The sequence below is a fragment of the Perna viridis genome, chromosome 3 (genome assembly GCF_037379345.1).
Source record: "Perna viridis isolate PV_CMFRI_1.1 ecotype Kerala chromosome 3, ASM3737934v1, whole genome shotgun sequence".
Classification (NCBI taxonomy): domain Eukaryota; kingdom Metazoa; phylum Mollusca; class Bivalvia; order Mytilida; family Mytilidae; genus Perna; species Perna viridis.
In genome coordinates, this window is record NC_142447.1 from 45,196,419 (window position 1) to 45,251,457 (window position 55,039).

General features: G+C 32.0%; 1 protein-coding gene and 2 long non-coding RNA genes across 7 annotated transcripts; 2 read left to right on the plus strand and 1 right to left on the minus strand.

Annotated features, from left to right (window-relative positions):
- Nucleotides 1–3,095: 3,095 nt before the first annotated feature.
- On the minus strand, nt 3,096–4,398 carry LOC148622453 (uncharacterized). Its single transcript, XR_015920874.1, has 2 exons — nt 4,206–4,398; nt 3,096–3,227 (listed from the first exon to the last, which is right to left on the minus strand). It is a non-coding gene; the product is annotated as an uncharacterized LOC148622453 (long non-coding RNA).
- An 18,498-nt stretch (nt 4,399–22,896) lies between these two features.
- Nucleotides 22,897–38,450, plus strand: LOC148622454 (FMRFamide receptor-like). Of its 3 annotated transcripts, none has more exons than XM_088572376.1 (3): nt 22,898–23,198; nt 30,762–30,841; nt 36,583–38,450. In XM_088572376.1, the coding sequence occupies exon 3, from the start codon at nt 36,591–36,593 to the stop codon at nt 37,860–37,862; it is 1,272 nt and encodes a 423-aa protein (XP_088428502.1). In that variant the 5' UTR covers nt 22,898–23,198; nt 30,762–30,841; nt 36,583–36,590; the 3' UTR covers nt 37,863–38,450. The 3 variants fall into 3 exon arrangements, with proteins under 3 accessions (XP_088428505.1, XP_088428502.1, XP_088428504.1); XM_088572378.1 differs by lacking the exon at nt 22,898–23,198 and adding an exon at nt 30,245–30,451; XM_088572379.1 differs by lacking the exon at nt 30,762–30,841 and having other exon boundaries at nt 22,897–23,198.
- An 11,355-nt stretch (nt 38,451–49,805) lies between these two features.
- On the plus strand, nt 49,806–54,532 carry LOC148622455 (uncharacterized). 3 transcript variants are annotated; one of them, XR_015920653.1, is made up of 4 exons: nt 49,806–50,046; nt 51,576–52,311; nt 52,807–52,832; nt 54,177–54,532. It is a non-coding gene; the product is annotated as an uncharacterized LOC148622455 (long non-coding RNA). The 3 variants fall into 3 exon arrangements; XR_015920651.1 differs by lacking the exon at nt 52,807–52,832 and having other exon boundaries at nt 49,814–50,046; XR_015920652.1 differs by lacking the exon at nt 52,807–52,832 and having other exon boundaries at nt 49,822–50,046; nt 51,808–52,311.
- Nucleotides 54,533–55,039: the final 507 nt, after the last annotated feature.

Below are 55,039 nucleotides of genomic sequence, written 5' to 3' on the forward strand. Positions count from 1 at the left end.
AGCATATGGCTCTTGAAAAGCTATTCCTGGGTGGAGTTATTGTAATTCATGAGTTTCGAACATCATATTATGAAGCAGGAATCGTCGCTGATAACTTTTATTTTTCCAAAGGGGACAGGACAATAATCGTAAAACGTTGGTACTCATAACTTTTGAACATACAAACAACCAGAAAAAAATATGAATTACACGTACAGACGAGAAGAGCAGGAGCACCACAAAAAACGAATTGAACAGTTCCTTCTCTTCATATGAACCGGTCTCATCTTATTTTAAATGATAAGTTCGGTGCATTAAATGAACAACATTAAGTCAGGTCCGTTTTCTTTCTTTCCGCTAGTAGATGGTGAATTATCTTGAAAACAATTTCTGGTAGGTAGATATCTCTATTAGGATTGACATCTCCAGCGAGCCTATTCCTATTTATTTACTATTTTATTTAAAGACACTATGGATTTAGTTTAAACACAATTTATTTGTCGAATAACGTACAAAAGAGATTAGACACAAGTGAACCTTACTTGTGAAGTACTCTCCCGTGAAAGAAATATACAATATATGCACATGTGTATATATGCGCATACAAAAATATATTGTTTTGAAAATTAAGTTTTATAAAACAGATGAATAAAGGGAGAAAAAAGCTTTAAAAGGTTAAATATGGAGGACAAAAGATAACAAATCGAGACGTGTGCTTTTGTGTCATTGTGTGCCTGTTCAACGGAAGTAATAGAAACTTAAACAGCAAAATATCTCTTTAAGTTTTTTATACATATTCAAAAACAGACTTCAATAATATTACGTTTTGTTCGTTAGATAGATTCTCATATTCATGTAAAATTGTTTTAGATTAATTGGCAAATTTCCCGGTTACCACGCAAGATCATTCATTAATTTCTGTTTTAAAAGAATGTATAAATGACATTCGAAAAAATAGTGTTGTTAGGTTGTCACTTTGAATCCACATCTGCAAGTTGGATAACCAACAATATTTACTTGATGGAGGTCATAATTAAGAAATGATGCTCCGCCTCTCATTTAGGTTACAGACTACCAATTCAACCAATGAGCATTTGGAACGTACGCAAAAATAGTCCTACGCAGAAATTACCCCTGTTCCTCATAGTGCTGTGAAAAAAGTTATCATCTTATTTAAAAAAATTAAACAGTTTCTGAAAAGAAAAACATTTCTGTACATTTTAAAGGTGCATTTTGCTTCTTGTGATGTGAAGCCTAATCTCCATAATGATTTCTAAATATACCCCTATCTTGTGAAAACAATGGGATTTCCCATGCTATTTATAGACACTCTACTTCCCGTGACTAGTACTGCACTGCAAGTCTGCTAACCCCACATGCCATTCTGAGGATTGTGAGCTGACATATGTAGAATCATGCTGATATATAGTCCTCTGCAGGTTAAAGTTAAGGTAAAGTCCAGAGAAGCCATTGAATATTGTGAAATTTGCATAGAAGACTATGGGAAGTGGAATAAGTGGTTTCTAGCCTTTATGTTAGTACAATATTAAGTTGTCTGGGTCCAAAAGCATAGGGTTTGAGGATATTGGATTTTACATTACGTTTTAATTCGCTTTTGAATTTTGATAGCAAATCCAAATCTCTTGTTGATTGATCTAGTTTATTCCAATGTCAATGAGGGAATAAATGATTCTGCTTTTATAGTCTTCAGACAGTCGGAGCGCCGCGCTCTGTGGAGGTAGAAAAGTAGTCATTTTATGTCAACCGGAAAGATCAGTCCGTCACCGATTCTTTCGTGGTGGCGCTAGTATCGTCTTGGCAGTTGATCTTTGTTTACATCGTGCGGCTCTGATAATTGTATTGTTTTGTCATAAATTATGGGAATTGAGATCCAGATAAACTGAATTGTATAAGAAAACATATTTTTCGAGGGGATTGACATACTGTCAACTTTTTTCTATGCCCACTTTCTTTAAAATTTACCTGGATAGTCAGGCGCTTCGTCGGCGAGAGTTAAGGAAAAAAATATGGCGGGTAAATACCACTGTCCGAAATAACTGACACAACTGCATCCCCGTGGTTGTTTTTTACCAAGTACGACCATAACTAGGACGGGAAGTCTCTAGATTCCAGAAACACCCATCATAATTCTATTTGACTCCAAACATGACCGAAATATAACTAAGATTTTGACGGATTTGCACAATGGACGAGCTCTTTTTTTTTTTTTTTTTTTCCTTTGATGTAAATCAGACAACTGAATGTTGACAGTAGTATCTTTGGTATTTAACTGGTTTCCATCTTCCTTTCTACACAAAAGGTGGATATTTGAGATTCTGTTGGCTGACGTGTGTACTCTATTCTAACAAATATACAGGCTTCTTTAATACCATAAAAATCCAGGACAAAACATTCAGTTTGTATTTATTTTATTTTGCTAATATATTTCTGGTGTTATTGTCGTTCTAATGTTTTATGTACATGAACATGCATTAGCATACTATTTAAAATAAAATCTGACGGATGGAATTATTGTAATTGCATTTTTTCAGTAAAAATGTAGCTTTGCGTTGACTGTTTTTCCTCAATGGTGAGAACTCAAAATCACTCACTCGAACCAGCGATGGACATACTATAAAAAGGGTCCAGTTACACTGTTCATGAACTGGCATGAAAAAAAAAATCTGGTTTAGAACTGTTCACCCATTAACAATATATATCACAGAGTAAACAAGGTAACCAAGGTTACAGGGATTATAGAAAAGGATAAGGAAATAAAAGTATATTTTTACATTTGTATACCATCACAATCTTAATATATTATCAGTTATTTTCATTGAACAACCAGTTTCCATAGAACATAAAATTAACAGAAGTAAGCTGTAAGAAAACAATACCTGTCAAAAAGTTGAAGATTTTTTTATTTAAAGATATTTTGGACAACACTTCGCCACTTATAAATATGCATGTGTAATCATTTGTTAAAACAATAAAATTACAAATGTATTTGAAGTCTCGTGTATAAAAATTCAATAGTTATAAGTTTCTGACATTGAGACACTTCTTATCATGTATGAATGTTGTTTTTCAAATACAAATGTACATGTCAATCTTAATTATTTGTGTTTTTTTTTTTACATCTATGTGCTCTTTGTCAATCTGAGGTTACTGGTATCGATGCTACATGCCAACATATCAAAATAATTGTTGAAGAGTAGCTATCACTCTCACAAAGAGAATTCACTTTCCTGCAAAAATTAAATATTTCACCAATTTGACAGTTATACATTATATTTTATATAGAACTAATATATTTTGATATCTTGTATTTATTTCAAATATGGACCTACATTGAAAGGAACAAATAAGTCCTTTACAGAAAATTATTTCCCTTTCTTATGTACAGAAAATTTATGTCTAACTGTGTATTATATGTATCTTTAAATCCCATATATTAGTAGAAAAAGTATCTATTGACTGATAAAAGGTAATTATGCAGTAGTTTTATATGCATAATAATGTACATTATAAAAGAATGACAAATTTCTACAGTACAGTTGGATGTCAACAAGTGCTCATATTCTTTGTGTGTGTGTGTGTGTGTGTGTGTGTGTGTGTGTGTGTGTGTGTGTGTGTTGGTTTTTGGAGAATATTTAGTTCATGCTTTGAAAGCTCTGATTTGGTCATGCAGATGGACAGGAATTAAAAAGCATCATTCATTTAAACTGAGGATGGGCAAACTCTGACATCTCAATGTATAATGAAGAAATACTTTGAAAGAAGAAAAAAAGGTTCTCTTTAATTTTGTAAATCTTTGGATCTACAGCTCCAGTACAACCTACTTCCCACATTTCCTTTTAAAAAGTGCATTTTTCATGATTTTCATATATTATTTGTAATGCAGACCTAACTTTCCAAAATATTAGACGATTGTTTAATAATTCAAGTGGACAAAACACCAGCGTTTTTAAGGGAATCACTGAGATCACCGCAAAAGACCCCCCCCCCAAAAAAAAAAAAAAAATAAAAAATAGAAAAAATAAAAAAATTATAAAAAGAAATAAATGTTCACGTGAATATGTCCTTCAAGAGTAAAGAAAACAATTTGATTCAATCAAGAATGAATTACGAGAAAGGAAGCTGATTATGATAGCGGAAAAAAAATCATGAAACACATGATGAGCTATTGTGCTTTGGGCTAGGCATCATTTGTACGTCACACTCACAGCATGTATCTTTCTTGATAGCTTAGGTCTAGAGGACCCAAAAATCAGCCTGCTTAGTGTTTGTCAATCATATTGAAGGCGTGGAATATACCATTACTTCATCTTTCTTTTGCAATTGCTTCAAAACAGCCGCAAAATGTCGATTTTTTTCCCTCAACTTTCACATTTTCAACCACTTTATTTACTACGCTTCACATGGAATGATGGGTAGTATTTGGTATTTTTAGAAAGCTCTGCGTCATTCCTATCATAAAATAACATTATTGACCAATCAGAAGGAAGGGGATGCAATTGTGTCAGTTAAATATAATTCAGGTGTATTCCTAACTTGAAAGAAAATAATCACGTCCCCCTTTTTGAAATGATCGTTCCGACAAATCAGTTTTCAGGTTGGTTCAGTCTTTGAAAAACATTTATTTTTAAATATTTTAGAGATTAACTCTGTGCAAAGTGTGTTTTTTATGCTTTTTTAGCAAGTATGATCACTTCCGCTTTCTTTACAACAAAACCCTAAACGAAAATTACATTATCTCCCCTTTCCCGCGTGACCAATAAGTGGAACTCTCCTGTCAGCGCGGCATTCCCACTGAGAAGGTTAATATTATGTCTGAAACATTTCTGAGGGGAAAGTAATAGTACTTTCAATTGTTTGAGGAATTAAATTACACAGAAATGGAGGTGCAATTTGGTTGTTATGTGTATACATGGTTTGGAGTTTTCTTCTCTCGCGCCTAGATTTTAATATTTCCCATCCAGTTTCGCGGTAGATTAGATCTATCTTGGTAAAAATAGGTTATCCAGTTACAATTCTAGCTACTTTAGGTTGGACATTTTCTATCTTATCCGAATTAACTACACCACACTATGGATATGACTACCTTATATCTTAACCTAATAGAAAATAAAGCTCACGACATTGTTCGACGACAAACAAGTCGACTTTTTATCCCGATGTCATATGATATTTTGACCCCCGAGAAATATTGACCACGGGGTTAAAATATCATATGTTATTTTAACCCCGGGATCAATATATCACATGAAATTTTTACCCAGCGGGGTTATTTTACCATTAACCCCCTTATGATATTTTAACCCCCCTGCTGCAATAAATTAACCCCCCTGTTATATTGTACCCCCTGCTGTGATATTTTAACCCCCCCCTGCTGCGATATTTTAACCCCCCAGGTTGCTATATTTAACTCCCTCCTGCGTTAAATTAAACCCTGTTATGATATTTTAACTCTCTGTTGTGATAAATTACCCCCCCCCCCCCGGTAATGATATTTTAACCGCCCTATTGTGTTATTTTTACCCCTTAGTTTCATTCAACTTGCAATTGGAGGGTCATCGTGGGTGTTAAAATATAATACAGGGGGGATCAATTTATCATAAGAGGGGTCAAAATTTCACTTTGATATTTTAACCCCGGGATCAATATTTCGCAGGGTCAAAATATCATATGACACCGGGTTGTTCATTTTAATTCATATAATTCTGTTTCATTAGTGAATGGAGTTTTCACTTTTAACTGATATGATGCAACTTAAAGACAAACTTATAATTTGTTCTATTCGTCGATTTTATCGTTAAAATTATGAAGTTTTCTGTATTACATGATCATTCAAACAAATACACGTTGAAGGAGAAAACTAAGGCAAATACACGTAATTTGTTTAAAAGTCATCAAGTCATCTATGAGAAAATAAAGGTTCAATATAACCAGTAAGAAATAACTAAGAAAAAAACGTATGAATGCATTTTATCTAGATTCAGAGGACTTTTATAATACCGCTTTGTCGTGACAGTTGAAAGCTGTCGATAGACCTTCTGTTATATTCGTGATATAAGACTCCTTTTTTAAAAACAGTTACTAGAAAATTTGAAAGTCTGGCGCGTTTTGTTTTTTTTTTTTGTTTTTTTGTTTTTGTTTTTTGGTTTTTTGTTTTGTTTTTTTTTTTGTTTTTTATTTTGTTTTTTTTTTTTTTTTGTTTCGACCAAAAGGTATTCCAAAAGTAATAAACCGCATTCTATCTCGTTGACTCGTTTATTTTTTTTTCGGTCGTATTTACTGCGGAGCTTTTAAAAAACAAGATTTCTTTTTGTTATATGCCTTCATTCCCTTTTATGAATGTAGATGGTGCAGTGTTATTGAACCATCCATGTTTTTGTGAGTCTATCCTATCACATTTATACAAGACAGAACACAGCAGAAAATCTTAATCTCTAAAGTTCTTCAATTCATATAGTCAGTTTACCATTTATCTATTGTAAAGTTTCTTCGTCATGTACAAACGATAATCAAGGGAACCACGATTCGAGTGAAAATCTAACGAATGCATTCCAAAGATAAAGACTAGACATGGAAAAAAGACGCATACAACAAAAACATGAAATAACCAAAATAACACGAACAAAGAAACAAAAATAAGTGAGCAATCCAGAGTCCACAAAAAAACTAGGGACCAGGTGCCCCAGTAAGGTAAACGTCCTGTGATATTCTAGAAACACCCGCAGAGTTGCTCGTCACGTCCGAAGTTGGCGAATGTTTTGGAATCTATTGTAAACCTATTTTGAGAGTGATGTAATTAAAATTGTTAATAATTACCATTTAACTTTGTCAAAAACTACGTCAAAGGTTTTGTCTTTTACTGACGGCATGACAGTTTGAACACATGATGCACATGATACATTGATTCATCTGATTGCGATTCCGGAAGTATACCTTCTCTTATGACAATCCCGGAAATCCACCATCCATTATGTTTTTACTTATTTGATAAAGCTTCCATCTGTCTAACGATGTATGAACATCATGCAGAATTTACCCTACAACTAATCAAGTAAGTAAAATTTATGTTCAAGATGAAATAAAATAATTAAGATGGACACTGAAAAATTTCTAAACTTAGATTTTGTGCCAAGAATGCTCCAAGGTGTACCGGCTTATTCGCTAGAAAACATTCCACACAAATTGTTATAATTCAAGGATAATAATGACAAGTGTTGTTAATCAATGAATTCAGAATTAGTCGGGTGTTTGCAAATGGTTAAAGTTAAATCTAATCATTGCGCCACGTGTCTTTGCATGTTTTTCATTCTGTTGAATGTGTCTTTCTATAATAACTGTTGAGGGCAAGTATGAAGAACAGGACAAGCTAAGCATTTCGGAGAACCTGACATTACTTCCACTTTTTGTGGGAGGTCATATTACGAGTGTTTTAGAAGTGAGTATGAAATTCTTGTTATCTTTGTCTTCAAATTTAAAATATAATTGTGTTCATTCTAATCGCTGCATTGTGTATGTAGATCGTCTCTATAAATTCCTTTTTCGGTCATGTACCTGGATTGTGATGTCGCTGAATTCGACTTTGTTGCCGATAGTCACGTTTTAGGATTTCTTCAAGGTTCATCGTGAATAGGTTAATTCTTCACACAAAACAAGTATAAAAGTCATTTTTGAAATGAATATTGTTGAATGAGAAAACTCCAATGACGGCATCGGAGAATCCACTCAATGCAAGTTGTGTACATGTACCAATGCGATTCAAACGTCAGAAGAGCTGTTAAATTAGAGTTAAGTTATTAAAAATGATTTAGTAGACACAAGATCGTAAAAAACGACATTTAAATAAAACAGTTGTAGTCAAGTCTAAAGACGGTTCGTGTGCTCAGCTGGGCATACATCGTCATACTTATCAGTGCAGTCGATCCATCTTTACGAGGCCTTTTAAATATTTCCATGAATCATCTGGATATCAATAATATCCCAAAATTTAAAATCTCATGGTCTTTAATTTAGTTTAATTTAATTTGAGAATTCGAACATATTGAAGCTTCACTAGAAAAAAAATTATATATCTTAGGCTATGCTAGCTTAACGTTATAAATAGTAAAACACTATGGACTAGGAAAATGCAAATATTAGAAAAACATAGCATTGAAAGCGGAATCAATATGAGATCACCCAAGAGAAGTTATCTTTTCGGTTAGTGTTATCCATTTTTGCCTAAAAAATCTTTGTTCAAATTTTGTGTGCTGATTTACGGCATGAAATTTGCAGAAATTTGTCTGCTACGGTTGCTATGAAAACTCATAGTTAGCGAAAACCTTTCAGGGTCGTTTTACGAAATAAAGATTGCAAGCAATTTCATGACACTTATATAGATAATATTATAATTTTCCTTCAAATATTTCCTTTCTAAAACCAACAGTGTTGCAATGGAAACGGAAAATGGCCGATTAGCTTTCAGGTCATTCATCACCAGATGTGCAAAAATAGATTACCATAAATACTTCATGTCGTCCATATGAAGGTAAATATATACAATGACCATCACAAAAAAATGTTTAACAATTTCTACTTGATTTTTGAGCTCCTGTTGCAATAAACGGATAAGGATCGAAATATCTGTTTATGTATCTTACAACATCAGTACTGATGTTATTTCCAAATTATCCAGCGTCTGTAGTTTTCTGTTAAAATTTGTTTTTATTTTCATTTATTGACAGGAAAAGTTCTCTCTCGTAACAAACAAAACACTGTACTTTCTAACGATAAATATTGCACTTATCAATGCATTATCAAAAACACTTATATTCTCTCGGCTAAACCTAATGCATGTACTACGAGTCGGTTCCAAAAATACATTACACTTCAGTTGTACATGTTACTTAATTTATTTTGTTTATGCAAGTTTTCAATACAAAAATAAAAAAAATCTCAGGAGTTCTGTATTTCTTATATAAACCATTGCACAGACTTTCATCTTACAAAAAGCGTTCAACAACGAAGCTATTACGGCTCCATGCATTACACCACAAAAAACGAGCTGGTCGCAATAAAAGCCAACTCTGGGTCATTATTTGTAATATCCCGTAGAATAAATTTATGAACAGATTCCACTCAATTGTCCAAATTAAACATAACGTTACTTGATACATCCGTGAACAAATTTCGCTTATTTCCTCAATTAATTAATTAATAAAACACGTAATGCATGTACATTATCTGTTTTCATAAATTTTAGTATCACGTTGGTAATTTTGGTTTGGCACCAACATCACGGTCAACGAATGTTTAATTTTTAATTATTAATTTAAACAGTTAAAATTATATTTAAAACTGTATTCTTTTTTAAATTGCTTCTTGTCACGACTTTTTCTATATGTTTTTTTTTCAATGTAGTCTGCTTCCTGTGTGGGCTAAAAAATCTAATAATGCCACAGGAGAAAAAACAAATTTACACTACATGAAAATATGGATGCAATTTTCCTGGTCTTATGCTATGCTTCTTTGACTACTTCTAAGCTTCATCAAATCTAATTGAGAAAAATGTCTTAATTCTTCATATCATATTAAATTATTGTGATTCTCTTGATTAAAGTGCAGCCATCATCAAGGCTTAATCATGTCAAAGAACATTTACAAGATCCGAATTCCTCAAAACATTCCATTATTCATTCTCCCTAAAGCCTGTGTAATTCATAAATAAGTACTTGCAAAGACGAACAAAAAAAATTGCAGATCGCATTTGTTAAATATTTATTGGAGAAAAAGATAAATAAACCTGAAATCAAAATTAATTCAATAATTTCATTTATAACTAGTATGTCAATTGTTTGTTAAACAATTGAAAGATATTTCCCTTGAAAACTTTCTCTTTGTAATATACATATTAAAACATCTACAACAGTTTGATTTTTGCACTTGGTAACCTTGTCAAATGTAATTGTGGATGTTCCCATCATGACTTTTGTAATGTCAACTCGACGACCTTTCGTTAGATATACAACAACCCTAATTTCTGTGAACTTAAGAATTTTGAAATTATTAACCCCGACTGGGTTCTTTCTCTATATAAATAAATTGAAATTTGAGATGAACACATTATGACCTTTAATTCGACACCCTATCTACATAAACAACTTAAGTTTTGCACTCACTGACCTCACCCAAGTCATTAATTTCTAGACAAAACATCGATATTTCGGATGTACGCTTTAAGACCTTTCATTTGATATGCAACAACCTTACCCTCTAAGAACTCTGAATTTTTGCGCTTAATGACTCTACTATTTGAACATGTATTACTGATCATGGTTGATTGTTTGTTTGTTTGTTGGGGTTTAACGTCCGAGCAGCAATATTTCAGCTATATTCAGACAATGAACATGAAATGGATGATAAAATGAACATGAAATGAAAAAAAGAAATTATGGGTCACAAGGATAATAGGGTCGACAAATTTTGATTGCCACTGGAAAAAGGGGGGATGGGTAAGGTCGGGCAATTTAGCCTCCTGTGGCGGAGCACAAAGGTTCCTACTCCTATCGAATACCACAGCAGGGTTCTTTAACGTGCGAGGAACATGGCATCTTTCCCAACACGGTGCACCACTATGGTTTGCGGTCAGGTTTTCCGTATTATAGCCTGACAACCCCAGCATGTAACACGCCATGGGTACCCCATTTCACCACCTGGGGCACACATCCCAGTTGCTCTGTGGGCAGAGCGCCTAGCCCCCGGCTAGGTTTCTGAGCACTATTTAGTCGCCTTATACGACAAGCTTAGCGCTGCTGCAGGCCTATTCTTTAAACACCCGGACCTGCACGGGGCGATCATGGTTGATACTCTGATTTTTGAAATGTGCTCATTTAGACCTTCAACATGACCCCCTTCGACAAAGTTGAAAAATGATGCAATATCAAATCTATAAATAGGTATTGATGAAATATATAAAGCCATTGGAAAATTTTAAGTTGTTGTAGTATCATTGGTTTTTAATATTGGTTCTTGGTATTTTGGAAAACAGTTGTACTTGTGCAGATCTTTCATTCTGTGGAATGATCATTTGTGTATCTGCTGTGAATTTTGAAATATATACCCCTGCTCTTAACACTTAAAATTTCAATAGATCCAAAAGTAGACAAGATAAATCAAATCTGAAAACTGTATGATAATTTGCAGAACATATACAACAAAATTACAAAATAATTTGGAGCTAATTTTGAGCCCAAGGATTATTAAAATATAATGCAATAATAAACTCCAGAACCGGAAGTTGTAGAGACATGAAACTACCACCATACATCTTAGGATTATCTGACCTTGAAAAAACTTACAAGGTCAAGGTCATACGTTTATGTCAAGGTCACAAACCGGATTCTGCAAAACATTTAAATTGTATAACTTTTGAACAGACGGTCTGAAAGTTGAAAATTTTGTCTCAAAATGTAGGGCTTATCAAGAGGGTCATTTCATACGCGTATGTATGCACTTATCTCTTATAGTTTTCTCAATATCAAGGCTGTAGTTTGCAATGAGAAGGCTTTCTAGCACTCTATGAACTTTGACCTTAAATGCAAATGAAAGGTCATATGGACCAAAGATCATTTATGAAGGTCCCATGTTTCTACAACTTCCGGTTCTCGAAATATTATTTTTTAAAACTTAAGTATGATATTTCAAGGGATATAACTCCCGTATGGTTTGACAACAAAAATTTATGTTTATTAATTAGGCCGTTTGCTTATGTGCATGTAACCGTTTCCAGAATTATTCTATCTCTTATGGTTTTTAAGATATGAGCGATTAAAAGAAACTGTTTTAATGGGACATAACTCTTACAGATGGTAATGAACTCCTTAGCAGGGTCATTTTTTGAATTAAACCTAATGACATCTAAATGTTCACCAAATATGGTCATGATATCCTGAAAAATGAGTTCAGGGGACCATGTTAAAAAAACGCCAATAAAAGGGAGATAACTTCTACAATGGATAGTGAAATTCTTCACAGGGTCATCTGATGAATAGGGTAGAGCATGTCACAGAAAATTTTGCAAATAACGGAAGAATAAAAAAAACAGAAAAACAATAAGGTCTTTCCCTGGTAGGGAAAACCCTTAAATACTGGTATAAAGTATAAAGGTGATATATGTATATATAGTAGAATAATTTAATTTCAGAAGTAAAACACTTTTTGATCGGATAAATTAGATTTACGAAATTAATTTAGCCATCAGCTCATAGACCATATCTGGTAATGCAACTATGACATCATCAAATTTTTAAATGATTTTCTCGTAGAATTTTGGTACTAAAGTTAAATATAAGAAATGCTTGTTATATTTTTTCGGTCTATGTGAAATAACCTCGATGTCCGTAGTGCACAGTTGAAAATAACCTGCTACGCAGGCTATTCAGTGTACAACATGTAACTGAGGTTATTTCTTCATAGGCTGAAAAAATATAACAGTCATTCCTTAAATATTTTTCCAGTGTTAATTTTATTGTGGTTAACCTAGATTTTTCGCGTGATGGCCACATTCTACAAGAAAACAGTATATGTTTTGCAACGTTAAATTGTAAATACACTATATCCGGAACAGATTAAGTTATATTACTTATATGGTCTCAGTCATACATTCTTTGCCCCATAGGCTTCTGTAGTAAACTTTATATTGTCATGATTTTAAAGAAAAAGAAAAGGAGTTTCAATCCAACTTTTGACCATGTTTTTTTCATTTTTCATTCATGCTGGTAAACATTAAATTGTCATGATTTTAAAAATAGAAAAGGAGTTTCAAACTAACTTTTGACCATGTTTTTTTTTTCATTAAGGAAATGTAAAAAATTATTAAGATCCAATTTAGCAAAAAGACAGAAAATTTGATATACTTGAACAGGTGGAACTAAAAAAGACTACTTCTATTTTCAATCATTTTGAGTCAATGAAATAGATCCCTTTTCTAAAGCATTATTTTTCACGAAAATACTGTTTTTCCTCAAAATCAAGTTTTTTGTGTCATAGCTTGATATTTACCCTGTTTTGTTGATGAAAAATGATAATAATTTGCGAAAAAACAAAAACAGGCAAAGAGAAAGCGCACTATATTTTTTTAGCCTCCACGTTTTGACATACACTCGCTCTTGAATATGCAGTATAAGATTGATACCACATGACGGTTTGAACTACAAAACGATTGAAGGCAAATAAAATTACAGTGAACAAATTTTCTATGGGTTGTTTTTAATAAGGGGATTTTTCTAAAAAGTGGTCAAATATAAAGCCATTACTATAACAAAAGAATAAATATACTAATTTCTTTCTGACCGGAAAATGTTGCGAAATCATGTAGTCAACAGCTTATTAAAGTGACAAATATTTACAACTGGGATGCATATATTTAAATAAATTAAAGTATTAACATTTCTAAATACCATGACTACCCTTAGGAATTTAAACGGTTATTTTAAATATTGAACTGCTTTTCATAATTAAATAACAAAGGAGAAATTAGTGATATGTGTGGTAAAAAGGGATAGTCATTAAAACTATTTTGATGACTTCTTTTTCTAAATCACCACCGCTTCGAAATGAGTATGTTCTGTGCTATCGGAAGAGCAATCAAGGGAACCAAGGCTATAGCGGTAATCAAAAGAATGTAATCCAGGGACAAAGACATGGAAAACAGACATACACAACAAGGAACATGAAGTAACTAAAATCATACATACAAAGTAACAAAAGCAAATGAGCAACTCGGACTCCACTAAAAACTAGGAGCATGGACCAGGTGCACCGGTAGGGTAAGCGTCCTCTGCTTTTCTAGAAACACCCGACGAGTTGCACATAAAAATTCAAGTCCGGGGCAGACAAACGAGGAAAGGAAAACTATGTACTGTTGAATAAATCAGTGTTTTCATGGGGCAGATGGATACACCATAACGATCCACGAGTTCATGATGTCGACCAGAAAACTTCTGTAGTGATGACTTCTACTTTGTAGCAATGTAAAAACCCTGTTCCAGAAGCCTCATAAATAAAACCATGCAATCTACAGAAAGATTTTAACACTGAATCAAAGAAAGCAAACGTTTGTGGAGCTTGGCTTGTTAATTTCAAGGAGGTATCTTTTTAAAACAATAGAGGCCAGGAATCAATAGTAACAATAACAAAAGAAGATAGTTTTAGTAGGAGTTTTACGTAAAGATTCAAAGATATCATGTTGCTAACGCCAAAGCAAATACAACCTATCCTAGCCTTCAATACAAAGTAAGACTGAACGGTGAGCTCTAATCACGTTTTATTAGTCTCCAAAGACAAATTAAAATAAGATTGTTGGGAAATTATGCACATAATATAACAAAATTGAATAAAGACAACCAAAGAGAAATGTCTTGACATGATACAGGTTGCAAACAAAGTCAGTAAGAATTCATGCATGCTAATTGAGATTTTACCTTCTGTTAACATGTTGTTGTAGTATAACACAAGGTAATGAGAGACATCTACAATGACGAGAAGTCCTGAAAGAGTACTGAACGTACCGTACTTACGTTTACCTATATAATAATACTATGTAAGTTGCATATATTTATCACCTCACCTTGAACATTTTATTGAAGAGTTCAAAGTAAAAGAACAATAGTAAAAATTGGTATCCATCATTTATCTGAATAGAAAAGAGAAATATAAAATAGTGTGAGATATCTGATAGAAACCTATAAAGGGGTTAGATGAAGTACAATCATGATACAGACATTATAAATGGAAGCACAAACGTTCAACTAGTAGATGGTCTTATACTTTTAAAATAAGGTCTCAGAAAAGAACAAAGACAATATGGAAAATTGATATATGATGAAAAAGATTGGTAAATATACTCGCTGTTGTCTCTATATATATAAAAATAATGAGGTCCCAGAGGTATTCACTAGCCTAGTAATCAGAGTGGTCTGGCTGATTTATGTCGTTGATCATTTCCCGATATTAAAAGGCTAAAATACTAAGGTTTCGTCACATTTTTACACATAGCTGAATTTCAGTGTTGCCCATGGCTTCCTTTTTCGTTTTTCGACATTTTGGTTCGGAGTACTTCTTGTATACATTTTTTAATCGAGATCTTCCTATATATACGTTTCTAATGCTGCTGACAAGAAATAATTCCTTAAAAACGATTACAGTATACCGGAATTTGCAATATTAATACGAGTGGTATATTTGTATTTAGGTATTTTTTCCAGTAATGGACCGAGGAAAATTAACCACTTTATTAAAGAAACATAGATAATTTTGTTTAAAGTTTTTTTTTACATGTATGCCCTTTTTATTCTTTCTTCTTATCAACTTCTTAAAAGGTTTTACAAATCAATCGGGAGTGTCATGATATAACCACATTACCATAGAAATATTAATGTCTAATGCTTTCTTTAATCTGGTGGTTGCAGGTTAAATTGTATTTTGGGAGAAGATCGGTTTACCGATAATAAAATTAAGAAAATGATTGATCTAAAGAATATTACCGAAATCCTTGGTAAACGAATTTTATTTTTAATATATAAAGTTTATTGAAATCAGAAACTTTACGGCGGCTTCATGCAGATATTAGAAATTGTGAGATGTATATAGGATTGACCTAATCTCCTTTTGGAAATGGAAAACTTATTTAAACCGTCTCTTTTGTAATACATCTGTAGAAGGAAAGTAACCAGTGATTCGTACTTGGCTTATTAATCGTGTAAAGTAGATGGGTGAATTTAGACAACATAAACTATATATCCTTTGTTAGTAACCACCGGAACTTTATCTGTTTATCTTATATTCATATTATTTTTTACATTAAATCGGGTTGACTACTCCCTTTAAAACTATACGGCATAAGGGCCTAAGGGCATAAGATTAGCTATTTAAGGGACAAAATGATTTCGACTGGTGATTCTAATAGCCATATAGTAATTGATAGTCTTCAACCAATGTTGTGTATTTTGCAAGGTTTAGAACAGAGGAACGTTTTTTATTGACAACACAAGGTATATTTATATCAATTACGATGATTTGACTTTGTTGTTGTTTTTTTATTATTATTATTTTTTTTTTTTTTGCTGTAGGCATGAATGATATATACCAACAATATCTTTTCTTGGATGTAGTGCAGATTTTATTTCGATTTAAAAAAAAGTCTTTTTTTCTTCAAATTGAACAATTGTTGACATCGATGTGTAACATATATGTCAAGTATCATATGATGTCTGTTAAGTAGCTATTTACTGAAGACTTTTATAGCATTTTCGTATGTGTATGTGCTATATATTTGACATTTTTGAAAAATAAATTAGTCATTATTTGTGTTTTTGTGCACAATAAACTCGGATGTGAATGATTTATCAATGATGTTTTGGTGAGAAAATAATTCTATTTCTCATTCCGTTTCACTCGGAACGTTTATCTAAAGTTGAGTTTCAGTTTAAGATGTACGAGAACAGACGAAGGAAAATATTGCTTGAAGTAAAACTGAACATTCACAAACGTTTAATTCTTCAAATATCGATCGTTATGATAATTTTTTTTCGCGTATTTTACGGGATTCCGTGCATTTATGTTTTTTTAATTGAAATACTTGATATTTTGGAACATGCAGAACTTTGATAAAGGAAACAATAAAAAAAAACCTGTAAACCCTTTAAATTAATCTGTTTAAACTATATGATTTCATATATAATTAAACTTGATTACAATTTGTTTGAGCATTTTTCATTAATAAACGTTTAATATAGACCATGCATTAGAATATTTGTTATTATCAATAATGCTTACCTTACAGGTTAGTCTAGACAAAGATTTCAAGGAATAATTTCATATAAGTTGCAATGCTATTTGCATCTTCAATTGAAATATATAAAAAGTAATCAAGGGAACCAAGGTTCTAGCTATAATCAAAGAATGTAATCCAGTTACAAAGGGGTAGGGAAGTACGTAGAGATATTACTAGTAAATCATATAAAAGGTATGAATATTAACACAAGGAACTTTAGGTTATGTTAGATATAGAAAAGTACAAAAAGTACATCCGACCCAATCAATTTTATTTTATTTTAGTTTTTGTCCTACCACCTGAAGCCAAAGTTGAGACATAAGTGAATTAATTAAATGTATCAAATTTAATTTAAATCAATATTGAAAATAATGAAATAAAGCCATCTAAAGACGTAAAAATGAGATTTCATTCTTTGTTTACATGAAAGAGTAATCCAGGGAACTAAGATTCAAGCGGAATCAAAAGAATGTAATCCAGACACACACAAGAACATACAATAACCATAATAAAACGTTACAAAGCAAAAAGAGTAAATGAGCAGCTCGAACTCCCCTAAAAATGGGAACATGGACCAGGTGCACCGGTAGGGTAAGCGTGCTCTTCTAGAAACACCGACGAGTTGCTCATAAAAAAAATCAAGTAGGGGTAGGAAAACTATGACACGTTGAACAAATCAGATCTCATGGTGCAGATGGATACACCGTAACGATGCACGAGTTCATGATGACGACCATAAAACTTATGTAGCGATGACTTTAGTCTTGAAGCAACATTACCTGTTCCAGAAGCCTAATTGTAATAAGTCTGGCGAAGTACAAAAGGTCTGCGTAGTTACGGCAAGCACTGGCGTAACGAGTTGTGATATGAAAACTCCATAGACAGGTGCTGAAGGGATGTTGCCTCAGATTAAAGGAAAATTGGCAATGAGGAATGAAAAGTCATCCGGTTTGTCGCAGATGCTGAAGGAATTTAGGGTTTTTTTCTGATTAGAAATTTGTCCAGACAAAGACGGTGAATGACTAAAACGAACAACTGATAACAAACTACAGTGTACACGAATGATATATGAAGTCATATATTTATTGAAAGTTAGAACGAATTACTTTTTTAATTTTCGCACTTAAAAGATTATCAAGAAAATCAAATACACTTATGTCACCCAATTTAAAGAGGATTAGCGTTTATCCTTAGTTAAAAACAAATGCGTGTAGTGAAGTCCAGAGATTTATCTCATCACATGTGAAATAAAGAAGCTGGAGGCACTACTGACTCAAATCTCTAAGACATTGTCACTCTTGGGGTGTCTAAATTATTTCTTTCCTAAACCGTGGTGAAATTAAATTTTAAACTATCAAAGGCTATCTTTTTCTTAAAAAATGCATTTTAATACCCAATTTTGAACAGTTCATACAAAGATGTTGGTTTAAAAAGCAAAGACAAATACTAGACGTTTTTCATTGTACATCCAAACAATATTTCATAAAGCCATTGAAAATGACAATCAACACAATCTGTGTTGTTATAATCTTAAACAAATTGGACTAATATTGCCATCAAAACTACACTTTTAGTGTGGTTCTAACAGTCAAGCACTCCACTCTAAAGTTAAAAAATAAGCACGAATTTCGATCTCTGAAAGTTATGAAGTAATTAAGCTGAAAAAGCGACCAGAAAAGATAAGTAAACATGTAAACTATAATTTCAGAAACTTTAAAGATTTTTTTAACAGTTTTCACAGTACAATTCTTAAAACACGGATTTGTTCATCCCGTAAACTGTGTTTTTATGTCGTTAACTTTGTTTTTCTTTTTGATACCATTTTTGGTATCATGATTGCTCCAACTAATTTACGAAGACAATATATGTTGGTAGTGTAACGAACCACATTACGTATATTTTAATGCCAGTTGACATTTAAACCAGTATCTTTGTACCAAAACTTGATCGCAATAAATAGAAGTACGTTAGCTTTGTTCTAGTTTTAATAACATTTTGTTTTTTATTTACGCTTTGTGTTACATTTGTAGTCAAAATACTCTGTGTTGAAATCGATTTTCTTAGTACTGAATTCAAATGTTTAAACTATTGGGGTCGGTTGAAATCATAACATGCTCATTTAGAAAAAGAATATTTAGTTCATTGTGATACCGGTGCACCTGGTCCATGCTCCTAGTTATACTGGAGTCCGAGTTGCTCATTCACTTTTGTTACTTTGTATGTTTTATTTTAGTTACTTTATGTTCTTTGTTGTGTATGTCTGTTTTCCATGTCTGGTCTTTGTCCCTGGATTACATTCTTTTGATCTCCGCTAGAATCTTGGTTCCTTGGTTTACTGTTACAAACATTTAACAATTTTTGTGATGATGAATCGGTAAGGTGTCACGCTCCTTGCTCTGTATCTAATACTGAATCAAGAAAAGTGTAAGGCTCCTTGCTCTTTATCTCTTGTCAGCTTTATTAACCATATCCGGATCTGTAGAATATGCTTCTTCTTAGTCATCAATATTTCTGTACAAAGAGGGGACTAAAAGATATGCTTATCTAGTTTCAGGCTGGAAAACGTTTTTTTTTAATAACTACAGATATTTTGATTACAAGTACTCCGAGTCCGTTGTTAAAATGTTGAAATTTCTAGTCGACAATATTTTATCGATTTTGGAAAACAGGTATTGGAACACGCCTTTGTAACATCTATGGAAACAACTGACTGATATGTATCTATATTCGTATATGCATTACATTTGGTCTACCCTTGTAACTTAAATTAAAGAAAAACTAATTAACCTTCTTTTCGTGCACACCATCACCTTAACATATATATAGAAGATACAAGACATTTATAATTGAAGTTACCTGACAAATGGGGTTATTTTGCGTCTACTGGATTGATAACCCATCGACTTTGACCCCTATCTGAATGTTCTCGATTGTGATTTATTTTGTTTTTGCTCTTGCTTTTTTGTTTTTGTTTTTTGTTTTTGTTTTTGTTGGTTTTTGTTTGTTTTTTTTTTGTTCTTTGTTTTTGTTTTTGTTTTTGTCTTTGTACATAGTAATATTTTATTCTGTTGTCTACGTTGTGTATGAGGACTGCCTTTGTTTCTTGTTTTAGCCATGTCTGAATTTTCCGTTTGTTTTATGCCTCAGTATTTGCAACCGATGTAAAGGTTGAGCTTTGAGATGTATTAAAAAGCATTCCAGCTGAGAATCATGCAAAATGTGATACATCATTGGGATGCTTATATATTTTTATTTTTGATATTTTGATTGAAATTCTTAGGTAAAAGAAAATTACACGTGTTCTATATAACTCTTGTTATTAGGATATATAAATGGTATAGAATGTACTGTTGAATTATAAATTGAAAGAAGTAACTCTGTAAATGGCACTAAAATACAATAGAAACTATTGGATCTTCTGTGTGAATTATCTCTTAAGAGCAGAAAAATTTGAATGAATAATTATACATTTCATCATATAATCGTATAAAGCAACTTAATAACAAAAAAAATGTGTAGCCTTTTTTGGGCTGTACCACATCTTAACCAAGAATCCTAAATCATCAGGAGAGGTAAAAATCTATTTTGTATGTTGAACTTCTGTATTTGATTCCATAGGATAATTCTACAATACAAAAGTGCAATTATATTATCTGTGAGAAACTTGACGTATCATTTGTTATCCATCACAACCAAGTATTCTGTATTGGCATTATAAAACATTTTATGACATCCTCAATCACTACAATGCCAAATTTTAACTTAATTTATAGTTTCCAATCTGTAGAAATATCCAATAACATTTGTTCACTTTGGTGGTTGTTTTCCGTTTTATACATAAATTCTCAGAAACAAAACAATATTTTATTTAAAGTGCAAAAAGTCATCTTTTCTTCTCTTATATGAGCTTTCATAAAACTTAAGCCTTAACACTGAAAAAAAATGTATTTACTAGGCTTTTGGTTATTCATTGTATATAAGGCGGAATGTGTGAAGCTTTTTATTCAACTTTATTCAGCTGTTCTGTTTTGAGAAAAATCATATTTATTTTTCAAACTTTGATTTATTTTCAACAAACTTATCTCATGAGTATTTTGCAGTATATCACGATATTGTTTATGTTGTTTAATTATGCTTCGATTCAACAACATGAATCATACTAAAATCACTAGATTCACTCCTCCAACATTTTTTGTAACTATTAGTTACTATCATTAATGCTCAGATACACCAATCACGGCCTTATTGTTGCCTAAATACTAAAGCCATCCATAAAGGTTACAGAATAGAAATAAATGTATACGTCAGGATCATAATAATTCATCACCTACCTCGTTAACACTATTAAATTGACAAATAAGGCAATTATTGCAATGTAATTGTATTTATATATTGATTTATGTGTATTTAATATCAGTCTGTGTAAATGGTTTCCGTTCAGGTAAAGTTTAGGAGACATAAATGTGGTTATTTTGAAAATTGAAGTTATTTTGACAAAAATGTCCATAATTAGAGCGCTCTACTAGGTACGCTGACATTAGCGTGATACTGATGCATTGGTTAAAACTATCTTGTCTATATGCTACCGTATTGACTTTAAAACGTTCATGTCTGGTAAATATAAACTAAGTTCAATCCGGTCTGTGTTTGATATTGAAGAAGCTATAAAAGCATTGTCGATTATTATATTGTATCTTTATATAAGGGATATATTGACTGAATTTACGCATAAATACACAAATAGTAAAATATAGGCATTTTCGCCATGGAAACAATGAATTTTTGGGGTCCGTCACGTCACTATACGTCTGTACATTATTGTCCCTTTTACTCATTCTTTCTTTAAGGATCGAACAGAGATATTCAACGAATAATATTGCCAAAAGAGTTGCCATGTCTAAAATATGTTTTGTTACTTAAAGTACTTAAAAGTTTACGTTTTAACAGGGATGTTATGTGTTAAATTAATCAACGGTTTAAGAGAAGAAATAATTTATTGCACTTTTAAGAAAAAGGCGTGACTGATATTTCAGCCAAATTTACAAACTGAGATCTGCTTGTCATATCAATTTATGAACAAAAAGTTTTAATATTCTCAGCAGACAATATTTAAAACACGTTATACAAGTATATAAAGCATAAATTACATTCAACTTGATATAAAATTATTTCTTGCATTTATCACTATAGTTTTTATAGATAACGTAACATAACGTTATATATCATAATACAAACAGCCTGAAAACTCATTACTTTTTCTGACTTGATTGTTTTAACAGCACGCTATTAAGCACTTTTATACTCTAATTAATATATCTTCATACCATTTTGATTAGGTAGTATATTCATTAGATGATATTTTCTTATATAAGAAACATAAGACGTCCTGTCTGGTTGTATCATCAAACACATTTTGCACATGTTTTCGTGCAGTTAGGTCAGAGAAATACTTTTAGTATAATTCAAATATAGAAGAAGAAGAAAAAAAGAACGCGTCCATCTTAAATAAATGTAGTTATAAAAATACAATACAACATTACAAATAAATATAACCATGTATAAGCACGTGGAAGAAAGTTGTTTTTATGAGGTGTCTTCAGTTGTAACCTTGTTTGAATGTATATAATGTTAATTGGTATCCTTTAAATACAAAATAAACTTGTTGAAAAAAGACGAAAACTAGACGATCTAAGTCAATTTTCAAGCAATTTCATACCGGAAGTAATATAATGCATTAAAAATTCTTTGAAATACATCTTAAATCTATACTTAAACTTTGACTACGATACAAACGTATATCATTTTACATTGTTGACAAGAAAGTTTAAATAAATCATCATAAATCATCATTAAAACGTGGGAATCAAACGTTCAGGTGAAATTTATGCAAGAAAATATAACAAAGGGTCTATAAATATAAATATTATTTTTATCACATAATTTAAAGTGCATTTTAACATATATTTAAAGTAGTACACTTACGAAGTATTATGTACATCATATATAAACTATTTACAGTTAATCACATATTTCTTTTAATGTGTCTGTTATAAATGTGTAAAGATTATTTGCCCATCACAATATCAAATATTCATTGTATGTCCAGGTGAACTCCACCTTCCCGTGCCAATTGTAATGCTAGTTCAATCAATCCACCAAGATTATGATATATCTCATACAGCGATGAGGGAATGAAGATGATAAGTTTATGGATTGATATTGCTAAAGGATGTTTCTCTGTATGTGTAAGCGGAGTAGTTTGCTCTGACAAATTGATTGGATAGGTGTGAATATTCTTTAAAGTATTATACGTTGACATTTCTATATGACACGCAGTATTAAGAATTTGGGGAATTTCATTTAAAACCTAAAGGGATTGAAACCATTAATAGACGTAAGTAAATTTTATATTAGAGAATTATACGATCTTTACTGTTAATGCCTTTTATTTTAACATTTGTCTTTGAAGTAATGACAATTATCTTAATTGTCATTTGTTTTTATCATGTTCTCCTTTTAATTTGAGTTCGTCTTTACAATTGTTGTTTTTTATTAGTTGAAATGCAATATAGTTCATATTTTGCATCCTTGAGTTAAATACAAAAAACGTCTAACGGTTAGTCCCGACTTCTAGTACCTTTCTATACAAAATCATACTAGATTAAATAACAATATAGGATTTGATACTTTGATAATTTCAGAGAATTAGAATATGTAATGGGTAGTTTTAGCCCCCAAAGTGTAACTTAAAAAGAAAAATACAAAAGTCTGGAAATTAATGAAATTATTCAGAACCTGTTTACATCAGTCTAAGTAATTTGTTGTTTTATTGCCTCAAAACATACCAGACCTCTGTACACCATTCATAGAACTCCATCTAATAAGTGTCCTTTGTTGTCCATATCTATTTTCTCCGCAATCAAACTTAATAACTATCTAATGATAGTTATTAAGTTTGCTATGAACGTAACTATTATACCAGTCAAGGTAGATTGTTGTACCTATCCAGTATTATTATATAGATAGGCGGATATATCAATTAAGTCCTTATGATTACATACCGACGTCATGTTTGTTTACAAACAAATCAACGTCAAAGACGTAAAATACCGACACGTGCTTTAAATGAGTATAAACCTTTAAAAAATCAGACATGGTAAAGGAGGAAGAAAAAGAAAGACGACTTTTTGTTATCCAATTAAAAGGCCCTTAAAGGAGCATGAATATAATTATTTTGACATTATCATCAACATAGCATGCATATATATATATATATATATATATATGCTTATTACATGTCGATAGAATAAATAATTAATCATATTTGGTTTGCTCCGCGTGTTCGTCATGGACTCTCCAGGCATAAATAGGATTCATAAATATATATATATGACTGATCAATGGACTATGAATAAAGATCCTCCCCGTGTCTAAAGTAGAATAATAAGTGCTGAATTCCTATTCTGGGAAAGTTAGTTGCATAAGTTGGTTTAATAGTCACATAAAACCACACCGTTTATTTATTAAGACATGTACCTTTAGTAATGCTAAATAACTACCAAGCATATTACGTATACCATAGTCGCATTTTCTTTTAACATCAAGGGATATATTCCGATACCATTTTGGATTATCTGTACTTACCTTGTAGTAAGTCTGGTTTGCTTATCTACCCCTTTTGTGTATTTGTTTTTAGCTGGTCATATTTCAGGTTGATTCTGAGTTCTTTGTCGTCTTTGTCGTTTCTTGTATGTTCTACATTATTACTGAACTGATGTTTAAGTATTTTTACTTTAGTATTTTAAAAGATTCATGTATAAACTGTCTGCGTTAAGCACAATTTTTTTTTCACATACTCTAATAATGTATTTCATCAAACTGCGCTAGTATAGATGGTTTTCAGACAGGCATTTATCACTCGCTTTGATCAATTTGTTTAAATTGTTTCATTTGACTATTAGATTGATACACAAGAGCAATATTCAAATAAAGGTCTATCAATGAATGATGCACTGTCTTATACATATTCTTGGGGTTATTTTTAATACATCGACATAGAACATTTGTAATCTTCGAAAACTTCATGTGTGAGTCTTGAGGAAAATGACTTGAAACAAAGTTTTTTGGCGAGTTATTGTCTTGTATTGAGTAAACGTGTTCCATCAATGATTTTTATCAGAGGTAGACGTAGAAAATAATGGCAGTAATAAGATCTATACTGCTACCACACTCTCCAAAAAAGAGATAGCAGAAAACGATAAATCTGTGTTATCTTCTTTTGGTCTCTCTAACACAGGCGATGATTGTGACTATCGTCTATGAACTGGATTCCTTAACTCCACAAGAATCCATACAAACAACGCTACATACCTGGATCAGCAAAATGTACCACCAAACCTCTTTCAAAAGTTTTAACTTTTTATACTCATAGCTGTAAAAGAGGACCTTCAGTACCACCACAACACTTGTTACTCCCATAGTGGTATTGAATCAATGTGGATTTTCTATTCCCCATACTCAGTTAAAATCCCGATTTAAAAACATGATGTACACCTATATACAAATATGTATTTCTTTGTAAAGATTCCTTATACCTTTTGTACTTTTTATACATATCATCTACCCCAAAGAACTTGAGATAAAGAATACTACAGACACTGTGAGTTCAGCCTCATATCTCGACCTACACTAGCGATCGATGGTAAAAGAATACTATTGACCAAACTATACGTTATGCCATAGCTTTTCGTAACAACGCAGGCTTTTCGAATCGCGCTAGACTTCTTACAATTAGGCTTTTGGAACAGGGTTATGTTGTTACATTTTTGAGATCATCACTACAGAAATTTTATGGTCGTCATCATGCAATCGTATTCACCATGATAACTGATTTGTTCACCCTGTCATAGTTTTTCCTTACCTCTTTCGTCTACCCTGGACTTGACTTTTTATGAACAACTTGGTACCTCTTTCTGGAAAAGCAGAGGACGCTAACCCTACCGGTGCACTTGGTCCATGAACCCAGTTTTAGTAGAGTTCGAGTTGCTAATTTACTTTTTGTTGCTTTGTACATATTATTTTGGTTATTTTATGTTCTGTATTGTGTGTGTCATGTCTTGTCTTTGTCACTGGAATTCAGTCTTTTGATTTCCCCTAGAATCATGGTTCCCTTGATGATACCCATATTAAATTCAAAATGATGCAATAGTACAAAAAATACACATTGTTTCATTACCATGCAAAAACTTTTTAGAGTCTGAATTTTAACATCTATTTTAACTTTTTTTCTTCACATGTAGAAAAGTTTTATAAACAATCTCGATTTTTTTTTTGTTTCGTGTGATTTCAGACCACACGCACTCAATAAAAGCAGAATCAATATTTATATCTGTTTTCTGAACAAGACAGCGTTTTTTTAAACATAATTCTAGTTTTAAGAAATGTTAATGACCAGTTTTTGTAATTAGTTTTAGAGATAAATGCATGCAATCAATAAATATTCTTCATAAAAATTGATAAAGCAATGTGTCACAATAAATTAGGAATAAGCGGAAATATAAAAACTACTCTTAAGCAATATGAGAGATGTGCGTAAATCCTGTTATAATTGATCTTTAAATTTTGGTATTACTTTTTTTAGTATTTGTTTACTTCTCAAAACAAAATATTTTATATACTGAATGTTACATCTCAATATCTGTATGAGTGGTATCAACCCTAGACTTTGATATCACCCAAAAGGCCACCGGTCCGTGAGGGGATATAGATCGGGGTCGCTACTGCATACAATACAGATTTTCATACGTCATTTTCTTTATATCATATATTTTGACTATACTTCAAGTGTGTTTCGTGTAGGAGTGAAATGCAAGGTAAACCATATAGTGTTTAAGCTATCACTTATAATGCAAAAACAAAAAATAAAATATTTTTATTTGAATATATAATATACTAGTATCAGTATAGTGTCTGTTAAGGAATGCATGTGTTATACTCTATCACTACGTACATAACCTCTTACTTTTATTTTCGGCTGTGACATTGTTTCTGTCTTCATTTTCAATACTAGCAACGGTTTGTATATTTGATATTCAAACAGGAAAGCTGTACTTTTAATGTGTATTAACAAATCAAAACGATATTTCATATAACAAAATTGTTATCAGTCTTATTACCTTATTAGAATTACTATATTCAGTTCAGTAGTTCAGTAGTGAAGTCACAAATATTGAAAATGATTCTTGGAATACTTTAAAATTTCTTTAGATTTAGATTTGTTAAGTGTATAAACACAAACTACCTCATTTTACGATATTTTCACAGATAAACATTTTTCTTTTTGTCAACGAGTTTAAGATAGTTTTGTAGTTTTAAAAGGTGGTTTATCAGATCATCCTTTTATATAGGTTTATACAGACTAAATCATTTTTAATAGAAGGTATAAATGCAGACCGATGTATTAAATAACAACAGTAAGTTGTTGTTTGAATTGATGTCTCTATACTAGCTGTCAGCCATCTAATCAATGGATCATATGTAAATGTATAAAGGTGTAAATGAATACTTTGTAAGATTAAAGCTATGAATCAAATGTAAACATCCATAGATTACACTGGCTGTAAAGCATATTTTTGCCTTAAGTCTAACATATAACAAACTATATTAAAAATGCGAACACAGAAACCAGGACTGTAAATGGAAAGTTGCCATATATTATATATATAGCTATTTGTTTGGAATTATCTTTGATTAAGTACTTTTTTATGCCCCCATTTGGACCCAAGTATCAAAGTTTAATACAATGCTACAATGTGATCGGTTAATATGATCTAATTAGGTAGCAGTCTTTCTAAAAATCAGACAGAAGGCGATTCATACATTTCAAAAACCCATCAAATTTTTCATGTGGTTGTTGCGCTTTTGAGATAAGAATTATATAAATTGTACATGAAATTTGCACTTTGGAAGAGTTATTAATCTTGATTTGGCTTTCTTAAAAGTGCAGATTGTTGTTATGTGATAGTATAGTATACGTAGACTGAAAAGGCATTGTTTGTTTGGTCTTCTCCACCATGAATCACTTTACCATTGCCAGTGTCTGAATTTTATGTTGGCTTGTATTTAGTTATTCATTAGCTTCTTCAGCAGAATTTCTCTCAGTGCACTCAGAAAATGTTTTCTTGAATTTTGAACCCACCATGAACACCAAAGTGCACCCTCAGATTTTAATATAATTTTAATATAATTGTTGTGTCATTGGATTGTATGAAAGCCTATATTTCTACTTGTCTGGGGATTTTTATCCCCTTTTTAGGCCAAGTAATGTATTTTAATGTTTAGTTTACACATATATGCTTTGCAGGTTTGTTTACATATATGTATCAAAAGTTTGTCTTTGTTAATGTATATAGATGGTTTTACTACGTGTATTTTTCATGCATATTATTTAGTAAAAGGTTGACATAAATTTTATATATATGAATGAGTGAATCTTCATTTGGAGGGAGTTCAGATATCGATGATTAAACAAACATCGTTAGTGCTCTATCAAATTTATAGGTATATTTTACGTTGTAATAATCTCTACAATGTGTAAGTTATCCACATTAATTCGTTTTTATCAATTTTTTTTGCATAATTCCATCGTTGGTACAGTGACATTTACATTAAGCAACAAAGGGTAAAAGTTTTTTTTATACAACAGCGAAGACATTGCGGTGGTAAAATGATATTATGTCGTCGTCGGCGGCGGCGTTGTCGTCCATAAACATTGGATATACCATATCCAAAACTGAAGGCTGGGACTGATTTTGGTAGTTGTGACTTGAAAGAGTAATCAAGGGAACCAAGGTTATAGCGGTAATCAAAAGAATGTAATCCAGGGACAAAGACCAGACATGGAAAACAGACATACACAACAAAGAACATAAAGTAACTAAAATCATACATACAAAGTAACAAAAGTAAATGAGCAACTCGGACTCCACTAAAAACTGGGAGCATGGAACAGGTGCACCGGTAGGGTAAGCGTCTTCTGCTATTCTAGAAACACCCGCCGAGTTGCTCATAAAAAGTCAAGTCCGGGATAGACAGACGATGAAAGGAAAACTATGACCCGTTGAATAAATCAGTGTTTTCATGGTGCTGATGGATACACCATAACGATCCACGAGTTCATGATGACGACCATAAAACTTCTGCAGTGATGACTTCAATCTTGTAGCAACATAATCCTGTTCCAGAAGCCTATTTGTTAGAGTTCTAGCGCGATACAAAAAGTCTGCGTAGTTTCGGCAAGCTCTGGCATAACGTATGAGTTGTGATATAAACACTCCAAACCGTTCAGGACGTTGGTGCCACAATCAAGCCTTTTCAGGATCTTGGAAAATCACTTAATAAAAAGTGAATGTATCTCTTCGAATATATACAACGAAGTGCAATACCACAAAAGAAATTCTGGAATTTAACATTGGGATAAATGACTGGAACCATTTAGGAATGAAGGGCCGAAACTTGCAAAAAAAAAGCATTTTCATTATGTCTGAATAATAACTTCACTATAGGTGTATAAAACTCTTTGAAATTGTACTGCAAAGTACAATACCACATATGGAAGAAATGGATTGATATTAAGTAGTCACGTACTTGCAGGGGCCAGAAATAAGCACTTTCATGATGTCCGGACAGTAACTTGAGTATATGTACATATGATTTTTATGCGTGTAGAAAATTCAGAGTTGTATCAAGCTTGAATTGTGTGTCAATATTTGCCCCAACTGTTCATGGTTCGGTCTCTCCGGTCGTATCAAGAGCAAGCTGCAGCCTACGAAGCAATTTATCGTATTCTCGAGAAAGATGTTTTTTCGGGAGTTTAAGTTATACACTCAATGTGCTTGTCAATTGTCTATTGTGACAAGACCACGCCTGCTTCACATTTCTTTGTGACATCTCCTTAATCATGACTTATCAATATCAAGGTATTTTGGTTACAGTGAGCTCAGCTCTGTCAGAAAAGTTACTTTGGGGTCAATAAGTACATTCATGTGCTTACCTTATCAATTGTTTATACTAATCAACATTTTTGTACTCATCTTTTACACAATTATACTTTAAGTACATCTTTGTTTATTTGTACTGGTATGTATTGGTAGTACAAACCTTAATTTCATACAAATGATCAATGCAGATATAGAGGTAAACTTCCTACAGTTTCAATCGATGTGTCTTTTGTTGAACTGTAACTTTCACTATCCTTATACTGTTTTTTTTCGAAAGATCTCATTTTAATGTTAATACATACCCAAAGGTGAAAAAGTGCAACAAGAAAACTTTATATACATTGGTTGGTAAGAAACACAACGAGAGAGCCAAATATATGACAAATGATTAATCTTCTGATGATAAGCAATGCCTAATGTCTGGAAACGCGCACTAGTACTAGTAGAAAAAAAATCTACTTCTGGCCTTACTACTCCATCTACCATGCCAATAACCCAACCATGGGGATTTAAGAGTTATCAAAACCTGGTTATTTCTTGATTTGTATAAAGAAGATCAATAGGAATACTTTCATTTGAAATTTCATCACGATTTAAAGAGTTTTGTTGAAAGGGCAGGGCCTAGCGCCCATGATAGATAATGATTAAAGTAGGTCAATAGAATAAAATGGGAATATTGAACATTTACTAGTTTTTATTCAAATAGCATTATGAATTATTCGACAATGAACTGAACAAAGTATCTTAGCATAAATCAGTTTTCCTAATTGGATATATGTCCACAACAAAAATATAAGTGAACCGTTAACATCATTTGTTTCATACATTTATCAATTATTGTTTAAGACAATCATGATCGAACCTTTCACTCTATTTCATGAATGTGGTATCCAAATGTATTTATAGAATTCAGTTTTATTAATACCCGATGTTCTGTAATTATGATTGGCACTTTTCAGTACGATCGTATCGTTGTGAGGTGCAACTTCGATGTTGGAGTGATATATCGACGATGTGATGTTACTGTTAGCAAATTGAGGTATGTGGTATTCCATCTTTCCTTTTTGTGTGTTTTGTTTTGTTTTTTGTTTTTGGTTTTGTTGTTATTGTTGTTGTTATTCTTGGTTTATTTTTATAGATATATTAATGAATAATAACGATTGGTTGAATATTTTGAATTGGAAATCGAATGTTTTTATTTGTCTTTGTTTGTGTGTCTGTATGTCAGTTTGTCTGTTTGTTTGTTTTTTTTTTTTTTTTCATATGATCACATTTGCTATTTTTTTTTTATTTTGCATGACAACAATTGCGAGTTTTTGTACCTTTTACACTGAGCATTTTTTTCTGTCATTTATCTTGATCATTTTACGAAGTCCTATAGACATATATAATTTAAATGAACTAATAACGTTTACAATGTAAAACAGTATGTTTACATAATTTCAAAAGAATTTTTGACATAAAAAATTACAAATTTGGTGATGTATGTTTTTACATTAAAATTCTAATGTATGTCCATTCAATGTAATCTTCCAGAAAAAAAAATAGGAGTATTTATTTACTAGAAATATTAGATATGATTTAATTAAGTGATATGTCTCCTGCATTCTCCCCAATGATATTAGATGGGAGAATGGGGTCGTCTATCAACCAATTTACATGCGTCCATCGTGCCCATCATTTAGTGTATAGGATAATCAATATTTTGATACAAAGTAAAAATATTTGACAGGTTTCATTTTAGTTTTAGAACGGTGTTATACTTGATTTGCCAGATGTTTTTGACGTTCTTTGGTATATTTTTTTTCCAGGTAGAATTGTCTGACATAATGTGTAAACGATCTTATCGATAGAATTGAAAAAAAACTCAAAATTTGCCATATGCACGAAAGCGAGATAAAAAAAACAATGTATGAAATTTACGTTTATTTTAATCTAATTCCGTTTTATAATAACACGATGTTATCGCTGTTTGATTGGCACTTTCCTGTGAATTCTTATCATATTTAGTTCACAAAGTATAAAATTGTCGATGCCCTTATGGTTTGATCTTATATAATGATCAGTTTTTTCTTGACGAACTGATAGTATAATAATAGAAAAAAAACGTTTTGCTCGTTACAACAATTAAAGTTATGTACCTCCATATTTGAACTAACTGTTTCTTAGTTTAAGGATGAACAACATCGTTTAATATATACATAACTTGCGGTTTAATCGTCCCTAGAATTATTGCTGTTCTGTTTATTTCTATACCCCAAATCAGTTTCAATGGGGTAAGGGAAGTTATCCAAATTAAAAGGAATTTAGTCACTAGAGCGTTTAAACGACTCCTAATATGTAAGCTTCAAAGTGATGCTGGCGTTAAAGGGAAATAACTCCAAGAAAGGGTTCAACTTCCAGAACAAATTTGCCAGATATTGATTAAATGTTTCAAATGAGTACATTGAGGAATATATTTTTATAAGATGGGAAAACGTTTGAAATGCTACCTTCTACTGCAAACCAAAATTGAAATATGAAATAATCTCTGTCATGACGACATGAGACAACTACCAATTACCTTGCCAGTTTTATAACTCCTTAACCTTTTAGAGTTCCTTATAAGACTTCAAGCTTTCTGTTTTCATTTTGTTGCTTTGTTCAGCATGTAACTCTGTCCAGCATTGTACTATGTTTAGCATATTAGTTTGTCACTCTCGTGCAAAAGTATAAATATTTGTGTGACAATAATTTACAACGGTAGTTGACTCTAACTGTGACCAGCAATGCTCTGTCATCAATAAATATAAGTCATCATAATTTGATACTTGGTAACCTTATTGAATATTATCATGATTTTAGCCATAATGATTAATTATTAAAAATATTCAATGCCTTACCCTACAATCATTAAAACTTTAAAAACCCTACGGTGAACTTTTCTGAAAATTTGTTCCTTGATTTGTATATGAATAGCCCATATAATATAAGTTTTGTACGAAAATTGAATAATGGATTTTTTGCAAAATAGAGGTTTTTATACATGCAAATACCTGAAAATTACCCCCTATTGCTATTTTTGTAAAAGCCTGGTATCTCTTCAACAAAATGGATAGAATAAAATTTCATGTCAAATCTGCTATATTAATCTTTTTAATGTGAATTTGACTTAATATTCATTAAGTCATTTTTTTAAATATATTGTCAAAATGACTCTTTAAATACCAGATATGGTTCAGTTTGGCCAATGATTCAGATTTCTAAAAATAGCAATATTTTAGTCTTCATTGTTCAAAATCTGCATGGTGAATTTTCTTCGCCACAGTTAGTGTAATATCATGTACAAATGTAAAGAAAATTGAATTGGGGGAAAGTTCTGCGGGTATCCCAGGTATACTACCTTAATGTTGGCAATCTCTCCGTCAGTCTTTCCGTTTTCTGTACTTTGGTTTTACAGCTAGCAAATTGAGGTTATCTTTGGTACTTGAAGATACACATTAAAGGAACGTCGTTCCGTTTTACTTCTATGATTACAACCCCGATTCTTGGAGTAAAAGTTATCAAAATTACATGTCCGGACTATTTTCAAAAGTTCTGTCAGATACTTAGAAGATTTTTTGAATTAACTGATCATAAGTTAATGATTGTTTCCGTTTCATGGAAGTTTTGTTGGATATGTACATACTGACAGGAATTTTTGTATAGAAATAAATGGTAGAAATGACGGCTGTTTAACTTAGTTTTTTTCCAGCAAAACACTGTCTCGTGTGTTTTTTGCAACTGCTCCTCAACGACTTGCAGGATTGTTATAAAACTTAATGTGGTGTTATGTCACCGTTTTGGGATAAATGTGCATATAGTCAGGAATTTTTTCAGGCAAAAACTGTAGAAAAACGGCTGTTTGAACTTAAGTATTTGGTCTAGAGCGTTGTCCACAACTCCTCCTTAACAACTTGCAGGATTGTTATGATGTTATGAAACTCAATTGAGTGTCCATATTGGAATGTGCATATTGGCAGAAATTCATGTTTTGGCAAGAAAGGCGGCTGTTGGATTTTTTTCAACAAAACTTGGTCTCATATGTTGTCTGCAACTCATACTCAACAATTGAAGAATTGTTATGAAACTTTTCTGGGTAATAAATTATTAAATGTTACAGGGTTCAACGGGCTGTAGGGGTTTATTCCCGTTAGGTGTAATTTATAGTTTGTCCTGTTTTAAAGTTGCAATTTAAATATTTCGTCCAATCATGAAATTTCTCAAATAATACTTTGATCTGTACAATCTGCATATCGTTAAACTAGTGAAAAGTCAAGAACAAGAGCAAACAGAGCCATAGAATTACATTCTGGTGGGAACTAAGCTTCTTGATATATTAATTTATAAAACCGAACAAATAAAGACAAATACATTGTAGTATAATGATTTTTCAGCATAAGATTACATATTTATTTCTCCAAAAATCTATGTAAATAATGCATATTTCATTAATATTAATTAGTACTAACAGACAATACATGGCGATGTTAAGACAGCCAGCAAATCAGTCAGTGATTGACGCACACACAGATACAATGTTCATATCGTACATTGAATAATTAAAACCAAGTGGCCAACTATACTCGATATTGTTTTATTCTGCGGCGTCTGATAGTTGATAATGGTTTCTTTGTTCGTCCTTCATTAAAAATTTAAATCGGTTTGGTCCTGCTTTTCTTGGTAGTTTTATAAAGTGACTTTTGAAATAATTCTCCCTCGAATGACAATCACGAAAACACGCTCCTGAAAGTCATGAGCTTCATATATACACGAGAATTTTACAACTTGAAAGTGTTTTGAATTATTTTCTTTTAATTGTTTATGAAACAGCAAATTAATAATTTTGTAAAATGAAGGTTTTTGTATAAATTAAATACTCATACAAAGAAGGCTAATAAACAAAACTAGGAAGAAATAATCAATTTGATGTATCGAGTGACGATAATGTTGGATTATCCTAAATATTCTAGACCTTTATATTTACGTTTTATACTGTTTACGACATCATTATTGTCATTAGTTTATCAATACAAAAATATCAACACCAACTGTAACGAATCTGTGATTCTTTTATTATTTTATTTTACCAAAAACCTTTGGTTTTTTATTGATTTGTAAATGACAAAGATAATAAACAGAATAATAAATGTTGTATATCATATTTTAAAAATACCACCAGAAATTAAAGGAGTAATTACACTAACAATATCATGTGTATACAGTTATGAAAGATAAAGCCAATACACAATTCTTGTTGAATTGTAATTAGTTTTGATTAGATTATTTTGCATGGTTGTTATGGTATTGTACTCACTGATGGAGTTTCCAGTTTTCTTCATTCCATCATCTTTATATAATTTTTTGTATACCGCTTTGGTTGCCAAAATGCAAGACAAGGAGATTTAACTGCTATTTTAACTGATCAGAGGTCTTGAATGCTAACATTCGAGTAACACTTCCGTGGTCTTTTCAAAGATATACACTTGACGTACTAATATATGACAAAAGTGCATGAGGCAATTGCCAGTTGTGAATTCATTACAAAGTGTAAAATTTAAGTCATATAAATTGCATTATTAATACATTTGTATGTTTTGCTGCTAATGCATACACTGGGATAGCATCGAAGATATGAAAAGCAATTAGTTTCATTCAGAAGTACTTTAAGTCTGAAAAATGGGTTTGGAAATACCAGAAACAATTATACATGATTGAGGCTGGTAAACGATAACCGTTTTAAACGATTATACAAGATAGAGGCTGGTTAACGATAACCGTTTTAAACAATTATACAAGATAGAGGCTGGTTAACGGTAACCGTTTTGCAATTTGGCGTTTTTCGCTTTATTTTCAGTTTTACCTTGCGCCTTGTTTTAACTTAATTGTCGCTTAACATTGATCTGTGCTTACCCTTTTGTATGCCATTCTTGGTACTTAAGCTCTGTTCTTATTGTCAAAATTCAAAATTACAAACGGAGAATTTTGCTTCTGAAAAATGATATGAATTTTACTTTTTACTTCTTTTTTTTGGCGATTTCTTCAATGTCATTACAATGTAACAGTATCACGTCGAGTTTATCTTAGCCTAATCTGACCGCTGGAGCAGTATGTCTGATATTATACTGCCATGATTTGACACAGTTAGGTTGTACCTCTCTGTGTCTGATGGTTTTGTTATCGGCAAGATTTATCATTAAATCCCATAACGTCCTGATCGGTTAGTGGTCTCCTATCTATGATGGTAGGGAATGGAAATCAATGTATAATTATTGTCATATGTGTAAGATAGTGTTAGGTGTTGATGTCCTGTAGAACTAGGGTCTCATATTCAGTATTTGTGAATCTGTATCATTTGAACCATACGCCATCAAATATTTGAAAAAAAATTTTATGTGGAGATATGAAATTGCTTGCTTGATGTGTAGGGACTTTAAAAAATACTTTTCATTGTTTTATTGTTTATATGGGTCTTTTGTGTTTTGTTTTGTTTTGTTTTGTTTTGTTGGTTTTGTTTTGTTTTGTTTTTGTTTGTTTGTTTGTTTGTTTGTTTTTGTTTGATTTTGTTTATTTTTATATATGCTCCAGTAAATTGTAATTTTAAAAACTTTACGAATACATATTGTTACTAATACCCTTTAAATACGCCTACCCTTTCTATATTATTGAACTTTCGTATTTATAGTACAATATTATCTAGCTGTTAGGAATATAAGTCACGTCATCTAATTATGTTCTTCATTTCCTTTTGTAATATTGCAGAAACAGAAATGGAATACAATCAGTCTGATATAGATAATACAACTGTAACTGATTCCTTACTTACATCATACATCGCTGCCGTGTTATTATCTAACAGTACAAATGGCTTGGAACTGTCTCGTAATACGTCTTTTTCACCTGTGCCTTCATCCGTATATTATGCCGAGTATTTACCTGAGAAGGAGTATGTTGGAAAATATGTGACGATTTTAACATATATTATAGGGTTTCCTGGAAATATACTAGCTTTGATGATATGGCTACAAAAAAGAATGTTGAATTCCTCTGGATATTATTTGGCTGCCCTTGCATTCTCGGATTTGATGTTTTTAGCACTTCAGATGTTTCACGAAGTGAATGATACCTGGAATGAAGGTGTGCTAAATCGTCCGTTTATTTGTGAAGTATATCCACTTATTTTTATGACTTGTCAATTTTTGTCGCCATTATTGGTCTTAGCGTTTACTGTTGAACGATATATATCAATTTGCCATCCATTTAAACGTGAAAAATTCTGCACAACAACAAGAGCGCGGTTAGTAATACTGTGTCTAGTAGTTTTGTGCTTCTTCCTAAATATAATACAAAGTTACTTTTGGTACTTTGATTCGATAAACCAGGTATGTACAGTGCGTAAAAACGTACTAGAGGGTGATGATAAGTCTATTTGGTCAATATGGACCTGGTTTATAGAAACAGTTGTGTTTATGTTGGTGCCCCTCATGATATTATTTTTCAACATGTTAGTTATACTCGAAGCAAGGAGGCTTGCTATGTATGAAAAGCATCAACTGAAATCCCACGCCAAGTCTCACGGTAACGCTACAACGGTGATGTTGATAGCAGTTTCCTTCTATCATATATTTACAACATTTCCTGTGACCATTGCTGTGGCTATGTTTTTGTCATACAACGTTTCACAAGAAGATAGTATTTTGTTAGTTAACAGTACTGTTCCATATTTATCCGACAATTCAACATACAATTTGATATCTCCATCCGCTCTGCCTGAGAAGTGGCAGAGTCATTTTAACTATATTCTTGCAAAAAGCATTATTGAAGAGATTGGCTTAACTCACTATGCCTTCAACTTTTACATATATTTTGTAACTGGTAAAAATTTCAGGCAAGAGTGCAAAAATTTGCTTTGCCAAAACAGTCAAAAACCGATGCCATCATGGAATACTGAATACACTTGCGTCAAATCTGAATCCAGTCATAGTCCAATGACAGTTCGAATGGTATACGGTGAAGAAACTGAACAAAATGGGACAACATAGTTATTATCCTCAGCTAAATCATATGTGGAAGCAGCAAATGGAAATAGCATATATGTATTGACTGAAACGATTTGATTCTGATAGTTTGTTTTAAACGACAAGGATATTGAAAGAAATGGTACACAAAGTTCATACATGGCGGCTGATATTCTGTTAAAATCAATACTGATTTGTTGTAATATTTTATGCCAGTTATTTGCAAAGAAAACATCGTAGTATTAACTGCAACCGATACGAAGCATTTAAAATGCTTACCTAACCATATGGTGTTATGGAAGTGAAAGCAACTAAATTGAAGCAGTCATGTGATTTTTAAAGTCTGTAGTTATTTATTAGATAACTTTATTCGTAATATAACAACCCCTTTCTGTACTTAGTACGGACTATAGTAATACTATTGCCTAATGAATAAAATGCCGATATATTTCGAGATTCAGAAAGATTCACTTTTCTTCGGTACAATTGTTTTTGATGAGTAAAACATGACTTTTTTTAATGCGAGGATTTCAGTGTCAGTTATTTTTTGTTGCTTTAAATTATCAAATGATATGTTAACCATGATTATGTTTATTAAAATTTGAAAAAGGATATTTGTATATCAAATGTGTTGCCTCAAATAGAAAAGATGTACTTTAAAAGGGGTTTTAATTGACTTTCACAAATGATGTGACATTCTTATGCACAAACATAAAGATCCCAATATTTCCACGTAGAGAGGTGAAATCGTACATATCAAATAAACGTGGCGAGTTGCACCCATTCAGAAAAGTGAATGTAAAATAAACTTTCTTCTTTTGACTTTATTTAAACTAGCAGCAGTCTGTTGAGACAGTTTTAGCCCTAAGATCAACAGCTGTGGTAGTAAAATACGCAGTATGATATAACCAGGCATATGGCTTTCCTGTCTGTATATACCACTTGACGTTTAGTCGTATATATTAAGATATTTTGTTATCTTTGAAGTTCAATAAAACCAGAATGATTTATGTTTTACCAAACAATAGTTTTGTCGCTCTCCGACAAATATTTACTTAATCTAATTGCACAATTTTAAGTAATATTAAAAGTGCACTCTCGGGTAACACATAGCTTACTAAATTTGATGTCCTAAATGTTGCCAAAACTTGTATGGACATCAACTATCATGTGTGCATGTGTCACATACTTCTTGAAAGCCATTTGTAATTAAAAAAATGTCTATGGTGTTACCTGGATTTTCTTGCACTTTCAATTATTGTTTTTTTTTACTTTTCATATAAAAGTTACAGTAATTATATACCACATAATTTAAACAATGTCTAACTTAAATTATATTTTAGAAGATACATTAAATAAAAATAATACGAACGCCCGGAAACCAATACATGCTGTTTTTATAGCAGTGAATGAAGTAAATAACTCGAGTGAGTAAAAGATATAATAGACAAAAGAGATATGCGCATTAACGTCAGGTACAAATACAAATAGAAACTTTTGTTAAGTAGCAGTCTTCATAAAAATCTGACAGAAGGTGATTCATACATATCACATCACCAGTCTTAATTTTTCATTTGGTTGTTGCGCTTATGAGATAAAATTCATATAGGTTGTACATGAAATTGGGACTAGGCAAGAGTTATCGTTCTTGATTTTGTTCGATTTGTTTGTTTTAGTGGGAGGTAAATGTATGGTTTTCTCAAAAGTACAGATCCTAATATGAAAAGGTCAACTGGTACATAACAATATAGCACATGTAAATTGAAAAGGCACTATTTGTTCGGTGTGTTTTTCTTTACTATGAATCATTATAATATGGACCGTGTCTGAATTTTATATGGACAGGTACTTAAAAACAGAAAAGATAATAATGAAAGTGATTTTTTTTAATTGTTACTACTTCAACAGAAGATAGCTCTTGCTGTGTGTATCATATAGATGCGTGGATAATTGCAATCTATTAGTCTCAAAGAAACATTCTAATAGGTTAACTATTGCGTACATATTTTTGCGATTTGACAATTTTAGCCAAAAATATTATTTTACTTGTTAAGGGGGGAATTCACACATCTATAGAGTTAAAATTCAGTACTGCGAGTTTCAATTGTCTGCGAATAAAATCGCATTTTGAAATGACAAAAACTCGCAAAATTTTCTGTATTAACAGTAATTCAATACATGGTATATGGTTATGCCAAATTTCAACAGTACCATTCATTGTGTGACAAATTGATATTTCTAATAAGTATGTCCTTGTTATCTACTTTAAAGCCATTTTAAACTTATAGGTACTCCTCATCATTTTTATAAAGTGAATGTTTTCAAATATGAATATTGCAACAGTCATTGCTTTTATGTGTTGTACAATAATATGGTAAATGAAACGTTAAGACAATGGAAAACAAGGCATTGTAAGAAATCCAGCTTATCAGAATTCATTGACCCTAGTTGTAACGTAAAAATTATACAAATATTATATCTCTGTCTCATTTTCTAAAAGCATGTCACATTTTCGATTAGGTAAACTTAATCAGCTGTTCCCACTTGCAATTAGTAATACAAAATGATAATGCCACATCCAGCTGTTGTCACGATTTTGCTCGATTCACCTTTTTATCTAAACATTATGTTACTAAATATTCATTTCCTTAACGTCTTGATTAAAAGTTGTGCTTCCGAGTATTTACATACTTGCCAAAGGAAATTTGTGCTACGATTTTTACACATAATACATATTGTATCGAATAATACACCATATAAGGTTATTCAGTAGGTTGAGAGTAGATTTATTACTGAAGTAATAAAAATTTCCTTAAAATATCCATACAACAGACTTTGCCCTCACACCAACAAATACTTCCAAAAGATACTGCTTATTTCGAAATCACTGGGATGTTCTTCCATTTTAAACGAAAGAAAATACAAACGCGTTTCAGCCGAGACAGAAAGATAATGCTTTGAACCATTAACACTGGGATTATTTCCTATTATCGCTTAAACTTAAAATAGCATTTAGCAGAGCGTGCTTTTTTTTCTGAGCATTTGATTTTCAATTTCGCCTTTGTTAAATCATATAATTTAATTTCGGAAGTATAACAAACTTGTTAAACAAAGTTTTGGCCATTATCTCACAGACCAAATTTTGTAATGTGACTATTACGTCATCAACAAAACTTTTTTCACTCGTAAAATATTAGTACTAACATTAAATTATAAGGAAAAACTATTATATTTTTCGGTCTATTTGAAATAACCTCAGTGCTCGTGGTGCACAATGGAAAATAAATACTACGCGGTTTATTTAGTGTGTACCACGTAATTGAGGTTATTTCTTCATAGACCAAAAAAAATATAACTGTCATTCCTTAAATATTTGTACTTGTTTTAAACACATGGATTATAAACAATACTTTAGTACAATGTTATGAAGCAAATGCAATCAGATATTATATCATCAACTCATCGTGTTTACATATCTTACTTTCGGAACAATGATATTCATTTTTCTCTTTTTGAGACTTCTTTATTTCATCGAAGGGGTGTAATACAGCATGAGACAATAAAACGCTTTAGGATGTGATGTCTTGTACAAATAAAGGAATGTGAATTTCAACTTATGACTTTCTGCAGTCGTGTGCTGATCACAAAATCGATTTTAAAGGTAAGAAAAAGAATCAAACATCGTCAGAATATTTAAGAAGTTAAGAATCACTCTCAGGAAAGATTTCAACTTCTCTTATGATGATCTGCCGAGTTAAAAAAAAAACCATTGAAATCAAACCCTTGGGTGTCTGAGATATTTTTATCTTGCACTCGTGATGTTGCCTACATTCACTAGATGTATGACAAACATCATATCTACGTGGTTTTTCAAGATTGTTAAGATACCTGTTAAACAACACATTGAATACTGTTGTTATTCAATGAAAGAAGTTACAATATTTGTGTTATGTATGTGAGATCAAATATCAAACACCGTTGGTAAGAAGATACCAGAAACTCTAAGATCCTTTGTTGTAATCTCCTGAATTTCAGGAATAATGCATCTGTGGCAGTGACAATTTTCATTTGCTTTTCTTTGATGAAATACTACGTCAGCTATTTCTCCCACTGATTAATGTATTTCATAAATACTTGTATGCTAAATAAGGAGTATGAGAACAACAATGAAAGGTAATATCAAAATTACCAAATAGATTAAATCCAGCACTGCACAAATCTCTTACTACAAGGTTTAAAACTTGAATTATCTAACAATGTAAACATTTGATTTTATTTCTCATATTGTTTGATTGGATGGCCATCTGTAAAGTGTTGGTTAAATCAAAACCAACACGACAAAGTAATAAAAAATTAAACACTTATTGTCATCAGATAGTAAATAAAGTGAAAAAATCGGATACAATCATGACTTGATTGCTCAATATTGAGTGTATATTATCCATAAGACAACGACCTCCAATGTCCATAGATGTTCTTCCTCTTTCATCTAATGTCTTTAAGAAAAGGAACTGCTCACGCTTCCGGTGCACTTCAGGTTTTAGAGGGGTTCGAGTTATTCGGTTGTTTTTATTTTTTTTTTTTTTTTTTGGTTTATTTTTGTATGTAAGTTTTAGTTATTTTGTGTTGTGTTAGGCGATTTGTAATTCTTGGTTTTTTTAAGACAGGATTGAGAACTATGGTTTCCTTTTATTCATATTTTACTAAAAAGTTTCTAGTGCAGATTTCACATGCATGTCGTATCCTCGATTACAAGTTAAACATAAAGACTACAATGACAGTAATTAACTTGTACGAAAGTGTAAAATAACCTCATAAGAAGCACTACAAAAATGGCTGACAAGACCTAGTAGACATACCATAGCGGAGTGAGTTGGAAACACGAATGACATGCTGCTAAATATGAACGGTTTATTGGTGTTGTAATGACTTCTTCATTCTTCAATAAAGGATCGTTTAGAGCTATAATTTTATAAAAATTCAAATTTGACAAAAATGCAGATACAAACTGATGGAAAAATGTTCTTGTCAAACTGTCATTTGTCACATCAGAACCCATTTCCGAGGAAGTCAAATAACTTTGATGTAATTTTTTCTAGTGCCATATTTGTATATTTATGATCACGGAATTTCCTTGTATGTGAAATTGATTTATTGTTTTCTAAAATAAATATATGACCTAATTCTTAATTCATAAATGAAAACAAAACAGTCATACCAGCAAATTGAGATTGGAAGGTTGTTCACATGCATTAGTGTTGAACCTAGTCCATATTTCAAGTTATTTATTGTATCATTTCTTCATCAATCGTTTTGATGTTATGATATTATTTTTTTCCATATAAGGAGAATTAAATTACTTGCTAAATAATCTTCATTTCGACACCAACTTCTTATCACTGGACAAGAAAATGTGCAAATAAGCATAGGAAAATTAGACAACCTAGAAAAGCAACTCATTTTGGCTTTCACGCGACCGTGTTGGATCATATGCAGCAAACGAACATACTTTACTTTCAAATGCACATCCATGAATAACTCATCAAACGTTAACTGACAACTTTTATTTATTTTTCGGTTTCATCATCGAACATCATCGGTTTTGTTATAATTGTATATAATTGATAGATTTTTTGTGTTACAAGTGAGAAATAATTGCGGCCAATTGTCATTTTCATTTATTTGTCAAAATACTCGTAAATTATGCATATGCTTCATTAAAACAAAACGTAATTATCAAACAGGAAAATGATTTTTCAAGGCGTTAACTGGAAACAACCGAGTGTTTTCTCAAAAGTGAATTAAGTTTTGTAAATGATCCAAAGAGTATTTCGAATTTACGCAGAGCAATGATACAAGCAGATGAACAGTTTAAACCCTTGATTTTTTTCAATAAAGTAATCTGTGAATTTTCCCCTTATAAATGCGAAGATAGTTACCAACGAAACCATCGTTAAAGTGTATATGTAATATGAATATCAGGAGAGAAAAGACAAAAAAACGAAGAAATCGGAGACAGAAAGATAGATCAAAACCTGACGTGAAAGGGCAATCATAAGAATCAGAATTCGAAACTTGAAAAATGAAAAAAAAACAAAACCAAATGAAACCGAGTATACCAGGATACAACATAAACTGAGTTAAGTGAACAACTGTTATCTGAATGTGCCACTTTTTTACACTTATGAAAATATATATTTTAATACTCATGGTACTTACAGAAAAAAAAAAGTGAGGAATTCTAGAAAGCACTGTTTTGTCAGTCTTGTGTATTATAAGGCAAATGCCTACCTTTTACACAGTCATATATTTTTCCCGTGAAATTCATGTTAATCGAGCTTCACATGCAATTCATGTGAAATTCACATGAAATTAACATGATTTTCATGTGAACATTTCGTGTGAATTTCACGTGAAGGCTCCATTCACCCAAATTTCACGTGAACTCTGTCACTTTGTTTATTTGTTCAATTCAGGTGAAAATCATGTGAAATTAGTGAAAATCATGTGAAATAATTTTGCCTCTGTAATATATCTAATGTATATTATGAAGTGTGTTTAAATCTATTTCGAATATCAAATTTCGTCTTTGTTCAAGCAAATTATCAAAACGATACACTCGTTGATATTTCAAAAGAAAATTATAGGGTAAATGATTCTAAAAACAAATCTTTTTCATTTAATTTTATAGCGTGTTAAGTTTATACACTTTCTATTTTAAAGGACTTGCAACAGACAAAACCAGAGTCGACAATGAGAAGATCTTCAATTCATTTCTTAAACAAGTACTATCTTTAAAAAAGATATCCGACGCAGTATTTTTTTACTTTCTTTTACTTGGCACCTGGCACGCAATGTTTGATAGAGTTTTTTTCGAACGCACTAAGCTATCAGTATTTAGCCAATCGAGAAACAGAATTGCGATCTGGTGACTTGCGTTTCCATGGAAGACCGTCTTTAAGGTCAAAGGGTAAAAAACGAAACTATACCGACTGCGTCGGAAAAAGGGAAATTGTGAATAGTATCTAGACTTCAAGTAATGAAAACGAAGACAAAACAACGATCAATATACAGAAAATGTAAAAATCATGCAGAATATCGACACAAAAATACCTAAGCATCAACAATGGAACAATTCAAATACGTCTAAATCCAAGTACACCGCCTGAACGTGAAAACAGGAAACAATGACAATCTACATACACAATGTAGCGAACCGAATAAAATACTGGAAGATAAGCAACACGAAAAAACTAAAGCAGTAGCAATATGAAATCCCATGAAAAAACTGGGAGTGTTCAGTGTCGCCAGGTTACTGTGTTCCAGAAAGGTTGGAAAGGTATAAGTTACTATGCAACTAACCACACCGGACACCACAAAAACTGAATCACATGTACCATTCAATGTACCGAGAAACACTGAAAGAAAGTCCGAACAAGAAATATTTAGCAAACGAAGTAATTAATGCATTTTTTTCGGTCTATGAAGAAATAACCTCAAACACGTGGTGCACCACGGGCATTGAGGTTATTTCAAAAAAGCCCCAAAAACATATAGCCGTCATTCCTTATGATTTAATCTCATTATCAACATTTTTAAACAAGTAAATCAATAAAAAGGGTTGATGACGTCACAGTCACATTACAAGATTTGGTCTATGAGATGATGGCCAAAATTTTTCATCCAATTAGAAAGCGTGTTACATCAGAAATTAAATCATTTAAGAGTAAACGAAGTTAACAATTATAACCTATCTAAATAATGCAGGCCCGTTAATTCGTATGATTCTTGGTTTGGTTTGGTTCTGCTTTTGTTGGGGGCTGGGTTTAATTCGCACATTTACGGGCTTTCGGGTACCTTAGCTAATTTGATATTTCTATAATGAAAAGAAGGTGTGTCGATAGTGTAATAAAGCGACTTGTTTCTGGAAAAGGGTATTTGCATCTTTCAAAGATAATCAACATGTGCTGCGCAATAGTTTGGGTAATGATCAACTTCAAGATATTTATTTCAACACGTTATCGGGAGCATATAGAAATCTTACTTAACTTTATTTATCTTAGATTTTGTTTGTCAGACAAAAATGTCAGATGCGTGATTGCGGAAAGGTTGAATAAGCTAATGTAATATAAATTATTAAACAATGTAGTTTCAAGCTAGATGAGTTTTTTGGCAGACAGAAAAACTTTTGTTAGTAATGATCTGCATTTCGGTTACGGTTTTCTTTTATGAGATTGAGAAGTTCATATAATTATGATACGACATTCGGGTGTACTAAAGAAGCAGCATCTATACGTATATATAAGCGAAACAAATAAGTTGACTCAAATGTGAAAGATTTGGTTTATTGACAAATGATGACCTCCTCCACTAACCGACCTCGTTATAAAAAACCAAATTGATTGAACAATGATAATGAATATCTTCAAAAGACTTGGGCCAACTTTCCACTTTTGAAGAGGGAGTATAACATAAATTTAACCTGCCATTTCGTTTTAAATGCATGTACCAAGTCAAAACCATTGCTGTACCAATTGCTCCGATGGTGTTATATCTATTAGCCAGATTTATGTTGGACTTTACTTGATCATGAATCGGATTAGTGTTCGATACTTTTTGTAGGTGCCCTTATTTATCATGGAAAAGTATTTCACAGAACTTCCATGCTATTCGTAACCCCGGTATATATCAAGGCATGAAAACAAGTCATTATTTTTTCTAATTTGTCTACACGTGTGTTGTCTACCTCCTTGTGATTCTTCGCCAATTCGCAAAATGGTAAAAAGGGACTTTTCTACAAATTTAAATGAATGTCTGACATTTAAATATTTTTTGAAACTGACCTAAGTTAGAACCCTGGAGGAATAACACAAGTCCATTAAGTGTAATTTTGGGTCTCTGTATTTCCTATATCTGTTGTACAATGATAAAATATATAGTGACTGAAGAAATCCATAAACTATTTGTCCTTACTGGTATTAATTATTTGTCTGTTTTGCTCATTCGTTGTCTAATACAAAACTCGCTTAAGGCTTTTATGTCACAGCCAAGAAGAGATAAAGATAGTTTACGTTCAGTATAATAATTTAAGACCTATACATTGAAAAATTTGATTTGAAAACTGTTTGTGTTTGATATTATAACACATTTTAATCTAAGTCTAAAATTTATCAATGCATAAAATATTATTTCCTGAACATTGTTGATCTAACCATTTGTAACGACACATCGTCATTAGCACTAGATTCTCAAAAGAATATCAAACAAAGACAACAATTTTACACAACTTAGCAATTAAAGCATTTATGATTAGGGACTTCTTATGATAAAACATCAATAGAATTTTATCACTTAAAACACCTACAACAACTATTTTCGCATTTCGTTCCTTATCTAATGTTGTTTGCTAAATAGCAAATGCTCACATTAATGCAAGCGAAGTTATCGTTAGAAGCAGGTATAACATGAACAACAAAGAAAACTGCAAATAGAACATTACATGAATAAAAAGGTACAAAGACAACGTCAAGGAGAAGAACTAACAACTTTTAACAAATTATATCTGATCAAATTGGGTTGAATGAGTCCCATTGATTAAATAAGGACCACATATCAGGTATACATGAAGGGTAACTAATCTCTGGTCTCTTAAAAATAACCTAATTAACTTGGAATTCTATCAAAATGATAATAATCTTGTTTAAACTGCATCTCAGGACGTTAATCTTGAATACCGATGCCTATAATTTGTATGCCCCTGCACACAGTGGTTTGTGATTATCCGTCATTCAAACCATCTTTACTGCTACAACAGACAGGTTTTTTCTGAGTTTTTGGATGTACTGTGGAAATAATTTGTTTGTAGGTGTAAATTAATCAAATTTAAATCGTTTTCTGCTCAGCTACGTTTTGACTTGAACTTGACTTGCATTTTTTTATGACATCTAAGTTTTAAAATGTTGTGTTGATCATGTTGAAAAACTATTGTAGTGAACTACGAAGACACTTATTTGATTTACATATTAAAGGATTATAGAAGATGTTGATCCGTATATTTGGTATATATGAAGTAACAATGATACATGAAGTATTTAAGGCTATCACATTCATTTTGTTGCAAGTCATTGTACGTATTGGATAATTTCTAGTTTTAAATAGTCATTATGATTCACACTTATCACAAAACACTCACATTGGCAGAATTTGGGATTATAAATTTAACTGACTTAAAATAATTATACAACGCGTGATAAATATTGTGTGTATATAAAATGACGTCAAACTAATCAAAATAAACAAAATCTATAATCATCTAAATTCACGCATGATTAATTTCAATCTGTAGGCAATATTCGTTTATTCAATTTCAAGCTTCAATCATATGATTGTTGCTTATATTAGAATTTCCAGGCTTAATACGACCTATAACAATAATGTTTGGACTATAAAAAAGCATATAATGACACATAACAACATACAATATAAATGACGTTTATCCACGCACATAAATATTTCTGGCCGAATCAAAAGATTTACTATGATACTATTGCTGAAATACATGAGCGAAATGAAATTATTGAAAGTCTTTGACGAAATGTGTTGATAAGCTCCATGTAGCATTGCATTGCCAATAACGTCTGCATAGAGTACTGCTGGAATTACAAGTTAACCGTACACGAAGTGAATTTCAGTTGCAATGTTTATCAATATCATATAATTGCTGTTGTTATCAAATAGATGATCACTGAGAACAATTCATGGTATAAACATTTATTTTAATACCAGAAGACAAATTACAGAATGTACTTCGGCAAAGCACTACAGACCTTATTATAAATAAATATGCATGTGTTGTACTTTATACTGGCTAGCTGCAATGCTTACATTAGAATTTCCAGGCTTAATACGACCTATAACGATAATGTCTGGACGATAAAAAAACATATAATGACACATAACAACATACAATATAAATGACGTTGATCCACGCACATAAATATTTCTAGCCGAATCAAAAGATTTACTATGATCCTATTGCTGAAATACATAAGCGAAATGAAATCATTGAAAGTCTTTGACGAAATGTGTTGATAAGCTGTGAAAGAGGTAGTGGGTAGCACTTTTCACTTACTTCTCTTCATCCCCATTCCCTCTAATTTCTCCCACTTTCCTCATCGTTGTTACATTTTTTCTCTCGCTAAATCAAAAAGGGAAACAAATCTCACCAATCCTGACACCTTTACCCCTATTTCCCGCCTTCTTATTCCTTGATGCCCGACTCTAACCTGTCCACCGTTCCTAAATAGGTTGTTACAGATAACAACTTTTTGTAGCATCATGGGTACTTTTTAGAAAACAGAAAGACTTTTCATTGAATTTTGTCCATAAATTGTTCACAGAAAACAGATAAATGAATCATAAATTCAATATTTATATTTTCTTTTGATTTTAGTTCAATCCAATACGAAATCTCTAAAATGTTTTAAAATTTAACACGCTTTGATGAAGGTTCTTTTCCACTGGCATTTAGCGTTTATATTAGCATTTAGCGATTTGGAAGTATATTTTTTACAGATTTTGCCTTACCAGTATTAGCTTCAGTAGTATACCTTTAATAGAAAACTTTGTCGATCATAAATCCGTTTCATATATAGTTGACTTCGCATGACGTGGGGTGTTCTGACATAATTTTCGGCGTGTCATTTATAGAATGTTTTTAAGTAAGTTGCAACTGTTTATGATGCTACTTTGTAATGAAATGTTATCACTTTAAGGTTTAATTTGATAAACTCTCTATATGGAGGTTAGTGAACAGGTGATTTCTACATCGCACTTATCTTAGCAATTTATTTCAAGATTTTTCAATTTTTCATAACCATCGGCTGGAATTGATTAAGGATAAGATTTTTTGTAAATAGTAGTATACATGACTAGAAGTATTAATATAGACATGAAATTTACTTTGCTATCTCAGAGGTGTTAAACCATTATCTACATTGCATGATAACCAGATTGGAAACTCAGACATTTGTACTTATTAACCACGTACTATTTTAGAAGTTTGACACGTTATCATGCCACTTCAAGTTACTTACACACTCCTTGCAATATAGCATTAAGATATTTATGTTGCATAAATATATAAAATGACACCAATGATGGATTAGCCGTTCTCTGAAGGAACATGTCAACTAGTTAGAAGTGTGAAGTAAGTTCCCTTATATTAGTTGATAAAGAGAAATTGTTGATCCAGAAAGAACATAATTAAAAGACGAATCAGTTTTGAAACATTGTGAACTCTGTTTTATCAGTTCATTACATTTTAGACGGTAAATTAGTTTTTTGTTATTTATTGATTTTTTTCTTATAAAACATTTTTATTTTACAACTAGCTGCACAGCAACGTTGGAAAGACACCGAAAGAAATCTAGTACAATGTACAATACACTAAAAACAATTTTACTTTCCGTATAAACTATCAACGTGTAACGGTGTATTGATTAAGTGTCTTGGGAAGTATTCTTGCATAATTTTCTTTTAAAATATGTCAGCGATGTGAACAGTTTACGGTCGATTTCACGAGCTTGTTAATGGTCATGGGGTGGCCATCTTGTTCCCAAGTTACAGATTTGTCCACAATGTCATAGTTTCCCATCGTCCTTCCTTTTAACCGGAATTTAACATCATCGCCTTAGCAAAGAAAACTTAATAATCTGCTATATATGATTTGATATGAGCAACTTGGATATATATAATATTTTTTTTTTGTGGGGGGGGGGGGTGTGGATAAAGTGTCGCGATATGGAGCTCTTTGATAAACGTCTATATACGTGGGTTGATACAACATATTTTCCTTCGATGCAAAAAATATTGAACCCATACAACAACAGATATAACTGTAGTAATGTTTACATTGAGGCACTTGTTGATGAACAAAATTCCGAGCATTACCTAGAGCAAAAGTCTAATATTGATATAATTTATCAAGTCACTTTCATATTTGACGTATAATAGCGGCTAATCAAAGTTCCAACAAAATAATTATTTATTCTATGTAATCCCTAGAAAAGAAAATGTTTCAAATTAATAGAGTTTACATTTTTATTTAATATTTTAAACATTTCAACATTGACCATAATATCTGTAAATATATGAAGGAATTTTGTTCCTATCAGCTATATGTTTAGCTGATATAGCATTAAGCTACGATCAACACTTATTTTTATGAATATAAAGAGGAGAACAAGTATATCTTTCGAAGGGGTCGAGAGGAAAAATAGTAAAGACAATCACCCTGTGATTTGATAAGGGTTATTTGAGGGCAATGCTTCCAGTTTGTCTTTAGAACACATCACATTGGTGCACGCCCTTTTCAATTAATGAGATTAGTTATCGCGTCTTTATCTGTGTTTATTTCTGCAAAATAGATTGATTTATACAATATCACATTAATGCAGAAGGTTTGGCTCTCATTTATCGTTGTTGTTGATTGATGTAGATTGATTTTGATTCGTGTGACCCGAAATTGCAGCAGTAGTTCTCGTTAACCTTTAATAATTGATTAAATTCTATCTCCGAATTGAAAAGTTTCAATCTTCCTTGAATTATCAGTGTGAACAGTACATAGGTTGTTCACTAAATGTGTACAGCAGATATCGCATTACCAACTTATATAGTACTGAGTAGAATAAAAGTGGATCATATAACGTTCTGTGTATCTGTTCATGGTACCTTCAGCTCTTCATCAGCAGTATACATACCACATACGTGGAACCATCATCTCGATAACTCTATAACAGCAGGATACCACGAACTGACACCTTCAGCTCTATATCATCAGTATGCATACCACATACGTGGAACCATCATCTCGACAACTCTATAACAGCAGGGTACCACGAACCGACACCTTCAGCTCTATATCATCAGTATACATACCACGTACTTGATTCCTTCATCTCTATTTCAGCAGTATACATACAACATACCCGATACCTTCAGCTCTGTACCATCAGTATACATATCACGTGTCTGGTACCTTCATCTCCATAGCATCAGTTTACATATTACGTACCTGGTACTTTTATCTCCATATCAGTAGTACATGTATGTATACCACGTATCTGGAATCAGCAGTATACATACCACTTACCTAGAACCATCATCTCTGTATCAGAAGTATACCACGTGCCGATACCTTCATCTCCATATCATCAGTATACATACCACGTACCAATACCTTCATCTCCATATCAGCAGTATACATACCACGTACCAATACCTTCATCTCTATATAAGCAGTATACAAATTATGTTCTGTTATCTTCAGCTCTATACCAGCAATATGCATACCACTAACCTGGTATCTTCATCTCTACATCAACAGTAAAGATGCCACGTACCTGGAACCTTCGTCTCTATATCAGCAGTATAAAGACAAACAACCATTTTTTTTTCGGGTATTACCAATTACGTAAGTAATCTCTTTTCTGCAATTAAAAGACAATTAATGCTTTTACTCATTAACTAGCAAAGAATGTGAAAAATATACAACATATTTTACAAAAAAGACTTTTGATATACAACGTGGTTAATGGGTTCATTTGGGTCATATAATAATCAAACATATGGTCTATGCGGTAGCTTTACTTTGTGTGCTGTCTATCTTCACTATAATTCTGGAGTCAAAGCCAGATAACCATACTTTGAATCATTGATTGACAGTGCCGAATGGATAACGAAAAAAGCATCAGAAGAGAAAGACAATTCAGAGATGTCATAATTAAAACACATGGCCAAAGACACGAAACAGAGACGTTATATACATTCAACCATTCATAATAACATAACAATACATTTACATTGCATTTAAAAACTGGGAAAAAAAGAAAAGCAAGACAGTACGCACAAAATTTAAGCATGTGAACTAAGGAAACGACCCAATAACAAACATGTATCATTGTTTTAGATACGTGCTTTACTAATCTGGATAATGTACGTATAAATATGTAAAAAGGTTTTTTTCATGTTTTCAAATCGGGATACTGAAATTTCAAGGCACAGTACATTTCAATCTTAAGGTGTAGACGTTGGAATAACAAACAAATAAATCAAGTCTGAGAGACGTTTTGGCTTTTTCTCTAAATAAAAATGTTGTGAAAATTCACCTGTTGTCATAGAAATACCTTATCTATTACAGTCGAACTAATAAATAATTAATGTTAGTTATATGGGCTATCGCAGGCTATTATATCAGCTAACATGATTAAGGTTGTTTTCTAAACAGAGGATGCTTAAGTTGGTTTCTTTTTTGTGTATGTTGTATTTCTCGTCATTTTGTGTGTTATTCTCAGTTCTTTTGAATATCGTTAGTGCATATTTTTATTAAGTTTATATACTCTCAAGAACAAGATACACACCTTCCCAAAAACCATGAAAACGCATTTCTGCAAGTTCAACCCATAACAAACTTCTGTCACATCTTTTCCATCATTTTAGCTGACAACACCTCTGTGTAAGTTTCATGGAATTAAAAAATTACATGTAGTAAATACATGTATACGTACATCTTTTCTTAATGTACATTCGTATCTTACAAGTTAAGAAGTTGGTGAGTGTGTATAGTCAAACCCTATAACATCTTTGTAAACGAAAACACATGACATTAATAAATCTATCAAAATAACTACATTTAAACAAAGTAAAACACCAGTACAAAATATTTACATAAACACAATATTCAATAATAAAAACATAAAACATAATTTGGCAATCTGGGGCTACTCGTAGAAAAGAAACTTATTTTAGAAATTAGTAACTGGGGGGAGCCCAGCAGATACATGAAATATGTAAAAAAAAAAAATGAAAATGCATGTAAACTCAAAAATGAAAAAAAAAAACCAAAAGTACATTGTATCTGGAGTAGCCCGGCAGATACTGTATAAATTTTGTCTAATCTTAGTACCTGGGGGAGCCCGGCAGGCACGCCTGCATCCTAAATCTTAGTGTCTGGGGGAACCCAGCAGACACGCCTACAACCTTATCTTAGTACTTGGGGGAGCCCGGCAGGCACACCAACTGACGTTTGGAAGCTGTGAACTAGATATGTGGGGTAGCCTGGCAGATGCCACAACTGATTTCTAAACATTGAAAAAAACTTTAAGGAAGTAAAAGATAACCTGGGGGAGCCCAGCAGGTTAATAACATAAAAGCATTTGTGCAATCTGAATTGGGGATTATAATTCCAGAAAAATGGAATTGAAAACGCCAAAAGGAGTATTACGAGTGCCCCCAAGAAGATTGCTCCACTGTATATATGAATTGTACATTTAAATGTAGGTGCTGTAACCCACTATAGTCAACAATAAACATCGGGTGGAAATATTCATTTGAATCTTGCATGTATAATTGCATCTACTGAAGTCCTCATGTACCTAGTATAAAAGTTTGATGACCATCGACCTGAAGTTTGAATCAAATGATCTTCGATTCCTGCAGCAGTAGTAGCTGCCCCTATACGAAAAGGAATGACAACTGTATTTGGAATCATCAATACCTAATGAAGATAATGCATGTCTAAAAAAAGTCAATGAACTTGTTTCTACTCAATGGTGCTCCTTTACAGCCTATGAAAATAGCTGATGAACTAACTGCACATGTTTCTTCCTAAGTTCAATAAACTGTTTCATACAATGTACAGGTTTGATATTTTCAGATTCAAAATATGAATATTTACACCCTGTCTGAAAGGATCAGTCTTCGACATTTTCAAATTCAAAACATAGTAAGACCTATTTATATCAAAAGTAATATCTCGCATTAAGATACAGTTATCATGATCCATTTACTGGTAACAGTAAATTCCCCACAACGTAAAAGCTAAAAAAAGGCTAACTGACAAAGTGCTAACATCATAGAGACTAGAAAAGGGGACAAAACTTTTTTTAAGTAATTTACAAATCTCTGTCAAAATAGATAGAGTTACAGGAAGTCTTTTCTTTAAAGCTAAATCGGAACCTTGAATTCGTTTGATACCTCTCAATATACATTCTAATCTATCACTATACCTGAGTGGATCTTTTCTAGCTTTTCTTAAGTAAAAAAGCCCAACTCCAGATAGATAAATCTTAATATTGGCTAATCTGAGATCTAAGGCTTGATAACAGTATGTAAAAAAGTGAATTAATAACTCTTCGTCTATA

Bases quoted from the DNA above. Each gene is read 5' to 3' on its own strand.
- LOC148622454 (XM_088572379.1), top strand. From the start codon at position 36,591: ATGGAATACAATCAGTCTGATATAGATAATACAACTGTAACTGATTCC.